Source organism: Xenopus tropicalis, chromosome 9, assembly GCF_000004195.4.
Source record: "Xenopus tropicalis strain Nigerian chromosome 9, UCB_Xtro_10.0, whole genome shotgun sequence".
NCBI classification, from domain to species: Eukaryota; Metazoa; Chordata; class Amphibia; order Anura; family Pipidae; genus Xenopus; species Xenopus tropicalis.
In genome coordinates this window covers 88,024,819-88,094,145 of record NC_030685.2, presented here as the reverse complement: position 1 = coordinate 88,094,145, position 69,327 = coordinate 88,024,819, and the positions used below count along the sequence as shown (strand labels likewise).

The following is a 69,327-nucleotide window of genomic DNA, read 5'->3' as shown; positions in this document are numbered from 1 at the left end:
GGCTGTTTGTGCCTCTGGGTACTGGGAATGCCAGGGGGGCTGTAAGGTGCCACAGACAGTCACTATTTATTGGGCTGGGGGGGGCTGTTTGTGCCTCTGGGTACTGGGAATGCCAGGGGGGGGGGGCTGTAAGGTGCCACAGGACAGTCACTATTTATTGGGCTGGGGGGGGCTGTTTGTGCCTCTGGGTACTGGGAATGCCAGGGGGGGGGGCTGTAAGGTGCCACAGACAGTCACTATTTATTGGGCTGGGGGGGGGCTGTTTGTGCCTCTGGGTACTGGGAATGCCAGGGGGGCTGTAAGGTGCCACAGACAGTCACTATTTATTGGGCTGGGGGGGGGCTGTTTGTGCCTCTGGGTACTGGGAATGCCAGGGGGGCTGTAAGGTGCCACAGACAGTCACTATTTATTGGGCTGGGGGGGGCTGTTTGTGCCTCTGGGTACTGGGAATGCCAGGGGGGCTGTAAGGTGCCACAGACAGTCACTATTTATTGGGCTGGGGGGGGCTGTTTGTGCCTCTGGGTACTGGGAATGCCGGGGGGGCTGTAAGGTGCCACAGACAGTCACTATTTATTGGCTGGGGGGGCTGTTTGTGCCTCTGGGTACTGGGAATGCCAGGGGGGCTGTAAGGTGCCACAGACAGTCACTATTTATTGGGCTGGGGGGGGCTGTTTGTGCCTCTGGGTACTGGGAATGCCGGGGGGGCTGTAAGGTGCCACAGACAGTCACTATTTATTGGGGCTGGGGGGGGCTGTTTGTGCCTCTGGGTACTGGGAATGCCAGGGGGGCTGTAAGGTGCCACAGACAGTCACTATTTATTGGGCTGGGGGGGGGCTGTTTGTGCCTCTGGGTACTGGGAATGCCGGGGGGGCTGTAAGGTGCCACAGACAGTCACTATTTATTGGGCTGGGGGGGGGCTGTTTTGTGCCTCTGGGTACTGGGAATGCCAGGGGGGCTGTAAGGTGCCACAGACAGTCACTATTTATTGGGCTGGGGGGGCTGTTTGTGCTCTGGGTACTGGGAATGCCAGGGGGGCTGTAAGGTGCCACAGACAGTCACTATTTATTGGGCTGGGGGGCTGTTGTGCCTCTGGGTACTGGGAATGCCAGGGGGGCTGTAAGGTGCCACAGACAGTCACTATTTATTGGGCTGGGGGGGCTGTTTGTGCCTCTGGGTACTGGGAATGCCAGGGGGGCTGTAAGGTGCCACAGACAGTCACTATTTATTGGCTGGGGGGGGCTGTTTGTGCCTCTGGGTACTGGGAATGCCAGGGGGGGGGGCTGTAAGGTGCCACAGACAGTCACTATTTATTGGGCTGGGGGGGGCTGTTTGTGCCTCTGGGTACTGGAATGCCAGGGGGGGGCTGTAAGGTGCCACAGACAGTCACTATTTATTGGCTGGGGGGGGGCTGTTTGTGCCTCTGGGTACTGGGAATGCCAGGGGGGCTGTAAGGTGCCACAGACAGTCACTATTTATTGGGCTGGGGGGGGGCTGTTTGTGCCTCTGGGTACTGGGAATGCCGGGGGGGGGGCTGTAAGGTGCCACAGACAGTCACTATTTATTGGGCTGGGGGGGGCTGTTTGTGCCTCTGGGTACTGGGAATGCCAGGGGGGCTGTAAGGTGCCACAGACAGTCACTATTTATTGGGCTGGGGGGGGCTGTTTGTGCCTCTGGGTACTGGGAATGCCAGGGGGGCTGTAAGGTGCCACAGACAGTCACTATTTATTGGGCTGGGGGGGGCTGTTTGTGCCTCTGGGTACTGGGAATGCCAGGGGGGCTGTAAGGTGCCACAGACAGTCACTATTTATTGGCTGGGGGGGCTGTTTGTGCCTCTGGGTACTGGGAATGCCAGGGGGCTGTAAGGTGCCACAGACAGTCACTATTTATTGGGCTGGGGGGGCTGTTTGTGCCTCTGGGTACTGGGAATGCCAGGGGGCTGTAAGGTGCCACAGACAGTCACTATTTATTGGGCTGGGGGGCTGTTTGTGCCTCTGGGTACTGGGAATGCCAGGGGGGCTGTAAGGTGCCACAGACAGTCACTATTTATTGGGCTGGGGGCTTTTTGTGCCTCTGGGTACTTGTGCCACAGACAGAGGTACTGGAATGCGGGGGGGCTGTAAGGTGCCACAGACAGTCACTATTTATTGGGCTGGGGGGGCTGTTTGTGCCTCTGGGTACTGGGAATGCCAGGGGGGCTGTAGGTCCACGACAGTCCTATTTATTGGCTGGGGGGGGGCTGTTTGTGCCTCTGGGTACTGGGAAGCCAGGGGGCTGTAAGGTGCCACAGACAGTCACTATTTATTGGGCTGGGGGGGGGCTGTTTGTGCCTCTGGGTACTGGGAATGCCAGGGGGGCTGTAAGGTGCCACAGACAGTCACTATTTATTGGGCTGGGGGGGCTGTTTGTTGCCTCTGGGTATGGGAATGCCAGGGGGGGCTGTAAGGTGCCACAGACAGTCACTATTTATTGGGCTGGGGGGGGCTGTTTGTGCCTCTGGGTACTGGGAATGCCAGGGGGCTGTAAGGTGCCACAGACAGTCACTATTTATTGGCTGGGGGGGGCTGTTTGTGCCTCTGGGTTACTGGGAATGCCAGGGGGGCTGTAAGGTGCCACAGACAGTCACTATTTATTGGGCTGGGGGGGGCTGTTTGTGCCTCTGGGTACTGGGAATGCCAGGGGGGGGGGGGGCTGTAAGGTGCCACAGACAGTCCACTATTTATTGGGCTGGGGGGGCTGTTTGTGCCTCTGGGTACTGGGAATGCCAGGGGGGCTGTAAGGTGCCACAGACAGTCACTATTTATTGGGCTGGGGGGGCTGTTTGTGCCTCTGGGTACTGGGAATGCCAGGGGGGCTGTAAGGTGCCACAGACAGTCACTATTTATTGGGCTGGGGGGGCTGTTTGTGCCTCTGGGGTACTGGGAATGCCAGGGGGGCTGTAAGGTGCCACAGACAGTCACTATTTATTGGGCTGGGGGGGGGCTGTTTGTGCCTCTGGGTACTGGGAATGCCAGGGGGGCTGTAAGGTGCCACAGACAGTCACTATTTATTGGGCTGGGGGGGGCTGTTTTGTGCCTCTGGGTACTGGGAATGCCAGGGGGGCTGTAAGGTGCCACAGACAGTCACTATTTATTGGGCTGGGGGGGCTGTTTGTGCCTCTGGGTACTGGGAATGCCAGGGGGGCTGTAAGGTGCCACAGACAGTCACTATTTATTGGGCTGGGGGGGCTGTTTGTGCCTCTGGGTACTGGGAATGCCAGGGGGGCTGTAAGGTGCCACAGACAGTCACTATTTATTGGGCTGGGGGGGCTGTTTGTGCCTCTGGGTACTGGGAATGCCGGGGGGCTGTAAGGTGCCACAGACAGTCACTATTTATTGGGCTGGGGGGGCTGTTTGTGCCTCTGGGTACTGGGAATGCCAGGGGGGCTGTAAGGTGCCACAGACAGTCACTATTTATTGGGCTGGGGGGGCTGTTTGTGCCTCTGGGTACTGGGAATGCCAGGGGGGCTGTAAGGTGCCACAGACAGTCACTATTTATTGGGCTGGGGGGGCTGTTTGTGCCTCTGGGTACTGGGAATGCCAGGGGGGCTGTAAGGTGCCACAGACAGTCACTATTTATTGGGCTGGGGGGGCTGTTTGTGCCTCTGGGTACTGGAATGCCGGGGGGGCTGTAAGGTGCCACAGACAGTCACTATTTATTGGGCTGGGGGGGGGGCTGTTTGTGCCTCTGGGTACTGGGAATGCCAGGGGGGCTGTAAGGTGCCACAGACAGTCACTATTTATTGGGCTGGGGGGGGGCTGTTTGTGCCTCTGGGTACTGGGAATGCCAGGGGGGCTGTAAGGTGCCACAGACAGTCACTATTTATTGGGCTGGGGGGGCTGTTTGTGCCTCTGGGTACTGGGAATGCCGGGGGGCTGTAAGGTGCCACAGACAGTCACTATTTATTGGGCTGGGGGGGCTGTTTGTGCCTCTGGGTACTGGGAATGCCAGGGGGGGGGGGGGGGCTGTAAGGTGCCACAGACAGTCACTATTTATTGGGCTGGGGGGGGCTGTTTGTGCCTCTGGGTACTGGGAATGCCAGGGGGGGGGGGGGGCTGTAAGGTGCCACAGACAGTCACTATTTATTGGGCTGGGGGGCTGTTTGTGCCTCTGGGTACTGGGAATGCCAGGGGGGCTGTAAGGTGCCACAGTCACTATTTATTGGGCTGGGGGGGGGCTGTTTGTGCCTCTGGGTACTGGGAATGCCAGGGGGGCTGTAAGGTGCCACAGACAGTCACTATTTATTGGGCTGGGGGGGCTGTTTGTGCCTCTGGGTACTGGGAATGCCAGGGGGGCTGTAAGGTGCCACAGACAGTCACTATTTATTGGGCTGGGGGGGCTGTTTGTGCCTCTGGGTACTGGGAATGCCGGGGGGGCTGTAAGGTGCCACAGACAGTCACTATTTATTGGGCTGGGGGGGCTGTTTGTGCCTCTGGGTACTGGGAATGCCAGGGGGGCTGTAAGGTGCCACAGACAGTCACTATTTATTGGGCTGGGGGGGCTGTTTGTGCCTCTGGGTACTGGGAATGCCGGGGGGGCTGTAAGGTGCCACAGACAGTCACTATTTATTGGGCTGGGGGGGCTGTTTGTGCCTCTGGGTACTGGGAATGCCAGGGGGGCTGTAAGGTGCCACAGACAGTCACTATTTATTGGGCTGGGGGGGGGCTGTTTGTGCCTCTGGGTACTGGAATGCCGGGGGGGCTGTAAGGTGCCACAGACAGTCACTATTTATTGGGCTGGGGGGGGCTGTTTGTGCCTCTGGGTACTGGGAATGCCAGGGGGGCTGTAAGGTGCCACAGACAGTCACTATTTATTGGGCTGGGGGGGGGCTGTTTGTGCCTCTGGGTACTGGGAATGCCAGGGGGGGCTGTAAGGTGCCACAGACAGTCACTATTTATTGGGCTGGGGGGGCTGTTTGTGCCTCTGGGTACTGGGAATGCCAGGGGGGCTGTAAGGTGCCACAGACAGTCACTATTTATTGGGCTGGGGGGGGCTGTTTGTGCCTCTGGGTACTGGGAATGCCAGGGGGGGGGGGGGGCTGTAAGGTGCCACAGACAGTCACTATTTATTGGGCTGGGGGGGCTGTTTGTGCCTCTGGGTACTGGGAATGCCAGGGGGGCTGTAAGGTGCCACAGACAGTCACTATTTATTGGGCTGGGGGGGGCTGTTTGTGCCTCTGGGTACTGGGAATGCCAGGGGGGGGGGGGCTGTAAGGTGCCACAGACAGTCACTATTTATTGGGCTGGGGGGGGTGTTTGTGCCACTGGGTACTGGGAATGCCAGGGGGGCTGTAAGGTGCCACAGACAGTCACTATTTATTGGGCTGGGGGGGGCTGTTTGTGCTCTGGGTACTGGGAATGCCGGGGGGGCTGTAAGGTGCCACAGACAGTCACTATTTATTGGGCTGGGGGGGGGGCTGTTTGTGCCTCTGGGTACTGGGAATGCCGGGGGGGCTGTAAGGTGCCACAGACAGTCACTATTTATTGGGCTGGGGGGGCTGTTTGTGCCTCTGGGTACTGGGAATGCCAGGGGGGCTGTAAGGTGCCACAGACAGTCACTATTTATTGGGCTGGGGGGGGGCTGTTTGTGCCTCTGGTACTGGGAATGCCAGGGGGGCTGTAAGGTGCCACAGACAGTCACTATTTATTGGGCTGGGGGGGCTGTTTGTGCCTCTGGGTACTGGGAATGCCAGGGGGGCTGTAAGGTGCCACAGACAGTCACTATTTATTGGGCTGGGGGGGCTGTTTGTGCCTCTGGGTACTGGGAATGCCAGGGGGGCTGTAAGGTGCCACAGACAGTCACTATTTATTGGGCTGGGGGGCTGTTTTGTGCCTCTGGGTACTGGGAATGCCGGGGGGGCTGTAAGGTGCCACAGACAGTCACTATTTATTGGGCTGGGGGGGCTTTTGTTCCTCTGGGTACTGGGAATGCCGGGGGGGCTGTAAGGTGCCACAGACAGTCACTATTTATTGGGCTGGGGGGGCTGTTTGTGCCTCTGGGTACTGGGAATGCCAGGGGGGCTGTAAGGTGCCACAGACAGTCACTATTTATTGGGCTGGGGGGGGCTGTTTGTGCCTCTGGGTACTGGGAATGCCAGGGGGGCTGTAAGGTGCCACAGACAGTCACTATTTATTGGGCTGGGGGGGGGCTGTTTGTGCCTCTGGGTACTGGGAATGCCAGGGGGGCTGTAAGGTGCCACAGACAGTCACTATTTATTGGGCTGGGGGGGGCTGTTTGTGCCTCTGGGTACTGGGAATGCCAGGGGGGCTGTAAGGTGCCACAGACAGTCACTATTTATTGGGCTGGGGGGGGCTGTTTGTGCCTCTGGGTACTGGGAATGCCAGGGGGGCTGTAAGGTGCCACAGACAGTCACTATTTATTGGGCTGGGGGGGCTGTTTGTGCCTCTGGGTACTGGGAATGCCAGGGGGGCTGTAAGGTGCCACAGACAGTCACTATTTATTGGGCTGGGGGGGGCTGTTTGTGCCTCTGGGTACTGGGAATGCCAGGGGGGGGGGGGCTGTAAGGTGCCACAGACAGTCACTATTTATTGGGCTGGGGGGGCTGTTTGTGCCTCTGGGTACTGGGAATGCCAGGGGGGGCTGTAAGTGCCACAGACAGTCACTATTTATTGGGCTGGGGGGGCTGTTTGTGCCTCTGGGTACTGGGAATGCCAGGGGGGCTGTAAGGTGCCACAGACAGTCACTATTTATTGGGCTGGGGGGCTGTTTGTGCCTCTGGGTACTGGGAATGCCAGGGGGGCTGTAAGGTGCCACAGACAGTCACTATTTATTGGGCTGGGGGGGCTGTTTGTGCCTCTGGGTACTGGGAATGCCAGGGGGGCTGTAAGGTGCCACAGACAGTCACTATTTATTGGGCTGGGGGGGGCTGTTTGTGCCTCTGGGTACTGGGAATGCCAGGGGGGCTGTAAGGTGCCACAGACAGTCACTATTTATTGGGCTGGGGGGGGCTGTTTGTGCCTCTGGGTACTGGGAATGCCAGGGGGGGGGGCTGTAAGGTGCCACAGACAGTCACTATTTATTGGGCTGGGGGGGCTGTTTGTGCCTCTGGGTACTGGGAATGCCAGGGGGGCTGTAAGGTGCCACAGACAGTCACTATTTATTGGGCTGGGGGGGGGCTGTTTGTGCCTCTGGGTACTGGGAATGCCGGGGGGCTGTAAGGTGCCACAGACAGTCACTATTTATTGGGCTGGGGGGTGTTTGTGCCTCTGGGTACTGGGAATGCCAGGGGGGCTGTAAGGTGCCACAGACAGTCACTATTTATTGGGCTGGGGGGGCTGTTTGTGCCTCTGGGTACTGGGAATGCCAGGGGGGCTGTAAGGTGTCACAGACAGACACTATTTATTGGGCTGGGGGGGCTGTTTGTGCCTCTGGGTACTGGGAATGCCAGGGGGGCTGTAAGGTGCCACAGACAGTCACTATTTATTGGGCTGGGGGGGGCTGTTAGTACTAGTACTAGAGGTGCCACCTGTGCCCGGGGCAGTTGCAGTTCCTCCAGCCCCTCAGGAGGGGGAGCTGTGCCTTTAAGAACGTGCCAGCTTGTTCGTGACTCCCCCCTCCTGGCTCTCCCTAAGCCAATCAGATGCACTGATGAGCCCCAAGAAGGGCGAAACCGATCTGTAGTTGGGAATCTGATATTATCCCGGCTTCTGCTTTATAACCCAGTGGGGGAGCTTTAGCCAATAGGATAAACCCATGGAAATGGGACTTTTCTAGGAGCCTTAAGGAATTTCTTCCCAGAATCCTGTTATGACTTACTTGATATAAAGGGGCAATGCCACCTCCATTCCCATCTGGGGAAGATATATAAGGACCCTGAGTCCTGCCCACTCTTTGTGCAGAGTCACCCCCCCCCCCGGCGGACTTGCTGGTAGGACAATACAATTAGATTGCAAGCTCAGTAGATACAGTGACATTACTGATGAGTAATTAGTGCATTTGGGGGAAACTATTTACCCTGCAGCCCCCCCCCCCCCCGGGGCCAATGCAAAGTACCAGACAATAGCCCATTGTTTCCCCCAGTATTTACCAAGCTGGTCCCTTTGTCTGCCCCCCCCCCCCGTGTTACTTTATTTGCCCCAATTGCCATAAACTTCACACGAGGAAACAAAGTCACGTTTGCGGCTCATTCACAAGTGCGAGATTTACACAGGACGCAGAGCTCACGCACACACTCACACACTCACACACTCACTCACTCACTCACACACACACACACACACACACACACACACACTCACACTCACACACTCACTCACTCACTATGGAGGCCTCTGTGCAATGTTGGCTTTTTGGGTTCAAACCCTCCCCACCCCCCCACATGTATCACCCCCTTCTGTGTCCCCTATATATATATATATATATATATATATATATATATACCCCCCAGCTGAGGTTACCGGTAGATTAGGGGGCGGGACCTACACTGTAACGTGTAAGTTCTGGGGTCACTATGGAGCAGTACCAGTACTGATGGGAGTGGGTGGGTCTCCCACCATAGGTCTGCATTGGGGGGTGGGGGGGCCCTACTAAAGGGGCAGTTCACCTTTAATATTTTATAGAATGGCCAATTTTGAGAAACTTTTCAATTGGTCTTCATTACTTATGTCTCATAGTTTCTGAATTATTTCCCTTTAACAACCAGAATGTGGACTGAACAAGGGGCAGAAAATAGAAAGACTCCTCCCTCTCCAACTCGGCCAGATTAAGCTCCACCCCCATACTGTACTGTCTAAGGGAAACACTATGGCATCCCCTACCCATATGTATAAATACAAATATACAGAGAGAGAATGTTCTGGGCACACAATAAGCTGTACCCCCATACTGTACTGTCTAAGGGAAACACTATGGCACCTCCCTACCCATATGTATAAATACAAATATACAGAGAGGGAATGTTCTGGGCACACAATAAGCTGTACCCCCATACTGTACTGTCTAAGGGAAACACTATGGCACCTCCTACCCATATGTATAAATACAAATATACAGAGAGGGAATGTTCTGGGCACACAATAAGCTGTACCCCCATACTGTACTGTCTAAGGGAAACACTATGGCACCCCCTACCCATATGTATAAATACAAATATACAGAGAAGGAATGTTCTGGGCACACAATAAGCTGTACCCCCATACTGTACTGTCTAAGGGAAACACTATGGCACCCCCTACCCATATGTATAAATACAAATATACAGAGAAGGAATGTTCTGGGCACACAATAAGCTGTACCCCCATACTGTACTGTCTAAGGGAAACACTATGGCACCCCCTACCCATATGTATAAATACAAATATACAGAGAAGGAATGTTCTGGGCACACAATAAGCTGTACCCCCATACTGTACTGTCTAAGGGAAACACTATGGCACCCCCTACCCATATGTATAAATACAAATATACAGAGAAGGAATGTTCTGGGCACACAATAAGCTGTACCCCCATACTGTACTGTCTAAGGGAAACACTATGGCACCCCCTACCCATATGTATAAATACAAATATACAGAGAAGGAATGTTCTGGGCACACAATAAGCTGTACCCCCATACTGTACTGTCTAAGGGAAACACTATGGCACCCCCTACCCATATGTATAAATACAAATATACAGAGAAGGAATGCTCTGGGCACACAATAAGCTGTACCCCCATACTATACTGTCTAAGGAAACACTATGGCACCCCCTACCCATATGTATAAATACAAATATACAGAGAAGGAATGTTCTGGGCACACAATAAGCTGTACCCCATACTGTACTGTCTAAGGGAAACACTATGGCACCCCCTACCCATATGTATAAATACAAATATACAGAGAAGGAATGCTCTGGGCACACAATAAGCTGTACCCCCATACTGTACTGTCTAAGGGAAACACTATGGCACCCCCTACCCATATGTATAAATACAAATATACAGAGAAGGAATGCTCTGGGCAGACAGGAGGCACAAAGACTCAGTCACACACTTTCTCTTTTTAATCAGAAATATACCCACATCTCATCTCGTTAGTAGCTGTGCATATAAAACATTCTTTTTTTTCATGATAAAATTCACATTTTCAAGCCGTGAGTCCCTGCTGGGCCGTGGGAGAGGCAGTGTTAGTATGGGTCGTGGCCCAGAGCAGAACTGGATGTAACGGGGCGGAACACTGGGCCGGTACCGCTGTATTTAACCAGTTGGAAACACTGGAACTTTAGAGATTTGGTTGCAGATTTGCCGGAAATGAATTTGGTGCCCGTCAGTGAATGGACCGGTTCCGGACAATGAAACGTCCGGTTCTGCTGAGGGTTCCGGGATGGGTTTAGTCCGTCCCAAGACGCAGGCAGTTGGAGACTGGTGGGTTCTGTACCAAGTGGAAATTCTGTTCACGACGCAACTGCAAGAATAACACATACAGCACAAGAACGGGGGGGGGGGGGGGGGTCTGGGTCGGGTCGGGCAGCAGAACTCACCATACACGGACATGCTTAACGAGAAGATTGACGCACGCGAAACATAGTCACTCGGATCAGCAGTTTAGAACCATCTTGCAATGATATATAAACGGACCCTGGAACCGACCCGGGCGGAAAGTTCCGCTGCTGTTCCGTCCGCGTTTGGGTCGGAGCTCCAGGGCCTGAGGGAAGCGATTCTAAGCCTGGGCACAAGGCAATGGAACAAAGAGGCAACCCCTGTGGGATGGACTAGACGGACGGAACCAGTACCTTCTCAGACATAGACAAAGCACACAGCCAACCTTTCTGCTATCGGTACCGAAGCCTCTGCTCGGGCCACTACTGACCCCATTAACTACTGGGGGGTGGGTTCTAGGTGCTCCTACCAATGAAATACCCCGTCACTGTGCTAGACTAGATGGGGGGTCCATAAGGATCCTACTATGTTACTCAGCCCGATGGGGGGTCCGTAAGGATCCTACTATGTTACTCAGCTCGATGGGGGGTCCGTAAGGATCCTACTATGTTACTCAGCCCGATGGGGGGTCCGTAAGGATCCTACTATGTTACTCAGCCCGATGGGGGGTCCGTAAGGATCCTACTATGTTACTCAGCTCGATGGGGGGTCCGTAAGGATCCTACTTACTCAGCGATGGGGGTAAGGTCCTACTATTACTCAGCCCGATGGGGGGTCCGTAAGGATCCTACTATGTTACTCAGCCCGATGGGGGGTCCGTAAGGATCCTACTATGTTACTCAGCCCGATGGGGGGTCCGTAAGGATCCTACTATGTTACTCAGCCCGATGGGGGGATCACTAATGTAATTAATGCTCGCACCCTATTGGTCAGGTCTCAGATCCGGTTCCAGCTAGAAGCGAACGTTAGAAAGCAGACGGGTCCGAGACCCCAAACCCAACAAATGTACCCCAAAAAAATCACTTGCAGGTAAACAGGCCGCGGCGCTGGTTCCCCAGATAAATATGGCGGCAAAGAGACATGAAGGTTCCACTGCGGCCCCAGGAGAAGGCGGCGTGGGGGGCGGAGTCACTGAATACATAGAAGAGCCGGGAGTCCCATGGGGCTGGTGAAATGTAAATCTGCCCTTGTGGGGGGCCGGGGGGGGTGTCGGTGGCGTCGGAGTCACATAAATAAATTCATTCTCTTTCTCCGAAGCGAAAGCGCGAGAGCAAAAAGTTACAAAAACAAAAATGTTTCCAAGGCGTGAAAAATGTCAAGTTTGTCGATTCTCTTCGTTTGAACGTAAAGTGCAACAGTGCTGAGTCTTCCAAGTCCTCCCAGAACTCTCGGGCCGGTTCTGCCCAGCGGGTCGGCGCTCCGGGGCCCTGAGAGATGCCGTTCCGATCCCTCGGGGGGGGGGGGCGCGAGGCTGCGCTGCTTGTATCCGGATGGCGGCCAGGCCCCCCCTATTCATGAAATGGCGCCTTCCCGGCCGGTACCAGCCCCTCTCTGTACACGCGCAGAATGGCCTCACACACGAATCTGTACTGACTCTGGGGGGGGGGGGAGAGACATTAGTCACGGGGTAACACAACAGGGTGCCACTGCCCCACAACCAATAGGAGATGGCAGTGCCAGGGCCACTTACCGGTGTCTGTATCATCATCGCCCTCTGATCTCTCATCGTTCTCACAATGTCCAAGGGGTACACGGCCTGAGCGCACTCCATCAGGCACATAGCTGTCTCCATGGTGATCAACACGCCAGTCCGGCCAATGCCAGCACTGCAAGTCAACAAGGAGTTAAATCTGTTAATTAAAACTAATGTCTTCACCAATAAGCACTCTGGCCCAGTAACCCAGCAACACTGGGAGGGAGTGACCGTGTAACCCCACCCCTCTACCACCTGCACAGGAAGTACCTCCTCCAGATACCCAGGGAACCCCCCGTACCTCCCCCAGATACCCAGGGAACCCCCCGTACCTCCCCCAGATACCCAGGGAACCCCCCGTAACTCCCCCAGATACCCAGGGAACCCCCTGTACCTCCCCCAGATACCCAGGGAACCCCCTGTACCTCCCCCAGATACCCAGGGAACCCCCTGTAACTCCTCCAGATACCCAGGGAACCCCCTGTAACTCCCCAGATACCCAGGGAACCCCCTGTAACTCCCCCAGATACCCAGGGAACCCCCTGTAACTCCCCAGATACCCAGGGAACCCCCTGTAACTCCCCAGATACCCAGGGAACCCCCTGTAACTCCCCAGATACCCAGGGAACCCCCTGTAACTCCCCAGATACCCAGGGAACCCGCTGTACCCCCCCCCCCAGATACCCAGGGAACCCCCTGTACCCCCCAGATACCCAGGGAACCTCCTGTACCTCCCCCAGATACCCAGGGAACCCCCTGTACCTCCCCCAGATACCCAGGGAACCCGCTGTACCTCCCCCAGATACCCAGGGAACCCCCTGTACCTCCCCCAGATACCCAGGGAACCCCCTGTACCTCCTCCAGATACCCAGAGAACCCCCTGTACCTCCCACAAATACCCAGGGAACCCCCTGTACCTCCCCCAGATAACCAGGGAACCCCCTGTACCTCCCCCAGATACCCAGGGAACCCCCTGTACCTCCCCCAGATACCCAGGGAACCCCCTGTACCTCCCCAGATACCCAGGGAACCCCCTGTACCTCCCCCAGATACCCAGGGAACCCCCTGTAACTCCCCAGATACCCAGGGAACCCCCTGTAACTCCCCAGATACGCAGGGAACCCGCTGTACCCCCCCCAGATATCCAGGGAACCCCCTGTACCTCCCCCAGATACCCAAGGAACCCCCTGTAACTCCCCAGATACCCAGGGAACCCCCTGTAACTCCCCAGATACCCAGGGAACCCGCTGTACCCCCCCCAGATACCCAGGGAACCCCCTGTACCTCCCACAAATACCCAGGGAACCCCCTGTACCTCCCCCAGATAACCAGGGAACCCCCTGTACCTCCCCCAGATACCCAGGGAACCCCCTGTACCTCCCCCAGATACCCAGGGAACCCCCTGTACCTCCCCCAGATACCCAGGGAACCCCCTGTACCTCCCCCAGATACCCAGGGAACCCCTGTACCTCCCCCAGATACCCAGGGAACCCCCTGTACCTCCCCCAGATACCCAGGGAACCCCCTGTACCTCCCCAGATACCCAGGGAACCCCCTGTACCTCCCCAGATACCCAGGGAACCCACTGTACCTCCCCCAGATACCCAGGGAACCCCCTGTACCTCCCCCAGATACCCAGGGAACCCCCTGTAACTCCCCAGATACCCAGGGAACCCCCTGTAACTCCCCAGATACGCAAGGAACCCGCTGTACCCCCCCCCCAGATACCCAGGGAACCCCCTGTACCCCCCAGATACCCAGGGAACCTCCTGTACCTCCCCCAGATACCCAGGGAACCCCCTGTACCTCCCCCAGATACCCAGGGAACCCGCTGTACCTCCCCCAGATACCCAGGGAACCCGCTGTACCTCCCCCAGATACCCAGGGAACCTCCTGTACCTACTGCACTGGGAGATAATGACCACGTAACCCCGCCCCTTTCCCATTCTACCTACAGTAATAAAGGAGGGGCCTATACAGCAGCCCCTCATCTCACAGCCCATACAACACGTACAGCACAGGGGGCTAAATATTCACATACAATTGCACCGGCACCGTGGAACAGTTTCATGTTTAGCCACCAGGGGGCACTCACTTCCCACCACATCTATAAGGTTTCCTTATGCTCATGGTCGGTGAGTGGCAGCAAGGGGCAGTAGGTGCTGGGAAATGTAGTCCCATACCGGTTGGGCTATAAACCAGCGGCCAATACCTGCAGTGCACCACCACCGGCTCATCATGGTGACTCCTCCTCTGGCGCACAAGGGACACGAAGTCCAAAAAGTCACTAGAATCATCAGGAACCCCGTGGTCGGGCCACGCCGTGTATTGGATCTGGGTCAGGGGGCGGCTTTCATTACTCTGCAGAGAGAGGAGAAAGAACAATTGTTTTACACTATTAAACTACAACTCAGAGGGCAGATATTGGGCCTCCTTTATTCATACAGAACCTGCCCAGGGGAGCTAGAACTGAATTGGGATTATTTGGCCTGGGCTGCTCTCTTTCCCATGGCCAGGGGGGTGAGGGGATTGGATTCACTTACCCAGGGGGAGGTTCCTGCCTGACCATGGGAAAGAGAGCAGCCCAGGAGCAGGAAGTACAGAGAATCAGAGCTCTGTACCTGGGTAAGTACTGGGGGGAGATTGGATTCACTTACCCAGGGGGAGGTTCCTGCCTGACCATGGGAAAGAGAGCAGCCCAGGAGCAGGAAGTACAGAGAATCAGAGCTCTGTACCTGGGTAAGTACTGGCGGGAGATTGGATTCACTTACCCAGGGGGAGGTTCCTGCCTGACCATGGGAAAGAGAGCAGCCCAGGAGCAGGAAGTACAGAGAATCAGAGCTCTGTACCTGGGTAAGTACTGGGGGAGATTGGATTCACTTAGCCAGGGGGGGGTCCTGCCTGACCATGGGAAAGAGAGCAGCCCAGGAGCAGGAAGTACAGAGAATCAGAGCTCTGTACCTGGGTAAGTACTGGGGGGAGATTGGATTCACTTAGCCAGGGGGGGGGTCCTGCCTGACCATGAGAAAGAGAGCAGCCCAGGAGCAGGAAGTACAGAGAATCAGAGCTCTGTACCTGGGTAAGTACTGGGGGGAGATTGGATTCACTTAGCCAGGGGGGGGGGGGTCCTGCCTGACCATGGGAAAGAGAGCAGCCCAGGGGCAGGAAGTACAGAGAATCAGAGCTCTGTACCTGGGTAAGTACTGGGGGGGAGATTGGATTCACTTACCCAGGGGGAGGTTCCTGCCTGACCATGGGAAAGAGAGCAGCCCAGGGGCAGGAAGTACAAGAGAATCAGAGCTCTGTACCTGGGTAAGTACTGGGGGGATTGGATTCACTTACCCAGGGGAGGTTCCTGCCTGACCATGGGAAAGAGAGCAGCCCAGGAGCAGGAAGTACAGAGAATCAGAGCTCTGTACCTGGGTAAGTACTGGGGGGGAGATTGGATTCACTTACCCAGGGGGAGGTTCCTGCCTGACCATGGGAAAGAGAGCAGCCCAGGGGCAGGAAGTACAGAGAATCAGAGCTCTGTACCTGGGTAAGTACTGGGGGGATTGGATTCACTTACCCAGGGGGAGGTTCCTGCCTGACCATGGGAAAGAGAGCAGCCCAGGAGCAGGAAGTACAGAGAATCAGAGCTCTGTACCTGGGTAAGTACTGGGGGGAGATTGGATTCACTTACCCAGGGGGAGGTTCCTGCCTGACCATGGGAAAGAGAGCAGCCCAGGAGCAGGAAGTACAGAGAATCAGAGCTCTGTACCTGGGTAAGTACTGGGGGAAGATTGGATTCACTTACCCAGGGGGGGGTTCCTGTCTGACCATGGGAAAGAGAGCAGGCCACGAGTGTTTTGTAATAGGGAAATGCAAATCAATTCAGGTTTAATCAAATTTTAAAAACTGTGCTTTACCTCCAAGTTGGTGAGCGTCATCTCCCGGAAAACATAAGCCGGATTTCCTTTCTCAGAATGGCAGGATATCTGGAACTTCCCAAACTCAGAGCTTCCAGTGGTCTCTGGCCAGTACTGGTGGCACTTTACCTACAGGAACAAGATTTATAATTAAAATTTCTCTTCCATTTTTTCTCTTACTGTGACTGCCCAGAACATTCCTTCTCTGTATATTTGTATTTATACATATGGGTAGGAGGTGCCATAGTGTTTCCCTTAGACAGTACAGTATGGGGGTACAGCTTATTGTGTGCCCAGAACATTCCTTCTCTGTATATTTGTATTTATACATATGGGTAGGGGGTGCCATAGTGTTTCCCTTAGACAGTACCAGTATGGGGGTACAGCTTATTGTGTGCCCAGAACATTCCTTCTCTGTATATTTGTATTTATACATATGGGTAGGGGGTGCCATAGTGTTTCCCTTTAGACAGTACAGTATGGGGGTACAGCTTATTGTGTGCCCAGAACATTCCCTCTCTGTATATTTGTATTTATACATATGGGTAGGAGGTGCCATAGTGTTTCCCTTAGACAGTACAGTATGGGGGTACAGCTTATTGTGTGCCCAGAACATTCCCTCTCTGTATATTTGTATTTATACATATGGGTAGGGGGTGCCATAGTGTTTCCCTTAGACAGTACAGTATGGGGGTACAGCTTATTGTGTGCCCAGAACATTCCTTCTCTGTATATTTGTATTTATACATATGGGTAGGGGGTGCCATAGTGTTCCCTTAGACAGTACAGTATGGGGGTACAGCTTATTGTGTGCCCAGAACACTCCTTCTCTGTATATTTGTATTTATACATATGGGTAGGGGTGCCATAGTGTTTCCCTTAGACAGTACAGTATGGGGGTACAGCTTATTGTGTGCCCAGAACATTCCCTCTCTGTATATTTGTATTTATACATATGGGTAGGAGGTGCCATAGTGTTTCCCTTAGACAGTACAGTATGGGGGTACAGCTTATTGTGTGCCCAGAACATTCCTTCTCTGTATATTTGTATTTATACATATGGGTAGGAGGTGCCATAGTGTTTCCCTTAGACAGTACAGTATGGGGGTAAAGGGGGGGGTGCCTATATACAGTGAGTAATGAAGCTTACCCTTCCCCGTTCCACCTGGGTAGTGAGCATTACCACCATGGCTGAGCCTTGTTCCCAGGTCATTTGCCAGAAGTCGGGGCAGGTGTTGGGCAGGGGCCCTTGGCACGCAATGTACCGGTTGATGACGCAGGAAGCAGGGATCTCCATCTGTCGGCAGGACATGGGAAGAGAAAGCGAATGAGGGCAAAGTCGCCAATAATCTGAGCGGCAGAAGGAAGGGGGCGCTACACCCCTAATGAGCAGAACAGCCAATAGGAGTAATGGGAATGGCGCAATGTATTCTGCACAAGGAATAGAATCACTGCTTGTTCCGACTCCCTCCGTAACTTACTCTGACTCCCACCCTGACTGCACTGGGAGAGACTGTGACTAAGGCTACGGGTCCCCTCCCCCGGGGGCAGTTTATTTAGCAGAAGTCACGCTTTGCTGCACTGTAGTTTCCCTTTAAGAGACAGAGAGCTGATTGGCCCACGACGTGAGTGCAGAGATATTTATGAGAATTAGGGAGGCGGCTGGAAAATCCTCGCTGTGAGGCGCTAACATGGGGGGAATTAGCCCAACACTGAGCGCTAAGGGGGGATCGTCTGCAAGAACCGACCCAAACCAGCACTGCCCAACCCACTACTGCCCAGTACAGCGGCTAAATGCCAGCACCTAACGGGCGCAGCCTGGAACCGCCATGGACAAATGAGACAGACCCGGGCAGTGCCCACAGCGCCACACTCACATTGATGTAGTTGGCATTAATGTAATCGTCACCGCCGGCTAAAATCACCCGCGTGGCATCGTCTGAAAGTCAAAAGGAAAATGGGGCTTATTAGCATTAATGGCGCCAACCGACAACGCAAACATCACAATGACACAAAGAAAGGTGAGTGCCAACTAAGTGCCTAGTGAGTGCCAAGTGAATGCCAGCTAAGTGCCTAGTGAGTGCCAAGTGAATGCCAGCTAAGTGCCTAGTGAGTGCCAAGTGAATGCCAGCTAAGTGCCTAGTGAGTGCCAGTGAATGCCAGCTAAGTGCCTAGTGAGTGCCAACTAAGTGCCTAGTGAGTGCCAACTAAGTGCCTAGTGAGTGCCAACTAAGTGCCTAGTGAGTGCCAACTAAGTGCCTAGTGAGTGCCAACTAAGTGCCTAGTGAGTGCCAACTAAGTGCCTAGCGAGTGCCAACTAAGTGCCTAGCGAGTGCCAACTAAGTGCCTAGTGAGTGCCAAGTGAGTGCCAGCTCAGTGCCAAGTGAGTGCCAGCTCAGTGCCAAGTGAGTGCCAGCTCAGTGCCAAGTGAGTGCCAGCTCAGTGCCAAGTGAGTGCCAGCTCAGTGCCAAGTGAGTGCCAGCTCAGTGCCAAGTGAGTGCCAGCTCAGTGCCAAGTGAGTGCCAGCTCAGTGCCGAGTGCCAGCTCAGTGCCAAGTGAATGCCAGCTAAGTGCCAAGTGAATGCCAACTAAGTGCCTAGTGAGTGCCAACTAAGTGCCTAGTGAGTGCCAACTAAGTGCCTAGTGAGTGCCAAGTGAATGCCAGCTAAGTGCCTAGTGAGTGCCAACTAAGTGCCTAGTGAGTGCCAACTAAGTGCCTAGTGAGTGCCAAGTGAATGCCAGCTAAGTGCCTAGTGAGTGCCAACTAAGTGCCTAGTGAGTGCCAAGTGAATGCCAGCTAAGTGCCTAGTGAGTGCCACCTCAGTGCCAAGTGAGTGCCACCTCAGTGCCAAGTGAGTGCCAGCTCAGTGCCAATTGAGTGCCAGCTCAGTGCCAATTGAGTGCCAGCTCAGTGCCAAGTGAGGGGGGGGGCAGGACAGGGGAGTTTCCCTTGAGCCCAAGGAGCAGATAAAAGAACAGAACTTACAAGGCGAAATGTCTCGGTATCGGTTTTTGGAAATATTTTGAGGTAATTTGGCACAAGACATGGTCATTCCCGGCTTCTTGCGGTACAATTGCTGCATGGGAGAGAGACAGGGGAATTAGTACCATGTGTCACCCACCTACCTACCTACCCATCCGTATATTCACCTACCCACCTACTCACCCACCTACATACATACTCACCTACCTACTCATCCGCATATTCACCTACCTACCTACTACTCACCCACCTACATACCCCCCTATCTACCCATCTGCATATTCACCTACCTACAGACACAAAGCCTCTTACTCTTAATGGCCAGAATATATCATACATAAATTTTGCATGAATGTTTATTTGCTACCCCTGGGTAAGTGAATGCCCCCCCCCCCCCCCCCCGGTAAGGGAATCCAATCTCCCCCCAGTACTTACCCAGGTACAGAGCTCTGATTCTCTGTACTTCCTGCTCCTGGGCTGCTCTCTTTCCCATGGTCAGACAGGAACCTCCCCCTGGGTAAGTGAATCCAATCTCCCCCCAGTACTTACCCAGGTACAGAGCTCTGATTCTCTGTACTTCCTGCTCCTGGGCTGCTCTCTTTCCCATGGTCAGGCAGGAACCTCCCCCTGGGTAAGTGAATCCAATCTCCCCCCAGTACTTACCCAGGTACAGAGCTCTGATTCTCTGTACTTCCTGCTCCTGGGCTGCTCTCTTTCCCATGGTCAGACAGGAACCTCCCCCTGGGTAAGTGAATCCATTCTCCCCCCAGTACTTACCCACAGAGCTCTGATTCTCTGTACTTCCTGCTCCTGGGCTGCTCTCTTTCCCATGGTCAGACAGGAACCTCCCCCTGGGTAAGTGAATCCAATCTCCCCCCAGTACTTACCCAGGTACAGAACTCTGATTCTCTGTACTTCCTGCTCCTGGGCTGCTCTCTTTCCCATGGTCAGGCAGGAACCTCCCCCTGTGTAAGTGAATCCAATCTCCCCCCAGTACTTACCCAGGTACAGAGCTCTGATTCTCTGTACTTCCTGCTCCTGGGCTGCTCTCTTTCCCATGGTCAGGCAGGAACCTCCCCCTGGGTAAGTGAATCCAATCTCCCCCCAGTACTTACCCAGGTACAGAGCTCTGATTCTCTGTACTTCCTGCTCCTGGGCTGCTCTCTTTCCCATGGTCAGACAGGAACCCCCCCCTGGGTAAGTGAATCCAATCTCCCCCCAGTACTTACCCAGGTACAGAGCTCTGATTCTCTGTACTTCCTGCTCCTGGGCTGCTCTCTTTCCCATGGTCAGGCAGGAACCTCCCCCTGGGTAAGTGAATCCAATCTCCCCCCCCAGTACTTACCCAGGTACAGAGCTCTGATTAAGTACTGGGGTAGATGAACTTGTAACTAATAAACCCAATAGAGGCCGGTACCAATGGTTCTGATCCCAATCACATTAGTGCCAATAAAGGAAAATCTATTGCATTCCCTGATGCAGACGGAATCGCTTCTTGTTGCTACAGACAAGGACGCCGGGTCCCAGCAGGGCCCGTATGGTACCAACATACATATGATACAGAACCGGCAGCAGAACTTACATCAAACTGAGCCAGCACCGTCCCATTGTGAAGTCCTTCCGCCAGTTGGATCATGGATTCCCTCAGAGCATCGTCATCTGAATTAACCCCGTCCATGGGCGTCTTCTCCGGGATGTACTGAAAGTCCGGCTCACTCTCCAGCCTCTCCTCCACTATATCATACACAGCTGGGGGGCAGCACAGTGTTACTGATCCGCTACAACTGTACCCCCCGCTCTGTTCTACATACTTCCCAGGCTGCTCCATTAGCCCCCCTCTATTGTTTAACATAGGACTCCCCCTGTACTAAGCACAATTCAGCAGGAACAGCCCCCTAAGTTTGCCCATAGCCTGTACAGAGAGATACCATAAAACTATGGCACATAGGGATTCCCCTGTACTAAGCACAATTCAGCAGGAACAGCCCCCTAAGTTTGCTCATAGCCTGTACAGAGAGATACCATAAAACTATGGCACATAGGGATTCTCCTGTACTAAGCACAATTCAGCAGGAACAGCCCCCTAAGTTTGCCCATAGCCTGTACAGAGAGATACCATAAAACTATGGCACATAGGGATTCCCCTGTACTAAGCACAATTCAGCAGGAACAGCCCCCTAAGTTTGCCCATAGCCTGTACAGAGAGATACCATAAAACTATGGCACATAGGGATTCCCCTGTACTAAGCACAATTCAGCAGGAACAGCCCCCTAAGTTTGCCCATAGCCTGTACAGAGAGATACCATAAAACTATGGCACATAGGGATTCCCCTGTTCTAAGCACAATTCAGCAGGAACAGCCCCCTAAGTTTGCCCATAGCCTGTACAGAGAGATGCCATAAAACTATGGCACATAGGGATTCCCCTGTTCTAAGCACAATTCAGCAGGAACAGCCCCCTAAGTTTGCTCATAGCCTGTACAGAGAGATACCATAAAACTATGGCACATAGGGATTCCCCTGTACTAAGCACAATTCAGCAGGAACAGCCCCCTAAGTTTGCCCATAGCCTGTACAGAGATACCATAAAACTATGGCACATAGGGATTCCCCTGTACTAAGCACAATTCAGCAGGAACAGCCCCCTAAGTTTGCTCATAGCCTGTACAGAGAGATACCATAAAACTATGGCCCATAGGGATTCCCCTGTACTAAGGCCAATCCCTGGGGGGTCACAGTAAGAGAGTAAGTGGGGGTGTCTCACCGTTGGGGCGCACCAGCAGTACAAGCTCCCGGGAGTGCCTCTCACAACTCGCCTTGATGAACATGACCACCTGATCGTGCGTATGCTCAGAGATGTCTCTCCCGTTGATCAGCACGACTTGATCCCCCTCATTGAGACGCGGGACACAGAGGTCGGCCTGTGAGAAAGAGACAGCACATAGGGAAGTGAGTGTAACAGAAGCAGTGAGACTACGAGCCCTGGGTAAGGCTGATGGCGCACGTGGCCTATGGAGTGCAGCCACGCTTTGTACATCCCAGTAATCAGACTGACGCACAGCATCGCTCACACGTGGGCACCCCTCGTTATGGCCTGAGAGTCAGTATAACGAGCGTATGGATAGAGTGCATGTACTGGGGCACCCCACTTGTGTGATTGGCTGACTCACCGGGGTTCCTGGCGCCACCCTGGAAACAATGACCGGCATCTTCTGGTCTAAACCACCCTTTGGGGGGGAAAGAGAAATAGGAGACAAACCATGAGGAACAGTGGAAGGCAGAATGTACCACAGAGTAGTAGATACAGGGAACAGTGTTCAAGCAGGGGAGGTGGGACTGATACAGTAAAGGGATTGGCTGGATGGGAATATGAGGATGTGCTACTTTACAGAAAGAGGGATAGAGGGAGGAGCCTCCCAGCAAGGTGGGTGGGGCTACTGCCAATAAGGAACTGGGGGGGCAGGACATGGAGCATTTGCCCCTCACCTTCACATTGAAGCCAAATCGGCCATTTTCGTCCGGTCGCATCTTGATCAGCACCAGGTTATCGTGGGGCACGAGCCCATTTGGCTGCAAGAGACGGGAGAGAAGAGTCAGTGGCCCTACGGCCAATGCCAACGGCTGGGTCTGCGGCCAACAAACATGGCGGCCTATCGATGTCCCGCTGGGGGCAAACTGCTCACGATGAACCCGGTGCCTTAAGGCAGGTTGTTTAGGGTGTCAGTATCCAATCACTGCACCCCTAACAAGCCAATAGCAGACACGCGTTCTGATTGGATAAACCCGGCTCACCGTGGTTTTCTCTGGAGACCAATGGGCGTTGAAGGGCTCGTCGATGTGGTTGTCCAGGTCCTGCTGGGAAGGAGACAGGTGAATCTGGTTCTGACTGTTCTTCTTGGACTGCTTGGGCGGCAGTGCCGGGGGGGGCGTGTCCATGGCATTGTCCTGGGTCCTGCGGGCACGACAGTCACTGGTTAGTCCAGTACGGGCTGCGGTCAACTTACTGTTATCTAATTACGTGCAACGCGTGACTCCACCCACTGCACTTCATCTACATGTGTGGGAGCTGCCATATTGCTCCTCCCCCCCAGAAACCTTCATGTACAGAAAGTGCATTGATAAGGAGCCAATTAGACGCGCAGTGCTGCCCGGCTGCTGTAATTAATGCTAACGACCTTGTTTACCAAACATAAAAGTAAACAAATGCAAAGGATTCTGGGGCTGGTTCTGGTGTGAGGTCCGTAACGCCGGTACAAAGGCTCGGCGCCGCCCCCGGAATACTGTATTGTGGGAACTGACGGGGGAAGTGGCCTCGGAACATCGGCGCTTTATGTTTGCTCGGCAAGCTGGCAATCCCCCCCCCCGGGGGCGCCGCGGGCAATTAACATGATAATAAATCCCTGCGCGCAGACAGTCGCCCTTTGTGCCCGGAGACTTGGCCTGGGCGCCCAACATTAATTCCTTTCTATAACGAGGAGGCTGAAGCCCGGGACCTACTAACGACCTCACTAATTAAAGGAAAAACCCAATATGCAAACACAATATAAAGCTCCACCCACAGGACGGGACAATTTCCCCTTTAATCATTGTCCAGAGTTTTAATAAATTGTACTCTGGCTGTCCTACAGTCCCCAGGGCCCCCCTGCCATCCCAGTGAGGTCCCGGTGAGGTGGGTTATGGGTAATGGCACTATGAGGCCCCAGGGTCCCCCTGCCATCCCAGTGAGGTCCCGGTGAGGTGGGTTATGGGTAATGGCACTATGAGGCCCCAGGGTCCCCCTGCCATCCAGTGAGGTCCGTGAGGTGAGTTATGGGTAATGGCACTATGAGGCCCCAGGGTCCCCCTGCCATCCCAGTGAGGTCCCGGTGAGGTGGGTTATGGGTAATGGCACTATGAGGCCCCAGGGCCCCCCTGCCATCCCAGTGAGGTCCCGGTGAGGTGGGTTATGGGTAATGGCACTATGAGGCCCCAGGGCCCCCCTGCCATCCCAGTGAGGTCCCGGTGAGGTGGGTTATGGGTAATGGCACTATGAGGCCCCAGGGCCCCCCTGCCATCCCAGTGAGGTCCCGGTGAGGTGGGTTATGGGTAATGGCACTATGAGGCCCCAGGGCCCCCCTGCCATTCCAGTAAGGTCCCGGTGAGGTGGGTTATGGGTAATGGCACTATGAGGCCCCAGGGCCCCCCTGCCATCCCAGTGAGGTCCCAGTGAGGTGGGTTATGGGTAATGGCACTATGAGGCCCCAGGGCCCCCCTGCCATTCCAGTAAGGTCCCGGTGAGGTGGGTTATGGGTAATGGCACTATGAGGCCCCAGGGCCCCCCTGCCATGCCAGTAAGGTCCTGGTGAGGTGGGTTATGGGTAATGGCACTATGAGGACCCAGGGTCCCCTGCCATTCCAGTAAGGTCCCGGTGAGGTGGGTTATGGGTAATGGCCCTATGAGGCCCCAGGGCCCCCCTGCCATGCCAGTAAGGTCCTGGTGAGGTGGGTTATGGGTAATGGCACTATGAGGCCCCAGGACCCCCCTGCCATGCCAGTAAGGTCCTGGTGAGGTGGGTTATGGGTAATGGAACTATGACACCAACCTATTGACCAACACTGCATAGAGTGGGTCAACTATAGGGAGGGGTCTCGTGAGAGCGCTCCCTCCAACCAATGAAATTGCGGCCGCACAGTGCAGGGGAGAGGTGGGAGGAGCTTACGGCGGAGAGTCCAGGATGATGCTGTTGGCTTGGGTGGAAGATGGGGAGCGATGGTTGGTGAAAACCTCCCCGGGGGCGGCGTGAATCATACGGTCGACCAGGTGTCCCACCGAGGAGGGGCGAATGCGGCTGCGCTCCTGCGCCAACGAGGAATTCCGACTGAATACGAAAATGACAAAAATAGAAATTGGTAAAACATCTGACTTGTTTCCACCTCACCCCCCCATCTCTGGCCTTTAGACTGATCCCCCCGACCATTACTTTGGGCATCCCCAGTGGCGCTATGCAGTTACAGCAGGAAACTGTACCCCTGGAACTATAGCTGTTACCCCAATGTTTCTATATATCTGTAACCTTGTTATGGGCTAAGGGGGCCCAGCCTGAAGGCCAGTTAGGGGGGGATTTGGGGTGAGTGCTTATTTGTGCCCTGGGTACCCCTGGAACTATAGCGGGGTGACTGTTACCCCAATGTTTCTATATATCTGTAACCTTGTTATGGGCTAAGGGGGCCCAGCCTGAAGGCCAGTTAGGGGGGGATTTGGGGTGCTTATTTGTGCCCTGGGTACCCCTGGAACTATAGCGGGGTGACTGTTACCCCAATGTTTCTATATATCTGTAACCTTGTTATGGGCTAAGGGGCCCAGCCTGAAGGCCAGTTAGGGGGGATTTGGGGTGAGTGCTTATTTGTGCCCTGGGTACCCCTGGAACTATAGCGGGGTGACTGTTACCCCAATGTTTCTATATATCTGTAACCTTGTTATGGGCTAAGGGAGCCCAGCCTGAAGGCCAGTTAGGGGGGGATTTGGGGTGAGTGCTTATTTGTGCCCTGGGTACCCCTGGAACTATAGCGGGGTGACAGTTACCCCAATGTTTCTATATATCTGTAACCTTGTTATGGGCTAAGGGAGCCCAGCCTGAAGGCCAGTTAGGGGGGGATTTGGGGTGAGTGCTTATTTGTGCCCTGGGTACCCCTGGAACTATAGCGGGGTGACTGTTACCCCAATGTTTCTATATATCTGTAACCTTGTTATGGGCTAAGGGGGCCCAGCCTGAAGGCCAGTTAGGGGGGGATTTGGGGTGAGTGCTTATTTGTGCCCTGGGTACCCCTGGAACTATAGCGGGGTGACTGTTACCCCAATGTTTCTATATATCTGTAACCTTGTTATGGGCTAAGGGGGCCCAGCCTGAAGGCCAGTTAGGGGGGGATTTGGGGTGAGTGCTTATTTGTGCCCTGGATACCCCTGGAACTATAGTGGGGGGGCTGTAGATAAAGCAGTATATTACCCAGCCTGCACATATCTGGGAAATGATTAGGAGGTATTACTTCCCCTTACTCAGGCGGGGCACAGTCTCGGCACAGGATATATATATATATATATATATATACACACACACGGAGTGCTGCCTCTTTTAGACCAAATTAAGGGAAGTGTCTCAGTCTCGGCCAACACAGCAGTCTATGCGGCATTGATACAAAGCTGTAAACAGTTACTTACTGATTTGGGGTCCCTGGGGGGGAGCGGGAGGGCAGGCTCTGGGTCTCCAGTCTGTCATTAGACAGAGAACTTCTACTCACAACCTCCCAGTCCATCTCGCTGACCAACTTCCTGGCTAATGGTTTGCTTGGGGACCTAGAGAATAAAAGTACAGACTGATGAGACTGATGTGTCCCAGATTCTTGCCCCTAGATCTGCAGCAGAACTACATTTCCCAGCATTCCCGGCGCAGTAACAAGCAGCAGAGCCCTGATCCCGACAATTCTCTTGGCTTTTGTACTATGCTCTGTTGTGAGGGCCCAGGATCCGAGGGCCACAGAATAAAACAATTCAAGCCCAAATCTACCCCAAGGAAGTGGCGCTGTTCTCCTGGGCTAACACTCTATAGAAATGAGGAATAATTTAGAACAGCCACATTGAAACCTAAAGAAACTTTGCTTTTATTTCGAGGTTTCACACAATCCCCCCACTGCTACTATAGGCACCATCTCTCCCTACTATACCTGCTATCCCACAGCCCCAGTCCCTTCCCAGAGGCTATTATCCCCCCACTGTTACTATAGGCACCATCTCTCCCTACTATACCTGCTATCCCACAGCCCCAGTCCCTTCCCAGAGGCTATTATCCCCCCACTGCTACTATAGGCACCATCTCTCCCTACTATACCTGCTATCCCACAGCCCAGTCCCTTCCCAGAGGCTATTATCCCCCCACTGCTACTATAGGCACCATCTCTCCCTACTATACCTGCTATCCCACAGCCCCAGTCCCTTCCCAGAGGCTATTATCCCCCCACTGCTACTATAGGCACCATCTCTCCCTACTATACCTGCTATCCCACAGCCCCAGTCCCTTCCAGAGGCTATTATCCCCCACTGCTTACTATAGGCACCATCTCTCCCTACTATACCTGCTATCCCACAGCCCCAGTCCTTCCCAGAGGCTATTATCCCCCACTGCTACTATAGGCACCATCTCTCCCTACTATACCTGCTATCCCACAGCCCCAGTCCCTTCCCAGAGGCTATTATCCCCCCACTGCTACTATAGGCCACCATCTCTCCCTACTATACCTGCTATCCCACAGCCCCAGTCCCTTCCCAGAGGCTATTATCCCCCCACTGCTACTATAGGCACCATCTCTCCCTACTATACCTGCTATCCCACAGCCCCAGTCCCTTCCCAGAGGCTATTATCCCCCCACTGCTACTATAGGCACCATCTCTCCCTACTATACCTGCTATCCCACAGCCCCAGTCCCTTCCCAGAGGCTATTATCCCCCACTGCTACTATAGGCACCATCTCTCCCTACTATACCTGCTATCCCACAGCCCCAGTCCCTTCCCAGAGGCTATTATCCCCCCACTGCTACTATAGGCACCATCTCTCCCTACTATACCTGCTATCCCACAGCCCCAGTCCCTTCCCAGAGGCTATTATCCCCCCACTGCTACTATAGGCACCATCTCTCCCTACTATACCTGCTATCCCACAGCCCCAGTCCCTTCCCAGAGGCTATTATCCCCCCACTGCTACTATAGGCACCATCTCTCCCTACTATACCTGCTATCCCACAGCCCAGTTCCCTTCCCAGAGGCTATTATCCCCCACTGCTACTATAGGCACCATCTCTCCCATACCTGCTATCCCACAGCCCCTCCCCTTCCCAGAGGCTATTATCCCCCCACTGCTACTATAGGCACCATTCTCTCCCTTACTATACCTGCTATCCCACAGCCCCAGTCCCTTCCCAGAGGCTATTATCCCCCCACTGCTACTATAGGCACCATCTCTCCCTACTATACCTGCTATCCCACAGCCCCAGTCCCTTCCCAGAGGCTATTATCCCCCCACTGCTACTATAGGCACCATCTCTCCCTACTATACCTGCTATCCCACAGCCCCCAGAGGCTATTATACCCCCACTGCTACTATAGGCCCTGTCTCTCCCTACTATAGGGCAGGTTTATTATCCCCAATGATAGAGGTTCTGCTTGCACATTTACAGTGGTGCATTTCGGATAGTTTCAGTACCGTTACTGGGCCAAACTGATGTACAATATGGATCACATGATGGCTCCTGTTGGCCCGCCCCCACCCCAAAGCATTATGTTCTCCAGTGAGGGGCAAATGGTTCATCTTTGCCTCTTGGCTGGAAAAACTCACCTTCCAGACTCAGTGTGAAGGGAAAATGCAATTGGTCCCCATGACAGGCACGACTTTCAGCACCGCTGCGCAACAGCAGGCCTGTGTGAGTCCAATACACAGAGTGACGCCCGGGGGTGCCACCCACCCTCTCACTTCCTGTCAACTTAGCTCGGCGCTCACCACAGAGCTCAATGCGACTTCCCAGGAACCTTAACCACTTGGCTGCTGCCGCGGTGAGAGAAGAGTTAATAGGCTCGGGCAGCTCTGCGTTCCATTATGGCCCCCCCAGTGGCACAGGGATCCCTACAGAAAGGGCAGTAAATTGCACAAGTACCAGGGGCACCCGAAGGGCACCCATTGTGGTAAATCAAACGACGATATGGTGACAAGGGGACACTCCCCAAACTGGCACAACCTGATCCATATCAGCGTGGCTTCCAGTCCAGAGATCTGGGCACCTTGGCCACTGTAGAAGGAACTGATGAAAAAGAATTGATGGCATATGTGCCCTTTAATCAAAGCACAAGCCAAGCACGGTTTATAACACAGAGACCTCAGAATCCAGGAAGGCGCTAGAGCCAAACCCAAAAGTACCAGTGGTTCTGATGTGGCCGTAGCCCAAACTCCCTGCCAAGCAAACATGGTGTTCTGGGCTCCCTGGTAGGGGCTATAGCTCACACACAGGCAGGGGTAATCCTGCTATAACAACAATAGTATTATATTTCATTCTGCAGGGCTTTGCACACAGCACTGAAACATTCCCATCAGCCCCTGCACCAGAGAAGCTTACAATCTGATTCGATGCAGATGACACATACATTAAGTGCATTCTGTTACCTCGGTGTTACTGGCCCTTTAAGTCCTGTCCGTGGCAGAGCAGTTAAAGTCTGTCCCTATGGGTCAGCACTCATTATTAACCCCCTACTAGCAATAACCCTGTGTCTCAGGGGCCCCGGGGGGGGGGGGGCAGCACTCATTATTACCCCCCCTACTTGCAATAGCGCTGTGTCTCAGGGGCCCCGGGGGGGCAGCACTCATTATTACCCCCCCTACTTGCAATAGCCCTGTGTCTCAGGGGCCAGCACTCATTATTACCCCCCCTACTTGCAATAGCCCTGTGTCTCAGGGGCCCCGGGGGGGGGCAGCACTCATTATTACCCCCCCTACTTGCAATAGCGCTGTGTCTCAGGGGCCCCGGGGGGGCAGCACTCATTATTACCCCCCCTACTTGCAATAGCCCTGTGTCTCAGGGGCCAGCACTCATTATTACCCCCCCTACTTGCAATAGCCCTGTGTCTCAGGGGCCCCCGGGGGGCAGTATTCATTATTACCCCCCTACTAGCAATAGCCCTGTGTCTCAGGGGCCCCAGGGGGCAGTATTCATTATTACCCCCCTACTAGCAATAACCCTGTGTCTCAGGGGCCCCCAGGGGGCAGTATTCATTATTACCCCCCTACTAGCAATAACCCTGTGTCTCAGGGGCCCCAGGGGGCAGTATTCATTATTACCCCCCTACTAGCAATAACCCTGTGTCTCAGGGGCCCCAGGGGCAGTATTCATTTACCCCCTTAGCATAGCCCTGTCTCAGGGCCCGGGGGCAGTTCATTATTACCCTCCTACTAGCAATAGCCCTGTGTCTCAGGGGCCCCCAGGGGGCAGTATTCATTATTACCCCCCTACTAGCAATAGCCCTGTGTCTCAGGGGCCCCCGGGGGGCAGTATTCATTATTACCCTCCTACTAGCAATAACCCTGTGTCTCAGGGGCCCCGGGGGGGCAGCACTCATTAATACCAGAGCAGTACTGTGCCTTAGGGGCCTCACGTGTTTGCCCTCATTAAGTTGCCCCCCCCAGTTGTACTACAGAATGTGTGCGTGGTAACAACCAACCATTCACATGTAGGACTGGTACAGAAGAGCTTATAATGGGCCGGGTTCGGCAGTGCGTGAAACTGTACATAAAATTGCTTTTATTTAAAGCTGTGAGTGTGGGGCACAAACACAGAGGATAAGAGCAATAAGAGCACTGAATGTTCAGCCAGTGAGACCAGTCTGTAGCCAATCAGAGCACTGGAATCTTTAAATGAACTTGAGGCCAATCAAAGCATCAGAGCTGTCACATGAACCTTACCTACTCCTGTAGCCAATCAGAGCATAAGAAACTTCAGAGGGCTAGCTATATCCGATCAGGGGGTTAGAACCTGTAGCCAATCACAGAAAGTAAGAACCTTCAAAGGGCTATACCAAGCTGTAGCCAGTCACAAGGCTGGAACCAAGCTGTAGCCTATCAGAGGGCTAGAACTAAGCTGCAGCCAATCATAGGACAGGAACCAAGCTATATCGATTTGCTACAGAACCAAGCTGTAGCAAATTAGAGGGCTAGAACCAAGCTGTAGCCAATCAGAGGGCTAGAACCAAGCTGTAGCCAATCAGAGGGCTAAAACCAAGCTGTAGCCAATCAGAGGGCTAGAACCAAGCTGTAGCCAATCAGAGGGCTAGAACCAAGCTGTAGCCAATCAGAGGGCTAGAACCAAGCTGTAGCCAGCCTTCCCAATAACTTTTTCTGTAGCCAACCAGAACCAACCTGTATCCAGAGCCCATAAGAGTGCTAGCCACTGACACAGTGACACAATGCACCCTAATTCTGAGTACCCCCCCAAATATCTTGCCTGTGGGACCGATACACAGACGGATGTGTTTGTTAAACATGAGAGGCGGCTGTGGGTTTTCGTTACAGAACTGCCATGTGACACCGCCTGACAGCAACACCACAAATATCCATGCATGGTGCCCCCAGCTTTATATAACAAGGAGATTGTGAGTCGTGCACCAACAGTGCAGCCTCGGCACCCACGTGCCTCCATCTTCTCTTTAACATTGTAATATTCCCAATAGCCCCCCCCCCCCCCCCAGACAGGCTCTGCTCGCTGCTATCAGCCATATGATCCCTTTAATGTTACATGCCCCGTGCCAGGGAGGGGCTGTGTGCCAAGCAGCAATTACCCAGCCTGCCCACGTGTCTCTGGGCGCGAGTATTGCATTACACAGAGCTCTGTGCCACGGGCGGCTAAAGACCACGTACACACTGCCATTTGTGCAACCATAAGTGCCAGGTTGCAGCGCCGGCTCCTTTTTATAGCACTTTAATAGGGAAGAGGCAAGGGGAAGTAAAACCAGCCGTCTGTCAGCGAGACGCTAGAGCCCACCGCTTGCCTTTCCTTCCCCAATGGCGCTCGGCTCTGTACGTACCTGGCAAACACCCGGTCTTTATTGGCCTTCTCCTTCCCATACTGCACAGACTGCACTTCTGTCCGGCCGCTGGAACACAAACGGAAAGCCTTGTTAATGAGCTCACTAACGAGCTTGCGTTTAACGGGATAGAGAGAACTTTTAGTAATATTCTGCAATTGGTCTTCTTTTATTTGTAGTTTCTTTAATTATTTCCATAATTGTTCAGCAGCTCTCCCATTGGAAGCTAAAACAGCCATCTGGTTGCTAGGGGCCAAATTACCTTAGCAACCAGGCAGTGGTTTGAACAAGAGACGGGTATATGAATAGGGGAGGGGCTGAATAGAAAAAAAACAGTAATACAAAAGTAACAATAACAATAAAACTGGAGCCTCACAGAGCAATAGGGTTTGGCTGCCGGGGTCAGTGACCCCCATTTGAAAGCTGCAAAGAGTCAGAAGAAGAAGGGAAATAATTAACAAACTATAAGAAATAAATAATGAAGACCAATTGAAAAGTTGCCTAGGATTGGGCATTCTTTAACAAAAGTTAAATCAATGGTGAACCACCCCTTTATTTTTAATTTTTATTTTCTAATAAATATGAGTGACCCAAAGCCCCGCTGGAAACACTTAATGGTTACTTTTTGGTGTTACTTGTCCTTTAATGGGGGGCTCCTGCTGCTGCTTTTGGGGGGGGGGGGTAAGGACAGACTGAGAAAGTAGTCTGCTTTCTAAGTACCCAGCGTGCAGATGATCCAGCTGAATCCCACAACCAGCCCGGGAGCCAAGATCCGCCCCAGACAATTTTTAGAAACGGGGCGACTGCCAGAACACTTGGGCCTGTCAGCTAAGGCTGAAATATTAGCCGGAGTTATGAATGGACGGGGGGCGGCGGCCATGGAAAGGGAGCAGGACCATCACAGAGAGGCGCAGCCCCCACCTGTAACTCCCCCCTCCAGCGCAACAAGCTACAAAGGCTTCCGACTGTCACGGGGCCCAGGAGCCACAGCCTCAAGCTAAATATAAACCTACTGGCCAATCGCTGGCCTCGTATTATTCACTACTCAAAAAGTTAAAAACCTGGCCTGGGGGCTCATCTACTAACACTGAGCAAAGCCGATTGGCTGCTAGGGGTCACGGCACTGAGGCTACATTTCCCAGTATTCGCAAAAGACCTACAGTGTCCCTAGCAACCAGGTACTTGTTGGAGTGCCAGAATGATATAGGTATATTGCTAGGGTCTTGGGAACCCCTTTAGTGCAGATTAGGAATGCACCAAATCCACCATTTTGCGATTCGGCCGAGTACCAAACCACAAAAGGGTTAAACCGAACTGCACACATAGCGAAAACGTTTCAACCTCCATGCAATGAAAAGTCACATTCGGATTTGGTTCATCCCAGCACTTGGATTCAGCCAAATCCAAATACTGCCGAAAAAGCCCGAATCGTGAACAGACTACTGTACAGACATATGGTTGCTAGGGTGACCAAACTTCTTGGAAACCCCTTTGAGTGTAGAGTAGGGATGCACCAAACCCTGAATAATTCATGAAATATTCGGTCAATTCCCGAAGCAAATTCCGGATTCGGTGCATCCCTAGTGCAGAGCTCCCTGGATAGACTGTAGCGCCGATTCTTCCCATGAAATAATGATTAATGATTGGGCAGGTTCCCATGAGGGGGTGTGGCTCCCGTGCTGGGGTATCAGTGCACATGTGACCGGTGTGTGTAACAAGCCAATGGGATGACTGGGATCCAAGCACGTACCAATATCGGAACTTGGAACCCAATGTAAAATAGTGCGCAAAGAAGTTCTTCTGGGGCGGAAGAGGCGAGTCGAGACGGAAGAAGGTGTGATGTTCCACGCACGCTTTCCATAGGTTCTTACAGGCGCGATAATTCACCATATTGAACCCCAATACCGTCTCCCGGTATTCAAGCTGGAAAACAAACAGGGACATGGAATCAGCATGATAACCAGGCAGGGGTGACTTGCCCTTTAATCACAAGCTCCAAACATATTCCTGGGGTCCCCTTAGGCTGTCGGCACATAATGGGGGAGGCACAACTCCCCATCGGCCATACTGGCTATTCCACGTGATTCATGTTCATTCTAGAATTCTAGAAACAATGCAGAATGGGGGTTTGTAAATGGCTAAATACTTGGGCGCAACACGGATACCAAGCGTCGCAGAATGGAAATACTGATCCCCCCAAGCAAAAGGAGATGTCATTGCAGCATCTGGCGCATCTTTGCAGCACTCTGAGATCAGAGCCCCGGGGGGTGCATAAAGCAGACGGAGATGTAGCACAGCAGGGGGGCCACGAGCCAATCCCTGGAAATAAAGGCCTCGCTGTACGGAAATATGTATTTCACTTGCTCCTCCTCCTGATGCACCAGAATGGAGCCTGAGCTACACAGCGCAGTGCGCGGGGGGGGGGGGCACTATTTTATTTCTGTACCAAATACACTGTGCAGGCTGCCCCCCCAGAGGGCAAAGGCAGGGCAGTGTATGGCACAGTCCTGGTTGATTTGCCCTCGGGATCCCCTGGTTCAGTGTTTGCCCCCCCTGCAGCTCTACAGATCTTGTTATGCAGTCAATGGTGCTGGGAGTTGCAGTTCAATGGGGTCTGTAACTGTATCTGCCCCCTGTACCCCCTCTGACACTCACCAACTCTTTCCGCAGCTGAATGAAGAACTGTTTGCACTTAAATGAAATCTTTACAATCTTCAACCTGAAATAGAGAAAATGAAAATCTTAACAAAGAGATAGGAACCCCCCCACCAAATTCTCAGTGTGGGTTATACCAATCGGGGGTCTCCTATCAGGACCCCCCAGAGTCATGCAGGGAAAAACACCAAAGTGGAGATTGGTTGAAAGTGGGTGGGGTTATGGGCAGACCAGGGGTGTGTCTGGGAGTAACTGGGCGGGGCCAAGGCATACAGAGGGCAGGGTCTAAATTGTGCAGATTGCCCCGAGGGGGGCACATGAGATCAGTTGAGTGGCAGTGCCGGGGTATCATGGTTTCCATAAATGAGCCAAATGTAAAAAGTGTCCAAAAACGCCCCAAGCCGCCATGTATAGAAATGAATGGCAACATTGTGACTGCAGGGTGAGTTTGGGGGGGCTGGGGGGAATAAACAATGTACAATATAAATCAATGACAATGACAAAACATTGCTCCAGGCAATTCAATCTTCTTGCACTAACAAAGCATGCTGGGACTTGTAGTTAAAGATCAAACAAACAATGCATCCCAGCTGCCAATCGTTTCCGCCTTCCCCTGCTCAGTGTAAATCCAATACACACTGCCCCCCCCCATAATGATATACACAGGACTTGCCCCACACTCCATTCCTTCCAAATCCCCTTTCACAACACAGATGAGGCCCTTGACCTAATTGTTCAGAGCAGAGACCCCTCTAGGACATGCCCGGCCCCCCCCACCCAATGCCCATTTATTCCAAGCAAAGGATTTTGTGCATTTGTTCCTTCCCTGCTGTAGGTTTTGCTCACTTACCCCTGAGTGTAAGGGGCCGACATTGGGATTGAGGGGAAAGAGGCTGCTAAAGGCACAGCACCCCTTCCTCTGGCACCCCTTCCTCACTGCCTTAAACTGGCACCCCATCCGCACTGCCTTAAACTGGCACCCTTTCCTCTGGCACCCCTTCCTCACTGCCTTAAACTGGCACCCCTTCCTCGCTGCCTTAAACTGGCACCCCTTCCTCACTGCCTTAAACTGGCACCCCTTCCTCGTTGCCTCCATCCTGCACCCCATCCGCACTGCCTTAAACTGGCACCCTTTCCTCTGGCACCCCTTCCTCGCTGCCTTAAACTGGCACCCCTTCCTCACTGCCTTAAACTGGCAACCCTTCCTCACTGCCTTAAACTGGCACCCCTTCCTCACTGCCTTAAACTGGCAACCCTTCCTCACTGCCTTAAACTGGCACCCCTTCCTCTGGCACCCCTTCCTCGCTGCCTTCATCCTGCACCCCTTCCTCACTGCCTTAAACTAGCACCCCTTCGTCACTGCCTTAAACTGGCACCCCTTCCTCTGGCACCCCTTCCTCTGGCACCCTTTCCTCTGGCACCCCTTCCTCGCTGCCTTCATCCTGCACCCCTTCCTCTCTGCCTTAAACTGGCACCCCTTCCTCTGACACCCCTTCATCATTGCCTTCATCCGGCACCCCTTCCTCTCTGCCTTAAACTGGCACCCCTTCCTCTGACACCCCTTCATCATTGCCTTCATCCGGCACCCCTTCCTCTCTGCCTTAAACTGGCACCCCTTCCTCTGACACCCCTTCATCATTGCCTTCATCCGGCACCTCTTCCTGTGGCACCCCTTCCTGTGGCACCCCTTCCTCGCTGCCTTCATCCGGCACCCCTTCCTCTCTGCCTTAAACTGGCACCCCTTCCTCTGACACCCCTTCATCATTGCCTTCATCCGGCACCTCTTCCTGTGGCACCCCTTCCTGTGGCACCCCTTCCTGTGGCACCCCTTCCTCGCTGCCTTCATCCGGCACCCCTTCCTCTCTGCCTTAAACTGGCACCCCTTCCTCTGACACCCCTTCATCATTGCCTTCATCCGGCACCTCTTCCTGTGGCACCCCTTCCTGTGGCACCCCTTCCTCGCTGCCTTCATCCGGCACCCCTTCTTCACTGCCTTAAACTGGAAACCCTTCCTGTGGCACCCCTTCCTCGCTGCCTTTATCTGGCACCCCTTCCTCGCTGCCTTCATCCTGCACCCCTTCCTCTCTGCCTTCACCCGGCACCCCTTCCTCACTGCCTTAAACTGACACCCCTTCCTTGCTGCCATAATGTGGCACAGCCAGGCTTCGCATGAAATCAGCCCAACAGAAGGCCGAATACATAATATATAAATATCTACTGAATAAACCATGATTTTCCCCATGCTCAGTGTTACCAGGGGATTCAGGAGGAGGATTTGGACAGAAGCAGCAGCTGGGGCCCCATATCCCGGGGCTCAGTATACACTACGGTGTACCCCTGGCTCTCTGGCTGCAGTTTAATGGATACCCCACTACTGATGAATCCCCCCCCCACCTGTAAACACCAGTTTCAAAGCTGAACAGTAATTTTATATTTGTTTCAAGTCAACAATTTCTTAGACAAAAAGAAAACCCCAGCACAGCTATGGGCTCCATTATCCAGAAAGCTGCTGTCCTAAAACCCAAAAATTATTCAGTTATTAGTGACTGGCTTCGGCAGGGCCGGCTACTGTATCCGATGGCAACTAAGCTAAATAAACCCGCGCCGACAGCAGAACAATCCTATAGGGATTCAATGTTTATTAGAAGCCTTAAAGCACGGAACTCCATATTGAACTAGAAAACCCCAGATCCCAAAGTCTGGATAATGGATCCCAATAATAGCCCCTCCCACAGCGCCCCACCCCCACAGAATGTGACCAATTAACCCCGACTGAGAAGTGCCTGAATCGGCCTGTACTGCCCATCGCTGACACGGAAAGCTCGGGGCCTGACAAGCAGCACGGGTGGGTGGGGGCGCTTCCCTCTGTGCCCCCCCAAACATAATGAACAACATAATCATTTGCCCCTTGGGATAAAGTAGAAAGTGAGGGTGCGAGTGCTTACCATGGAAAGGTGTTAATGCGTACCCTGTTTTTATATATCAGGATTCCCCCCGACATCACTCCGATCAGGATTTCATTGTTACTTTGATCCTGAAACGAGGAGAGAAAGTCGTTAAGTTGAGAAATTATTCACCAGAACCAGCGCTGCGTATAGAAATAAAAGCATCTTGTGATGTTAAAGGGCAACTAAAGCCTCTCTTACGGCACAGGGCTATACTTTCTATAATGCATCCTGTCGTCTAAAGCCTATTCCGTTACTATTGTCGGTGACCTTAGAAACCAGAGACTGTGGCTGTGTGTCCCGACTTTGTTTCCCCTTTGTATTAATAGCAGAATAAGACTGTCAGTTTCCTTGCACAGAAGCAACGTGAGATAAAGGGTAACTAAACCGGCTCTTGAGCCCCACAACATGAGGAAATGGGGGGAGTCACCCCCACCACAGACTCTCAACCACACATGCAGCGACGGGAACACACGTCAGTCAATATCAAATACACTGGCCAATCATATCGCTCCATACATCCCCATGGAAAAAGCCACCCAGAATTCGTAACCAAAAGAATAATATTTAGAATTCAGAACCGACCCTGGAGTGGGACCCACATTATCCAGAATAGTGACCACAGTGTGAGACACCGACCAATGGAATCCGTGTGTGTGTGTGTGTGTGTGTGGTATTGAATAAACCCAATAGGGCTGTTCTGCCCCAATAAGGGGTAATTATATCTTAGTTGGGATCAAGTACAGGTACTGTTTTATTATTACAGAGAAAAGGGAATCATTTAACCATGAAATAAACCCAATAGGGCTGTTCTGCCCCAATAAGGGGTAATTATATCTTAGTTGGGATCAAGTACAGGTACTGTTTTATTATTACAGAGGAAAAGGAAACCATTTTTATTATTTGCTTATAATGGAGTCTATGGGAGATGGCCTTTCCGTAATTTGGAACTTTCTGGATAACGGGTTTCCAGATAGTCAGGATGAGGCTGGGCCGCATAAGGGATTTCACAAAAAAAAGTCAGGAGCTGCTGATTGCGGAAATGACGTTATGCCATCATAACAGTTATTATGGGAAGACGTTCTGTGTGCACAATTAGCTCCTTACGTCTTCCCATAATAACTGTTATGATGGCATAACGTCATTTCCGCAATCAGCAGCTCCCACCCGCCGTGCCTTGCATTATCCCTTGAATCGCAATAAAAATCGCGATCCATTCATTCGGCGTTGGTGCGGGCCACAAAATATTGTACCGAGGGCCGCAAATGGCCCGCGGGCCGCGAGTTTGAGACCCCTGAAGTACAGGTACTGTTTTATTATTACAGAGAAAAGGGAATCATTTAACCATTAAATAAACCCAATAGGGCTGTTCTGCCCCCAATAAGGGGTAATTATATCTTAGTTGGGATCAAGTACAGGTAATGTTTTATTATTACAGAGAAAAGGGAATCATTTAACCATTAAATAAACCCAATAGGGCTGTTCTGCCCCAATAAGGGGTAATTATATCTTAGTTGGGATCAAGTACAGGTACTGTTTTATTATTACAGAGGAAAAGGAAACCATTTTTATTATTTGCTTATAATGGAGTCTATGGGAGATGGCCTTTCGGTAATTTGGAACTTTCTGGATAACGGGTTTCCAGATAAGGGATCCCATACATATATATATATATATATATATATATATATAACGTGAGACCTACTGTATAGGCTTGGCTGTATGCTAATAAGGCAAGGGAGATACAGGGTTAACCCCAGCGGCACAATAAAGCCCAATATGTAGCGGGACCAGGGCCGGCCCAGCCTATGGGCAGTGAGCAGCTCGGAGCTGTCAGGAAGGACTTGGCTAAATGTGTTCCCTGGGGGTCTGAGGGGGGGGGACAGGAATTCCAAATACTTCCTATTGCCGCTCCTCGCAGCCACCGAGCCGGATAAGCCCAAGACCTTGACTTGCCGGGGCAGAAATAAGATACAGAGGAAGGAAATGCTCAGATAAAGGGGAAACAATAGACGGAGAGATTGCGCTCTGAAGTGGGAGACACTGGGAGGGAGGGGGCAGGGCCCACGTGGGAATTGGCCACCAAATCTACTGCCATCGGCTACGGTAACAATAAGCACATAATAACCCAATGTTACCGTCCCACCCAATAACCCTCTCCCAGACCCACCCCTTCTGAGCTCACTATGCACCAACTTAAAGGGGAAATAAACCTCAACACAGAATCAGGCAATGCTTCTTGTTACCCCTGTATGGGGCAGCACCACACGGCGCAATACATTGGGTGCAACGCAATCTAACCACAAGGTGCCGACAGAAACAGAATTATAATATTTACAGGTATTGGACTTGGGTAACATGTTCACACTTACCCGTGCGTAGTGCAACTCAACGCCGTACAGTTCTAACGTGCGAGCAGCGTTCAGATAACTGAATTCTGCTTCTGCCGGCGACAGCCCCCTGTAACACAAACACAGCGTTGGGCAAACACTCATCTGGGCCAGAACCGGACTTCAGTATGGTATCTCTCTGTACAGCCTATGGGCAAACTTAGGGGGCTGTTCCTGCTGAATTGTGCTTAGTACAGGGGAATCCCTATGTGCCATAGTTTTATGGTATCTCTCTGTACAGCCTATGGGCAAACTTAGGGGGCTGTTCCTGCTGAATTGTGCTTAGTACAGGGGAATCCCTATGTGCCATAGTTTTATGGTATCTCTCTGTACAGGCTATGAGCAAACTTAGGGGGCTGTTCCTGCTGAATTGTGCTTAGTACAGGGGAATCCCTATGTGCCATAGTTTTATGGTATCTCTCTGTACAGGCTATGGGCAAACTTAGGGGGCTGTTCCTGCTGAATTGTGCTTAGTACAGAGGAATCCCTATGTGCCATAATTTTATGGTATCTCTCTGTACAGGCTATGAGCAAACTTAGGGGGCTGTTCCTGCTGAAGTGTGCTTAGTACAGAGGAATCCCTATGTGCCATAGTTTTATGGTATCTCTCTGTACAGGCTATGAGCAAACTTAGGGGGCTGTTCCTGCTGAATTGTGCTTAGTACAGAGGAATCCCTATGTGCTATAGTTTTATGGTATCTCTCTGTACAGGCTATGGGCAAACTTAGGGGGCTGTTCCTGCTGAATTGTGCTTAGTACAGGGGAATCCCTATGTGCCATAGTTTTATGGTATCTCTCTGTACAGGCTATGAGCAAACTTAGGGGGCTGTTCCTGCTGAATTGTGCTTAGTACAGAGGAATCCCTATGTGCCATAGTTTTATGGTATCTCTCTGTACAGACTATGGGCAAACTTAGGGGGCTGTTCCTGCTGAATTGTGCTTAGTACAGGGGAATCCCTATGTGCCATAGTTTTATGGTATCTCTCTGTACAGGCTATGGGCAAACTTAGGGGGCTGTTCCTGCTGAATTGTGCTTAGTACAGGGGAATCCCTATGTGCCATAGTTTTATGGTATCTCTCTGTACAGGCTATGGGCAAACCTAGGGGGCTGTTCCTGCTGAATTGTGCTTAGTACAGGGGAATCCTTATGTGCCATAGTTTTATGGTATCTCTCTGTACAGGCTATGGGCAAACATAGGGGGCTGTTCCTGCTGAATTGTGCTTAGTACAGGAGAATCCCTATGTGCCATAGTGTTATGGTATCTCTCTGTACAGGCTATGGGCAAACTTAGGGGGCTGTTCCTGCTGAATTGTGCTTAGTACAGGGGAATCCCTATGTGCCATAGTTTTATGGAATCTCTCTGTACAGGCTATGAGCAAACTTAGGGGGCTGTTCCTACTAAATTGTGCTTAGTACAGGGGAATCCCTATGTGCCATAGTTTTATGGTATCTCTCTGTACAGGCTATGAGCAAACTTAGGGGGCTGTTCCTGCTGAATTGTGCTTAGTACAGGGGAATCCCTATGCTGCCATAGTTTTATGGTATCTCTCTGTACAGGCTATGAGCAAACTTAGGGGGCTGTTCCTGCTGAATTGTGCTTAGTACAGGGGAATCCCTATGCTGCCATAGTTTTATGGTATCTCTCTGTACAGACTATGAGCAAACTTAGGGGGCTGTTCCTGCTGAATTGTGCTTAGTACAGGGGAATCCCTATGTGCCATAGTTTTATGGTATCTCTCTGTACAGGCTATGGGCAAACTTAGGGGGCTGTTCCTGCTGAATTGTGCTTAGTACAGGGGAATCCCTATGTGCCATAGTTTTATGGTATCTCTCTGTACAGGCTATGAGCAAACTTAGGGGGCTGTTCCTGCTGAATTGTGCTTAGTACAGGGGAATCCCTATGTGCCATAGTTTTATGGTATCTCTCTGTACAGGCTATGAGCAAACTTAGGGGGCTGTTCCTGCTGAATTGTGCTTAGTACAGGGGAGTCCCTATGTGCCATAGTTTTATGCTATACTTTATCCCAGACAGGTAGGTGCCATTTTCTGACAGTGGGATTTCCCGTTTATAAGGAGACACAACCCCCAATCTTGGTCGCTTGACCCAAAATACAGAGCCGCCTGAGCTTTGCACTGGGAGTTGGCACCGAGAGGCTGAGCCCGGGGTCACGTTTATAACAAAACAAGGAGCGCAGGTTAATGATTTACAGTAAATATGCAGCTATGAGAGAGCGCTGCGCCCGCAGGTTTTATTGCAGGCTGTTCCCATCTGACTGCACAGGAAATGTATTAAAGGGGCAGCGGCAGCATTTGCAGTTATATCCAATAGAATTGTGTTTGGCGCCATACAGTCACCAGACTGTATGTAACATACAAGCCCCTCCCACTGTGCCGATTCCTTACCGGTGCTGCTGGTGCAACTTGGCTATTTCTTTCTCAAAGTCCAGGGGCTGCTCAGGGACGTAGGAATATTCGGCCAGGTACCCGGGCAAGTGCTCCGAATGGTTGTAATCACCCAATTCCGCTACAGACACAGGGAGGAAAAGCTCATCATTGTACTGAAGTATTTTCCCAAATACCCCCTACTGTAAATGATAAGGATATTAGCAGTCACTGAGGGGTTCTGTGCCCCCCATATAAAGGCACAAGGCTGCAGGCTGAGTTATACAGGGAACTCTGAGTATCACTCATGTATTATAAGGGATAATGTACCCCCTACTGTAAATGATAAGGATATTAGCAGTCACTGAGGGGTTCTGTGCCCATATAAAGGCACAAGGCTGCAGGCTGAGTTATACAGGGAACTCTGAGTATCACTCATGTATTATAAGGGATAATGTACCCCCTACTGTAAATGATAAGGATATTAGCAGTCACTGAGGGGTTCTGTGCCCCCCATATAAAGGCACAAGGCTGCAGGCTGAGTTATACAGGGAACTCTGAGTATCACTCATGTATTATAAGGGATAATGTACCCCCTACTGTAAATGATAAGGATATTAGCAGTCACTGAGGGGTTCTGTGCCCCCCATATAAAGGCACAAGGCTGCAGGCTGAGTTATACAGGGAACTCTGAGTATCACTCATGTATTATAAGGGATAATGTACCCCCTACTGTAAATGATAAGGATATTAGCAGTCACTGAGGGGTTCTGTGCCCCCCATATAAAGGCACAAGGCTGCAGGCTGAGTTATACAGGGAACTCTGAGTATCACTCATGTATTATAAGGGATAATGTACCCCCTACTGTAAATGCTAAGGATATTAGCAGTCACTGAGGGGTTCTGTGCCCCCCATATAAAGGCACAAGGCTGCAGGCTGAGTTATACAGGGAACTCTGAGTATCACTCATGTATTATAAGGGATAATGTACCCCCTACTGTAAATGATAAGGATATTAGCAGTCACTGAGGGGTTCTGTGCCCCCCATATAAAGGCACAAGGCTGCAGGCTGAGTTATACAGGGAACTCTGAGTATCACTCATGTATTATAAGGGATAATGTACCCCCTACTGTAAATGATAAGGATATTAGCAGTCACTGAGGGGTTCTGGGACCATATAAAGGTACAAGGTTGCAGCCCATTCCATATTATGTAGGTCATGGAACACCAAGGTATATATTCTATATAGAAGTACTTTACCCCCATCACTAAGTACCATTTATAAGGAGAGTGATACTTACACTGCGCGGCGTAGGAAGCGAGTAGCGCCGCTGTATTATAGGGACAGGGTAACCTGGTAAAGGAAAGGGAAACAGTAAGAGACTTTGCCCCCGAGGGACCCACTCACTCACACTCACACATCCACGCACTCACACATCCACGCACTCGCACTCACACTCACACATCCACGCACTCGCACTCACACTCACACATCCACGCACTCGCACTCACACTCACACATCCACGCACTCGCACTCACACATCCACGCACTCGCACTCACACATCCACGCACTCGCACTCACACATCCACGCACTCGCACTCACACATCCACGCACTCGCACTCACACATCCACGCACTCGCACTCACACTTCCACGCACTCGCACTCACACTCACACATCCACGCACTCGCACTCACACATCCACGCACTCACACATCCACGCACTCGCACTCACACATCCACGCACTCACACATCCACGCACTCGCACTCACACATCCACGCACTCACACATCCACGCACTCGCACTCGCACTCACACATCCACGCACTCGCACTCACTCGCACTCACTCGCACTCACACATACACACACACACACTCACTCACTCACACTCACTCACTCACATACTCACACTCACTCACACACACTCACTCACACTCACTCACACTCACTCACACTCACTCACTCACACTCACTCACACTCACTCACTCACACTCACTCACTCACTCACACTCACTCACACTCACTCACACTCACTCACACTCACTCACTCACACCAATCTGTATACAGTGGCAGTGTCGCCGCGCTCTTCCAGCGAATACCGATTTGAATAAAGCCCATAAATATTTGTATATAAAAGTAAATGTCACGGGAGCCAATCGCTGCGCAGTAAGGGCCCCGGTGACTGAGCGTGTAAAATGCGTTTTCTAAAATGCCAGCAGTCTGCCTAAATGTCACAATGTGTCACGTTCCATGGGGCGGTCACGCCGGAGCGTTACTATTGTGTTACAGGTATAAGACCCGTTATTCAGAATGCTCGGGAACAAGGGTATTCCGGATAAGGGGTCTTTCCGTAATTTGGATCTCCATACTTTAAGTCTACTAAAAATAATTTAAACAGTAATTAAACCCAATAGGGCTGTTCTGCCCCAATAAGGGGTAATTATATCTTAGTTGGGATCAAGTACAGGTACTGTTTTATTACTACAGAGAAAAGGGAATCATTTAACCATTAAATAAACCCAATAGGGCTGTTCTGCCCCAATAAGGGGTAATTATATCTTAGTTGGGATCAAGTACAGGTACTGTTTTATTATTACAGAGAAAAGGTTCTATGGATCCACTTACCTCCCAGTCAGAACGTCTTGTTTTATCTGTAGGAAATACTGGTACCTAAAGGGGCAGAGAGAGAGACGGCAGTCAGAAACCATCGGGGGGTTATTGGCCGGGCAATGCCCACGTGAGCTGCTATGGGGTCTATCGATCTCAGCAATGCATTGGGGCACATAGTTCCCCTTTATTTTTTAAATTAAAGGGTAACTAGAGATGCTGCGCATTATGTTCTCGGTTTCTGTACCAGACCAAGCCCTTTGCACCCCCTTTCCTTTAGCAGGGAAAATCTGAGCCCAAGAAGATGCCCCCAGTTATTGCCCCCCATCTTCTTTTCTGCTGATTCCCCGCACATGGGCTGCTGTCACAATACACTCTACATGGCAGCATACAAACCAGTGCAGTCTGCATCAGGACTAATAATCAGCCCTGTCGCATCAGCTTCTATGACAGATGTGACCTCACTTCCTGCTTGATTGGCCATGCCCCCAAAAATTCTCAGCAGCAGCCCAGAGTCCACTGAGCATGTGCGGTGCCACTGACTGGGGGCAACTGTGAAGGCCGGGGAAAGACCAAATTATGAGCCCAAACGTGCTGTACCAGGTGGGAATAATCCCAGCATGCCTTGCGCAGGGGTCTCTACCCCATTAAGCGACCCCCCCCCAGGATCTCCACTCATTCTCTGGGGTACAGCGTTCTCACCTTGTGTACTCCTCCTGCAATTTGCTGGGGTCCGACACAAAGAATTTGACCCGGAAGTTGAGGTTGTGGGGGGACCCCCCTGCAGGCAGAGAAGACGACAGCATTAAGCGCATTCTGGCGCACACATGGTCTTAAAAGGGGCAGCTCACCTTTAGTATGTTATAGAATGGCCAATTCTAAGCAACTTTTCAATTGGTCTTCATTATTTATTTTTTATTGTTTTTGAATTATTTACCTTCTTCTTTTGACTATTTCAAATGGAGCTTTCAAATGGGGGTCACTGACCCCGGCAGCCAAACCCTATTGCTCTGTGAGGCTCCAGTTTTATTGTTATTGTTACTTTTTATTCCTTATCTTTCTATTCAGCCCCTCCCCTATTCATATACCAGTCTTTTATTCAAACCACTCCCTGGTTGCTAAGGTAATTTGGACTCTAGAAACCAGATAGCTGCTGAAACTCCTAATTGGAGAGCTGCTGAACAAAAACTGAAATAACTGAAAAAAACTACAAATAAAAAAAGACTAACTGCAAACTGTCTCGGAATATTACTCTCTGCATCATACTAAAAGTTAACTCAAAGAACATCCCCTTTAATAGGGGAAACAGGAGATCAGAAGGGAAAGGGTTACTGACTTTTCAGCTGCTTCCTGATGGGTTTGTTCGGATCCAGCCACCTCTGCAAAATAACAAAAAGACAAATATAATGAGGGCGTAGCCATTGCTGTGTGTGTGGCCCCACCCACAACCATCACAAGCAACATGGCAGCTCCATGCTTACACTACATACTGCGGCACCTATAGGGCACCAGTTTAACCCTATTCTTCCCAAGTTGCTACTTGGCCCCCAAAATGCCAAACAAGGACACTGGGAGTTGCAGTTTAACAGCTGAAGTGAATAGTAAATAGTATTTCTCATAGTAAATAAATTACTTGGACGCTGCCTTTTAACCCATTCCCCCCCAACTGCCACTCAGTGGGAAACCCAGGGGCCCCAGAAAGACCCCGCAGTGGAACCGCCCTTACGGGGTTGTCGCAGGAATCATCCGCCAGTTGCAGCCCGAAATAATCTCGCTCCGTCAAATCGAGGAACTTGAAGACCGAATCTAGAAGGACTTGCCCGTGGCTGTGTTTCTGCAGGAGAGAAGACAGCAAAGGGTTAATTTTCCACTTCCGCGTTCACGTGGCAACATGTTTTATATGGGGGTGCCCCTTATATCGGGGTGCAATTGGCCCTCACTGACTCAGTTATACCATGTGACACACACACAGACAGAAGGCTGGTTAAGGGGGCGGGGCTTGTTACAAGTAGTTTATATGGGGGGCCCCTTATATCTGGGTGTCCTTGGCCTTCACTGATTCAGTTATACCATGTGACACACACAGACAGAAGAAGGGTTAAGGGGGCGGGGCTTGTTACAAGTAGTTTATATGGGGGTGCCCCCTATATCTGGGTGTCCTTGGCCCTCACTGATTCAGTTATACCATGTGACCCACACAGACAGAAGAAGGGTTAAGGGGGCGGGGCTTGTTACAAGTAGTTTATATGGGGGTGCCCCTTATATCTGGGTGTCCTTGGCCCTCACTGATTCAGTTATACCATGTGACACACACAGACAGAAGAAGGGTTAAGGGGGCGGGGCTTGTTACAAGTAGTTTATATGGGGGGCCCCTTATATCTGGGTGTCCTTGGCCTTCACTGATTCAGTTATACCATGTGACACACACAGACAGAAGAAGGGTTAAGGGGGCGGGGCTTGTTACAAGTAGTTTATATGGGGGGTGCCCCCTATATCTGGGTGTCCTTGGCCCTCACTGATTCAGTTATACCATGTGACCCACACAGACAGAAGAAGGGTTAAGGGGGCGGGGCTTGTTACAAGTAGTTTATATGGGGGTGCCCCTTATATCTGGGTGTCCTTGGCCCTCACTGATTCAGTTATACCATGTGACACACACAGACAGAAGAAGGGTTAAGGGGGCGGGGCTTGTTACAAGTAGTTTATATGGGGGGCCCCTTATATCTGGGTGTCCTTGGCCTTCACTGATTCAGTTATACCATGTGACACACACAGACAGAAGAAGGGTTAAGGGGGCGGGGCTTGTTACAAGTAGTTTATATGGGGGTGCCCCTTATATCTGGGTGTCCTTGGCCCTCACTGATTCAGTTATACCATGTGACACACACAGACAGAAGAAGGGTTAAGGGGGCGGGGCTTGTTACAAGTAGTTTATATGGGGGTGCCCCTTATATCTGGGTGTCCTTGGCCCTCACTGATTCAGTTATACCATGTGACCCACAGACAGAAGAAGGGTTAAGGGGGGGGGGGCTTGTTACGAGTAGTTTATATGGGGGTGCCCCTTATATTGTTGGCCTTCACTGATTCAGTTATACCATGTGACACATGCACATAGAACTATACACTCAGTGTGACTGAGCAATGAATGGATATTGGGAAATGATTTTTGCCTTATTAAGCTATATTTTGGGTTAATATCCCCTTTAATAACGGCTAAACTCCAGCCTTGGGATTAACCTGCTCTCTGGTTCCTCAGCGGAATAAACCAGTAAATAAATCCAAACAGACTGCCCGGCGCTCAGCAAGACAGACGTCCGTCCCTTAACGAGGAAACGATCGTTACTCACATTTACATGAAAAGCTTGAATAGTGTTATCCAGGAGAAGAACGTTGCACACCACCTCTGCGCTCTGTCTGTCCCGTGCCTGCTCCGACGCGCGTACATTGTAGGTTCTGCCAGCAGGCAATCGGAAGCGCGCGGTCATTACTGTCCACACAAAGTCTGGGGAGCAAAGAAACCTCAGGTTAATCCTGAACCCCCAATATAGTAACAAGTACTGATCCCACCCCCCCATTGCAAGCAGCAGTCCTGCCCTGCTTTATGGCTGAGATTCTAGCTATCTGTATAACAGAGCATTCTGTCACAGTGGCACAGATCCTATCTGATCCCCCCATTGCAAGCAGCAGTCCTGCCCTGCTTTATGGCTGAGATTCTAGCTATCTGTATAACAGAGCATTCTGTCACAGTGGCACAGATCCTATCTGATCCCCCCATTGTAAGCAGCAGTCCTGCCCTGCTTTATGGCTGAGATTCTAGCTATCTGTATAACAGAGCATTCTGTCACAGTGGCACAGATCCTATCTGATCCCCCCATTGTAAGCAGCAGTCCTGCCCTGCTTTATGGCTGAGATTCTAGCTATCTGTATAACAGAGCATTCTGTCACAGTGGCACAGATCCTATCTGATCCCCCCATTGTAAGCAGCAGTCCTGCCCTGCTTTATGGCTGAGATTCTAGCTATCTGTATAACAGAGCATTCTGTCACAGTGGCACAGATCCTATCTGATCCCCCCCATTGTAAGCAGCAGTCCTGCCCTGCTTTATGGCTGAGATTCTAGCTATCTGTATAACAGAGCATTCTGTCACAGTGGCACAGATCCTATCTGATCCCCCCATTGTAAGCAGCAGTCCTGCCCTGCTTTATGGCTGAGATTCTAGCTATCTGTATAACAGAGCATTCTGTCACAGTGGCACAGATCCTATCTGATCCCCCCCATTGTAAGCAGCAGTCCTGCCCTGCTTTATGGCTGAGATTCTAGCTATCTGTATAACAGAGCATTCTGTCACAGTGGCACAGATCCTATCTGATCCCCCCATTGTAAGCAGCAGTCCTGCCCTGCTTTATGGCTGAGATTCTAGCTATCTGTATAACAGAGCATTCTGTCACAGTGGCACAGATCCTATCTGATCCCCCCATTGTAAGCAGCAGTCCTGCCCTGCTTTATGGCTGAGATTCTAGCTATCTGTATAACAGAGCATTCTGTCACAGTGGCACAGATCCTATCTGATCCCCCCCATTGTAAGCAGCAGTCCTGCCCTGCTTTATGGCTGAGATTCTATTGCTCACACACAGTAGATAAATATAAATATACATACATATTGTTAGATGCTGCTTGTTATCGCCACGCAAGACGCCATGAGTGCGGGGCCCCGGGGTACCGGGAGTAATGAGCTGCAGTTCAGTGACACGGGAGGAGCGGCGCATCACTATCACAGGGGGCAATAACGTAACACTCCCCATAAGGTGACCCGGAGAGAGCGAGTGTGCGACGCAGCCCTGGATTGTGTAACTCTCCTTATCACACAGAGTCATTTCCCCCCTCGGCTCAGCGGGGAGAGAAGTGTCGCAAAACTACTTCCGCACAGAGGGGGCGCTCCCACGGTATTCTTATCAGTGTGAGGCGTGTGCTTGTCTGGCCTCCGTCCCTTCCCGACACATGGAAAGTGTGTGACACACGCACCCCCACGCGCCTACAGTCACCCCCAGAGAGAACTGTGCTGAGTTACAGTTACACATAACTATAAACCCAGTGAGAATGAGGGATGAATGGGTATTGGGGAGTTGTATCAGGAGTCAGAACCAGCAGTGCAGGGAAGGGAAAGGGACAGACATAGTGACAGTTACACATAACTATAAACCCAGTGAGAATGAGGAATGAATGGGTATTGGGGAGTTGTATCAGGAGTCAGAACCAGCAGTGCAGGGAAGGGAAAGGGACAGACACAGTGACAGTTACACATAACTATAAACCCAGTGAGAATGAGGAATGAATGGGTATTGGGGAGTTGTATCAGGAGTCAGAACCAGCAGTGCAGGGAAGGGAAAGGGACAGACACAGTGACAGTTACACATAACTATAAACCCAGTGAGAATGAGGGATGAATGGATATTGGGGAGTTGTATCAGGAGTCAGAACCAGCAGTGCAGGGAAGGGAAAGGGACAGACACAGTGACAGTTACACATAACTATAAACCCAGTGAGAATGAGGAATGAATGGGTATTGGGGAGTTGTATCAGGAGTCAGAACCAGCAGTGCAGGGAAGGGAAAGGGACAGACACAGTGACAGTTACACATAACTATAAACCCAGTGAGAATGAGGAATGAATGGATATTGGGGAGTTGTATCAGGAGTCAGAACCAGCAGTGCAGGGAAGGGAAAGGGACAGACACAGTGACAGTTACACATAACTATAAACCCAGTGAGAATGAGGAATGAATGGGTATTGGGGAGTTGTATCAGGAGTCAGAACCAGCAGTGCAGGGAAAGGGACAGACACAGTGACAGTTACACATAACTATAAACCCAGTGAGAATGAGGGATGAATGGATATTGGGGAGTTGTATCAGGAGTCAGAACCAGCAGTGCAGGGAAAGGGACAGACACAGTGACAGTTACACATAACTATAAACCCAGTGAGAATGAGGAATGAATGGATATTGGGGAGTTGTATCAGGAGTCAGAACCAGCAGTGCAGGGAAGGGAAAGGGACAGACACAGTGACAGTTACACATAACTATAAACCCAGTGAGAATGAGGAATGAATGGGTATTGGGGAGTTGTATCAGGAGTCAGAACCAGCAGTGCAGGGAAAGGGACAGACACAGTGACAGTTACACATAACTATAAACCCAGTGAGAATGAGGGATGAATGGATATTGGGGAGTTGTATCAGGAGTCAGAACCAGCAGTGCAGGGAAGGGAAAGGGACAGACACAGTGACAGTTACACATAACTATAAACCCAGTGAGAATGAGGAATGAATGGATATTGGGGAGTTGTATCAGGAGTCAGAACCAGCAGTGCAGGGAAGGGAAAGGGACAGACACAGTGACAGTTACACATAACTATAAACCCAGTGAGAATGAGGAATGAATGGATATTGGGGAGTTGTATCAGGAGTCAGAACCAGCAGTGCAGGGAAGGGAATAAGGGATGAATGGGAATAGGGAGGGGCTGGGGGGCCACAAGGGAGGGGCTGGGGGGCCACAACGGAGGGGCTGGGGGGCCACAACGGAGGGGCTGGGGGGCCACAACGGAGGGGCTGGGGGGCCACAACGGAGGGGCTGGGGGGGGCACATCCCATGGCGCTAACACAGAGTCGCTAGTGAGATTCCATCACCTTTACAGCTCGTCTGCCCCAGAGAGCGCATGGAGCCTGAGCAGGTTACTGTTATCGGCAGATAATGAGAAGCTTTAATTATCCCTCAGTAACAGCACATAATAACGGCTCAGTTAATTACATGAACTAACGAACTGGCCTTTTGTTTCAGCTCGACAAACACTGTCCTGGTCTGGGCAGCACTGTCTGGGGGGGGGGAGGGGGGTACCCCGATCCAATTCCCCAACTGTCACTGTGTCTGTCCCTTTCCCTTCCCTGCACTGCTGGTTCTGACTCCTGATACAACTCCCCAATATCCATTCATTCCTCATTCTCACTGGGTTTATAGTTATGTGTAACTGTCACTGTGTCTGTCCCTTTCCCTTCCCTGCACTGCTGGTTCTGACTCCTGATACAACTCCCCAATATCCATTCATCCCTCATTCTCACTGGGTTTATAGTTATGTGTAACTGTCACTGTGTCTGTCCCTTTCCCTTCTCTGCACTGCTGGTTCTCACTCCTGATACAACTTCCCAGGAAGGCCCCCCACGTCCCAATGGCAGCAGAATGCCCGGCTCAGAGGGTGAATGGCCGGATTCTTCCTGCGAGCGGCAGCCGGAGCGATCTCATTGACAGAGTGCCCGGTGCGGCAGACAATGGCATTGTGCCCTAATCCAGTAGAACAGATGTCGCTGGGCCGGGGCCCCGCGCACAAAGGGGCACACACAGTCCATTCATATCCCACTAACCCACTTGTGGGCAGTCGGGGAAGCCAAACACAAGCACAATTGTTGCGCTGAGTGTGCAAATAGTGTAACTCGCTGACAATAAGCCCAGGGAGATACAAGTCTCTATGCTACGGCCGGGGCGGCCTATAGAGCGCAGCTACCTGCGGCAGCCATAGAAACACCGTAACAGAAGCAAATAGAATATAAACACATGGAGGTAAATGTGAGAGAAAGTTTTTACAAATGGTAAATATTACAAAGGGAAAAAACTCCACAACAGCATGTGATACAAAGTGTACACAGTCGCATCGACATGGAAATCCTCCAGGTCTCCCACACAGAGCCTGGAATGTTTAGCAAACAGCGCAGCGATTCTGTTCCTCCGGATGTTTACTCACCGCCGAGCGGAGGCTTTCCCAATCCGGCACCGCGCTCGCTGGGAACCCGCACTCACTAGCATCCCTGCACCGGGGTAAAGGGGAACTAAACCCTGCAACCCACATTTATAGTTACATGTAATTGGAAAAGCCATTAAAAGCAGTGTATCATGTAAAAACAATGTAGCAGAACCCAGTCTGTACCATTGGAGCAGAACCCAGTCTGTACCATTGGAGCAGAACCCAGTCTGTACCATTGGAGCAGAACCCAGTCTGTACCATTGGAGCAGAACCCAGTCTGTACCATTGGAGCAGAACCCAGTCTGTACCATTGGAGCAGAACCCAGTCTGTACCATTGGAGCAGAACCCAGTCTGTACCATTGGAGCAGAACCCAGTCTGTACCATTGGAGCAGAACCCAGTCTGTACCATTGGAGCAGAACCCAGTCTGTACCATTGGAGCAGAACCCAGTCTGTACCATTGGAGCAGAACCCAGTCTGTACCATTGGAGCAGAACCCAGTCTGTACCATTGGAGCAGAACCCAGTCTGTACCATTGGAGCAGAACCCAGTCTGTACCATTGGAGCAGAACCCAGTCTGTACCATTGGAGCAGAACCCAGTCTGTACCATTGGAGCAGAACCCAGTCTGTACCATTGGAGCAGAACCCAATCTGTACCATTGGAGCAGAACCCAATCTGTACCACTGGAGCAGAACCCAATCTGTACCACTGGAGCAGAACCCAATCTGTACCACTGGAGCAGAACCCAATCTGTACCACTGGAGCAGAACCCAATCTGTACCACTGGAGCACAACCCAATCTGTACCACTGGAGCACAACCCAGTCTGTACCATTGGAGCAGAACCCAGTCTGTACCATTGGAGCACAACCCAGTCTGTACCATTGGAGCAGAACCCAATCTGTACCATTGGAGCAGAACCCAATCTGTACCATTGGAGCAGAACCCAATCTGTACCATTGGAGCACAACCCAATCTGTACCATTGGAGCAGAACCCAATCTGTACCATTGGAGCAGAACCCAATCTGTACCATTGGAGCACAACCCAGTCTGTACCATTGGAGCACAACCCAGTCTGTACCATTGGAGCACAACCCAGTCTGTACCATTGGAGCAGAACCCAATCTGTACCATTGGAGCACAACCCAGTCTGTACCATTGGAGCACAACCCAGTCTGTACCATTGGAGCACAACCCAGTCTGTACCATTGGAGCACAACCCAGTCTGTACCATTGGAGCACAACCCAGTCTGTACCATTGGAGCAGAACCCAATCTGTACCATTGGAGCACAACCCAATCTGTACCATTGGAGCAGAACCCAATCTGTACCATTGGAGCAGAACCCAATCTGTACCATTGGAGCACAACCCAGTCTGTACCATTGGAGCAGAACCCAGTCTGTACCATTGGAGCACAACCCAGTCTGTACCATTGGAGCACAACAGACACTGCTCCCAGTAGTAATAATAGTTACACATAAGCTCAGTCACACAAACCCAACCGGTACTGAAGCTCAGTCACACAAACCCAACCGGTACTGAAGGTCAGTCACACAAACCCAACCGGTACTGAAGCTCAGTCACACAAACCCAACCGGTACTGAAGGTCAGTCACACAAACCCAACCGGTACTGAAGCTCAGTCACACAAACCCAACCGGTACTGAAGCTCAGTCACACAAACCCAACCGGTACTGAAGGTCAGTCACACAAACCCAACCGGTACTGAAGGTCAGTCATACAAACCCAACCGGTACTGAAGCTCAGTCACACAAACCCAACCGGTACTGAAGGTCAGGCATACAACGTAATCCAAAGCCAATCAATACCAACAGAACCAGTACCAAAGAGAAGTCATTCCGACACAAGTGGTACAGAACCTTAGCCAGCCGGTTATTCCAGCACAATCAATACTGAACCTTATCTGTCCAACATCAGCCCAACCCAGTTGGTTCTAAAGCCTGGCCTTCCAGCACCACTAAGCACAAGCCAATCAGAAGGCCAGTGCCAGTCACATGACTTATGTGCAGCGCTGCCCCCCTATCAGCACTATTGAGCCCCCTGCCCTGTAGAACCTGGAATCCAAGTTTGGGGGCTACAAACAGGAACCAAACCCGGGTTTTCTGGGTCAGAGCGGAATGACTGATAATCACGGCTCCTCCTTAACGAACCTCTAGCTCTGCCCATATCCCAGGGGCAGCTGCCTCCAACGCTACAATGTTTCAGATGTCGGAACCAGCAATGCAGCAACAGATAGAAACTGCATTTAAATGTCATTTTTGTTGCGGTTCCCCTTTAACGTTACACTGGGTGCTCCCAGAGCGGCGACTGTTTGTGGGGTGTCGGTGCCGGGGCAGCAGCCGTATCGGGTGACCCCGGGGGGGGGTGCGGGGGGCACAAGATGTTGACGTGCTATAAATGAGCAGGGGATATTCATAGCTCACAGGCTCCTGGCTCAGCACTTGCTGGGAAGCCTTCCCTCTCCCGGGGGTCTCTGCAGCGGGACCCCCACCTGCTCTGCACAGGGTTAAGTCAGTAAAGGGCAACTTGACCCAAAAAGTGTTTCATGCAGAATACACAAAAAAAAATTGCTGAGAAAGATGTTGTTTTTAATTATATAAAAAAAAATTTGGGTGGAGTTCCCCTTTAACCAGATGGGAAAAATTAGCCCCTTCCAACCCCCAACAGGGGGCCCTCCAGCTGGATAGTATGTTAAAGGGGTAGTTCACTTTCAAATTAATGTTTCAGTTCTTAGCAACTTTTCAATTGGTCTTCATTTTTTATTTGTTACAGTTTCTAAATGATTTGTCTTTTTCTTCAGCTTTCAAATGGGGGTCACTGACCCCGGCAGCCAACAAACCATCATTCTGTGAGGCTCCAGTTTTATTGTTATTTATTGTGATACTTTATTACTTTTCTTTCTATTCAGCCCCTCCCCTATTCATATAACCATGTCTCACTCAGGTTACTGCATGGTTGCCAGGGTAATCTGGACCCTAGCAACCAGATAGCTGCTAATATTCCAAACTGGAAAGCTGCTGAGTGAAATGATTAAAAAAAAAACACATAATAAAAAACAAAGACCAATTGCAAATTGTTTCAGAATATCCGTCTCTACATGGTACTAAGAGTTAATTCAAAGGTGAACTTCCCCTTTAAAGGGACCAAAGAGATAAAAAGGGAACAATTAGTGCTTTTATCTTCGTTAGGTAACAGGTGCCCTAATATATCAGGAACTTCAATCCTCGCTGGAAGGGAATTCTGGGAATTGTAGTTCTGTGACAAAGGGAAAGGGGCAGCCAATCAGGGAGTAGCGTCTCTTTAATGCAACATTGTACCCAATCCAGCTGTGAGTGGTGCATGCTGGGAAATATTTCAGCTGAATAAGAGATCCATTTCCCCGGGGCAAAGGCTTCTGCTGGAGGAAACTATTTAGTGATCGGGATCTCCTCATGTGACCAATCACCGGTGGTCAAACAGGAAGGGGGGGCTATTCCCTTGGGGCAGCCAGGGACCCCCGGGGGGGGGGGCTTTTGGGGTTGGTAATAACCAAGCAGCTGGCAGTGGATTCTTCCTTTTATCTCTGCTGCCCCTATGATGCCATACATGCCCCTGGTATTTTAGCCTATTAACTGCCCCCCCTTACCCCTAAACTACCCCACAACATGACAATTGTCTGCATCAGTGGGACCCTAAATACTTAACTCCCCTGTGTTGCCCCCCTATTCCCAGCATCCCCCACCAGCCTTGAATGCACAGGGAGGGTGGGGCTTGTATCTAGGCAACCATCGCACCCTAGGGGTTGACCTATCTAAGGGGGGCAAACTGCTTGTACCCTGCACAATAGGGGGGGCTCAGCAGTAGGGAAGTAATTATATTAAATATATTATACAATATATATACCAGCCGGGGGGCACGTCATTCCATATGGGGGCAATCGTTTCATACGGTATAACGAGGCCAACTATTTAACCCTTTAGGCAAGCGTATATAATAATGAATAATGCACAGCCAATAGCAGCACAGAGCTGTGGGAATACATGGACTATATCTCTCAGCCCGTCCCATTGGCTGCGGCACGATTTCCATGCAATGCCATAAAGATGAATGGGGGGAGCAATCTGACCCAAATGAGCCTCCGCTCGTGGGAATTGGGCCCGGGGCCCCATAGCTGCTCTATTTGTAGGCTGCACACACACTGCGGTGCTCCATCTGTTGTTCAACGACACCCCCAGGGAGCTGCAGGGAGTTGCAGTTCCGTAACAGCTGGGCCTTCGCTCCAGGACTCGGCGCCGCGCAGAGCCGCAATAAATCAAGGGTTGGATTTTCCAGATAACGAGGAAATGTGTGAGAAAGATAACGGCATCATTAGCGCTAAATCAATTAACTGGGCAGAACCAGAGACCCTCGGGGGCAGAACTTGTACGGACTGTAACCAAAGGGTCCAATACACAAACATCAAACGGCTGCAAACACAAGTATGGGACCTGTTATCCAGAATGCTCAGGACCTGGTGTTTTCCAGATAAGGGGTCTTTCCATAATTTGGATCTCCATACCTTAACCATGAAATAAACCCAATAGGGCTGTTCTGCCCCAATAAGGGGTAATTATATCTTAGTTGGGATCAAGTACAGGTACTGTTTTATTATTACAGAGAAAAGGGAATCATTTAACCATTAAATAAACCTAATAGGGCTGTTCTGCCCCAATAAGGGGTAATTATATCTTAGTTGGGATCAAGTACAGGTACTGTTTTATTATTACAGAGAAAAGGGAATCATTTAACCATTAAATAAACTCAATAGGGCTGTTCTGCCCCAATAAGGGGTAATTATATCTTAGTTGGGATCAAGTACAGGTACTGTTTTATTATTACAGAGAAAAGGGAATCATTTAACCATTAAATAAACCCAATAGGGCTGTTCTGCCCCCAATAAGGGGTAATTATATCTTAGTTGGGATCAAGTACAGGTACTGTTTTATTATTACAGAGAAAAGGGAATCATTTAACCATTAAATAAACCCAATAGGGCTGTTCTGCCCCCAATAAGGGGTAATTATATCTTAGTTGGGATCAAGTACAGGTACTGTTTTATTATTACAGAGAAAAAGGAAATTGTTAAAAATTAGAATTATTTGCTTATAATGGAGTCTATGGGAGATGGCCTTCTTGTAATTCAGACCTTTCTGGATAACAGATCCCATACCTGTACATGAAAGCAACAGAAAAACCCTGATTTCCACCAAAATATGGGCTACCCCCTAAATGAACTATAAATCACAGCTAGCAGGGGCTTCTGGGAAATGTAGTTCCGGACCCAGTGAAGGGAAGCCAGCTGCTCATCCCGGGAAGCCCTCGGGGAGGGATCCGTCGCCGCTGCTTGGAACTGCCTAGAAACAGGTTTTTTGTAGAAATGACCTATTTTGCCCATAGAAACCAACTGCAATCTATTTCCAGCCAACTGCTGGGGAGGTGCAAACCGGGTCAACTACCCGGGGCCCGCAGAGTGGGGGCCACTGTATAGTAGGCTGAGGGCACAACTTGGGGCCCTCCAGTAGCACAATCACCCCCCAACAGCAGGAGGGCCCCAGGCCATTCAGAAGGGCCACAGGTTGGATCATTCTTCCTCTAACTACTAGAACTGGGACAGAACTGCACCCCAAATGATACTTAATGCACAACATTTTCTATAAAATAACTGCCCCCCTGAAAAACACAATTTGGGGGTGCAGCAAGCATTTGAGGGGTGAAGGGGAATAAAGCGAGGAAACTACACACCTTTTACCTTCATATAAGGGCCGAGTTCTGCAGTGAGCTGGGAGGAACTGGGTTCTTGATCAGCCGGCACAAGGGGGGGTTCTGCTTCCCAAATGATCCGTTAGTTCCCATGGATTGTCCAACGAAGCCGCCCCAACGGTAACAATGGGACCCTCATACTGGAGCCCGCGCGGGGGGGGGACCGGGGTAGAACTGGGGGCACTAAATAAGAGGGTGCAGGTAAGAGAGGGTGCAAAGCGAAGAATGGGGGGGGGGCAAAGAACAAATTATGAATTATAGGGAATAAATGCAGAGAATAAAGCTGGGGGGGGGGATTATATAAATGTCTCTGGGATCTGACACCGAGGAGGAAGAATTTGGCGCGGGGGGGAGTAAGAACGAACCCAAAGGTTCTGAATCGTGCAAAGGGCAGGGGCCCAAGGGGAAGGTGGCGGTGGGGCCCAAGGGGAAGGTGGCGGGGGGCCCAAGGGGAAGGTGGCGGGGGGCCCAAGGGGAAGGTGGCGGGGGCCCCAAGGGGAAGGTGGCGGGGGCCCCAAGGGGAAGGTGGCGGGGGCCCCAAGGGGAAGGTGGCGGGGGCCCCAAGGGGAAGGTGGCGGGGGCCCCAACGGGAAGGTGGCGGGGGCCCCAACGGGAAGGTGGCGGGGGCCCCAACGGGAAGGTGGCGGGGGCCCCAACGGGAAGGTGGCGGGGGCCCCAACGGGAAGGTGGCGGGGGCCCCAACGGGAAGGTGGCGGGGGCCCCAAGGGGAAGGTGGCGGGGGCCCCAAGATGCAGTGAAAGACAATAGGGCACCAAACCAGTGAGTGGGGGGCTAGGAGTTATGGGGTGCAGATCCTGGGGGGCACCTGACAAGTGGAGATGACAGACTGGGGTACGAGGGGGAGAAATAGAAGAACAGTAACCAGTTATTTAGGGGCGCGCGGGGTGCACATCACACAAGGGGGGACCTGGCATCACATGAGAGAAGGAGGGGTGCACAGATCTCCCTTACAAAGAAGGGGTGCAGGCAGATAGGAGACAGGACTGGGGGTACAGTGATAGGCACAAGGGACCCCAGCAGGGGACAGTAACGGGTAACTAAGGGGCAAATCATACAGTCAGGGGGCAGAAGACATTGCAATACTAACCATACAAAGAACCCCTCAGCTATTTGGGGGTGCAGGCTATTATGTGATACAGAGAGGAAAGGGGGTACAGCTGGCACAGGGGGGGCACAGAGACACTGCAGCTCCAACAAGGGAATCCTTTATGGCTATATGGGGGGCCGGGGGGTTCCCCACAGGATGCAGGGGGTTCCTATAGGGAGCAGGAGGGCTCCCCAGGGGCCGGGGGGTTCCCCACAGGATGCAGGGGGTTCCTATAGGGAGCAGGAGGGCTCCCCAGGGGCCAGGGGGTTCCCCACAGGATGCAGGGGGTTCCTATAGGGAGCAGGAGGGCTCCCCAGGGGCCGGGGGGTTCCCCACAGGATGCAGGGGGTTCCTATAGGGAGCAGGAGGGCTCCCCAGGGGCCGGGGGGTTCCCCACAGGATGCAGGGGGTTCCTATAGGGAGCAGGAGGGCTCCCCAGGGGCCGGGGGGTTCCCCACAGGATGCAGGGGGTTCCTATAGGGAGCAGGAGGGCTCCCCAGGGGCCGGGGGGTTCCCCACAGGATGCAGGGGGTTCCTATAGGGAGCAGGAGGGCTCCCCAGGGGCCGGGGGGTTCCCCACAGGATGCAGGGGGTTCCTATAGGGAGCAGGAGGGCTCCCCAGGGGCCGGAGGGCTCCCCACAGGATGCAGGGCCCCTATAGGCTGCGGGGGGTTGAGCGGAGGCAGCGGGGAAGGCAGGAGAGGCTGCAGGGACACAGAGAGCCCCGCTGGGGTACCGTACGCTGCGGCTGTTCCTGCAGGAGGTTCGGTCCGTACGGAGGGAGCTGTGGGAGAGCCTACAGGGGGCAGAGAGCGCCGCGGAGGTGACGCTGTCGCGGTTCCAGCCCGGGAGTCTGACAGCAGCCGATCCAATAATCCGTACGAAGGGTCCGGGACCCCGGCCCGGGGGGATGAGTCGCCTCCGGCCTCGGATTGTGGAGGAGTGTGGGGAGGCGAGGGGCAAGGCTTGCTACATCCCCGCCCCTCTGTGTCACCGAGCTCCGCCCTCCGCCCCGCAGCCTAGCAACCCAGCCTGGCGCAGCCCAGCCAACTCTCGCGAGACTACCACAATCCTATCCCCCGAGACTTCCGCATTCCCCTCGGCTGCCTAGCAACCCGCTCTAGCCTTGCGGGATTTCCCTCCCAACATCCCGCGATAATTGCCCTTAAACCAGTGACGTAATGTTTAGTACTGAGGTAGCGGCTGGGGCTGCGCTAGTTCTGCCTGGGGGGCCCCGGGAGGCAGTCCCTCCCCTTTTAAACAATAATTTAATATTTTACAATATTTTTTTAATTTGTATTCAATATATGTAGTGAATAAAGTACCCCCTGTTGTAAAATGAAGGGATTTTATAAGTCACAGAGGAGTTCCATATAAAGGGATGAGACTGAAGGCAGAGGGTTGTTATACAGGTCATGGAACTCTGAGGTGATTCCTAATATCCTTATATTAGTCAACAGGGGGTACTTTATTATGTTGGTTTTCTAAACGCTACTCCTCCTACAGTTTTAGGGGTACAACACCCAAACTCCCCACACATCTTCGCCCTATAGCGGAGCAGGCTGCTTGTGCTTTTCTAAGTGATCCCGCCCCCCGTCTTTTTGTGGCGCCGCTCCAAACCCCCCAATTTTTCCATTGACTTTGACAGGGAAGATTTTCAAACTGCTGCCGCACTTACAGCTTTGAAGCTACACCCCCCAAACGTGAATAACATAATCACGGGGTCACCCCGAATGAAACAGCTACATTAGTTGGATGACCCCAATGTGGGAGGAGCCAACAACACCCAATCAAATTTCACCCATTGACTTTTATGGGGAAATTGAAACTGCTGCCAATCTTACAGATTTGGGGCCACACACCCCAAACTTGAATCACATAGTCATGGGCTCAGCCTGAATGAAAATTGATATTTGTTGGATCCCCAAAAGTAGGCGGAGCTACGAACAGCTTTTTTTACGATCAGATTTTACCTATTGACTTTCAATGGGGAAATCTAACCTGCTGCCAGTCTCACAGTATTAACTCTGGGGGTCCCCAAACTTGGGGTTTACTTAGGGACTAAGGTTAAAGATTAGGAAAAGTGGGTGGAGCCACCAACTTTCAATGGTGAAATCCCCAAAGCAGAGTTGGTCACTGGGGGACTGCAGTTCAAAAATAGGAAAAAAGGGTTGGGCCACTAACAGCCAATCAGATTTCATCCATTGAATTTCATTGGCTTTAATATAAAATGCTGCCATCCTCACGCTATTTATGCCAGGGTGCCCACTGTTTCTCATTGGGTGACTTCGACTCAAGGTTAGAAAAAGTGGGCGGGGGCCACAAACCACCAATCACAATTCACCTATTGACTTTTATTGGTTTAAATTTAAAATGCTGCCGTTCTTTAGCTATTAATCCCAGGGTCCCTAAACTTTGCAGATTTAGTCACTGGGTAACTGCAGTTCCAGGTTAGAAAAAGTGGGCGGAGCCACCAACCGCCAATCAGATGTCACTCGTTGACTTTCAGTGGGGAAATTTAAATTGCTGCCATTGAGACACTATTAAAACCAGGGCCCCAAACGTTGCACTTTTTTACTCCTGTGGTCCAAGGTTACAAAAACTAGGTGGAGCCAACAACAGCCAATTAGATTTCATTCAGTGGGGAAACGACAAAAGGGAAATGACCAAACTGTATATTATAGTCTATATCTATATAATGTACAGGTTGGTCATTTCCCTATGGGACCAAACTGTAAATGATATCCTTATAAACGGTGCTTAGTGATGTCATCAGTTATTCACATCACTATTTATATACAGGTGTATATCTGAGAATATCAAAAGCAAATTTTTAGCTGCTGTTCCCCTTATCACAGAATCTGATTGGTGCAATTGCATCCCCTTAATCTAATCTATTAGGGTAACACTAGAGCACGCAATTCTCTGGTATCCACGTAGCTCTGTGGTGCCACCTAGTGAGAGGAACAAGAATAGCAAGTCATTCTCTCTGCTCTGTAGGGAACATGGGGTGTGGAGTTACTAGGCTGCTACGGTTTTGCCTGTTTTCCATGTTTTTGCATCAGTTTGGTTGCCAGTTATTTCCAACAGATCAGACCTTACTGATTTCTCTCTGTCTCTTCAGTTTAGCTTTATAAAGGCGAGGATTATGTGCTGCCTTCGTTTGTGTGGCCTCGCATTCCCCTTGTTGGTACAGAAAATGCACAGAAAATGTATTAAAGGGTAAAATTCTGTGTGATGAAATCTGCAACTATTTTAATTTTTCCCACTTGTAACCTCCCCCCAGTACTTACCCAGGTACAGAGCTCTGATTCTCTGTACTTCCTGCTCCTGGGCTGCTCTCTTTCCCATGGTCAGACAGGACCCTCCCCCTGGGTAAGTGAATCCAATCTCCCCCCAGTACTTACCCAGGTACAGAGCTCTGATTCTCTGTACTTCCTGCTCCTGGGCTGCTCTCTTTCCCATGGTCAGGCAGGAACCCCCCCTGGGTAAGTGAATCCAATCTCCCCCCAGTACTTACCCAGGTACAGAGCTCTGATTCTCTGTACTTCCTGCTCCTGGGCTGCTCTCTTTCCCATGGTCAGGCAGGAACCTCCCCCTGGGTAAGTGAATTCAATCTCCCCCCAGTACTTACCCAGGTTCAGAGCTGATTCTCTGTACTTCCTGCTCCTGGGCTGCTCTCTTTCCCATGGTCAGGCAGGAACCTCCCCCTGGGTAAGTGAATCCAATCTCCCCCCAGTACTTACCCAGGTACAGAGCTCTGATTCTCTGTACTTCCTGCTCCTGGGCTGCTCTCTTTCCCATGGCCAGACAGGAACCTGGGGATGAGAACAGCCCAAAGGCAGGGAAGAGGAAGGGTGAAAGCTTTGGGTGAGTGCTGAGTAGGAGAGGCTGAGATGATGGTGCCCAAGAGGAGACAAAAGGCCCAGTACTGTACAGTAAATACCGCAAAATCCTTCTTACAGTAGAACATAGTCACATGATTCCTGCTGCACCAATAGCATTAACTTAAGGGCAAGTAAAGGCACCCTCTGGACCAGACGTGGGATCTGCCTCATGAAAGGAAAATGCTATGAAATAGTGTTAACGTCACTTGAAGGTGTTTATGGCCAGTAGGTGTATTTACTTACTTGCCAGTATAAGCCGGGGGCTCCGGGGATATCTTTATTGGCTTATAATGGATTTTATTGCCTGGGCGGCCAAATATTCACTTTGTTGGTTTCCCGTGTACAATCTGTCGGATTTGGCACCGTGACACTTTCCGCCTCTGGGGATGGAGAGACCCGAATCTGCTCCTAAAGTCCTGCTCCCCCCCCCCACCGGATCAGGATGGGCCCTTCCTCCCAGGTATAAAGCACCGGGTTACGGCTCAGAGGCTGCAGTTGAGGGAAGAGTATTGGATCAGCTGCTCTCTGGGTCCCAATGTGCAGGTAAGTACCCACTTGTATTAGATCCGAATTCTCTTCTTGGCCCAGTGGAACTCAGCAGAACAATGGGAAGGGAGCAAGATAGCAGCTCCCAGTAGGTATCAGAATAGCACTCAATAGTAAGAAATCCAAGTCCGGCTTGGGACTCCTCCAGTTACTTGGGAGTAGGAGAAACAATAGGTTAGCTGAAAGCAGTTCTAATGTGTAGCGCTGGCTGAAAGCTCAGACTCAGGCACACTTTACTGCTGCGCTGCAAGTTGGAATGATATCCCCCCCCCTCACCCCCAGCAGCCGATCAGCAGAACAATGGGAAGGGAGCAAGATAGCAGCTCCCAGTAGGTATCAGAATAGCACTCAATAGTAAGAAATCCAAGTCCGGCTTGGGACTCCTCCCGTTACTTGGGAGTAGGAGAAACAATAAGTTAGCTGAAAGCAGTTCTAATGTGTAGCGCTGGCTGAAAGCTCAGACTCAGGCACACTTTACTGCTGCGCTGCAAGTTGGAGTGATATCCCCCCCCCTCACCCCCAGCAGCCGATCAGCAGAACAATGGGAAGGGAGCAAGATAGCAGCTCCCAGTAGGTATCAGAATAGCACTCAATAGTAAGAAATCCAAGTCCGGCTTGGGACTCCTCCAGTTACTTGGGAGTAGGAGAAACAATAGGTTAGCCGTGGGCACACATCTCTGCCTGGCACAGTAACAGTCTATTGTCTCTGGCGCAGGATGGCGAATCCTCTAGGAATGAGCTTGGTGCTCGCCGTGACTCTCATGGCATCGGTCAGTAGTGGGACTCTTACCCATATATCCCGGGAGGAGCTGTACCATCGCCTGGCCAATAAGCACATGGTGCAAGGGAAGGAGCTGCAGGAGTTCGTTAATGTCCCCAGAGATGGAGTTTACTTGGGTGAGTATATACTTAGCTGAGTGGGCCTGACATGACATTCAGTTAACGTTTAGTATGTTATAGAATGGCCAATTCTAAGCATCTTTTCAATTGGACTTCATTATTTACAATTTATAGTTTTTTTAAATGTTTGCCTTCTTCTCCCAGCTCTTTGCAGATTTCAAGTGCGGGTCACTGACCCCGGCAACCAGAAAACTATTTCTTTGTGAAGCTCCAGTTTTATTGTTATTGTTACTTTTTATAACTTATTTTTCCATTTAAGTCCTCCCCTATTCATATACCAGATTCTTGTTCATATCACTCCCTAGTTGCTAAGGTCATTTGGACCCTAGCAACCAGATAGCTGCTGAAACTCCAAACTAGAGAGCTGCTAAACAAATATTGAAATAATTAAAAAAAACAACAATAAAAAATGAAGACCAATTGCAATAGATTACTCTCTACATCCTGCTAAAAGTTAACTCAAAGGGGTTGTGACATTTAAACAATTTGCAATTGGTCTTCATTTTTTATTGTGTGGTTTTCTTAATTATCTTGCATTTTGTTCAACAGCTCTCCAGTTTGGTATTTTAGCAGCTGGTTGCTAGGGTCCAAATCACCCAGGCAACCAAGTAGTGACGTGAATGAGACATTGGAATATGAATAGGGGAGGGGCTGAATAGAAAGAAAAGTAATACAGTATAACAATAATAATACAATTGTAGCCTCACAGAGCAATGTTTGTTGGCTTTTGGGGTCACTGACCCCCATTTGAAAACTGAAAGTTGGAAGAAAAAGGCAAATAATTTAGAAACTATAAAAAATGAAGACTAACTGAAAACTTGATTTGAAAGTGAACTATCCCAAGCTGAATGGTTCCGATACCAACGTCAACCTTCTAATTCCCACTATTAACTGTTCCCCAGAACTTTTGGCCAAGGACTGCCGAGGGGCCTTCTTGAACCTGAGGCGGCAGAACGGGCTGTACGTGATCCACCCCAAAAACTCCCCCCCGATGGCGGTATATTGCGATGTCAGCGAGCAAGGTCAAGGCTGGACAGTCCTGCAGAGGAACACATTGCAGAAGACCCTCTTTGAAGACCCTACCTGGGGCACGTACAAGGAGGGCTTTGGCAATCTAATGGCCGATCACTGGTTGGGCAACGAGATGATTTACCTCCTCACCAGGCAGAACACGTTCACAGTCAGGTTCAGCGTTGTGGATGCTCAGCATAAGGAGCACCACGCAGACTACTCCAGTTTTAGGGTGGACAGTGAGGCCAATAACTACCCACTGAGGCTGGGGGATTACTCCGGGGGTGCGGGGGATGCACTGACGGCCATGAACGAGACAGGCATGCACGATAACATGATGTTTTCTACCAAAGACAGAGATAATGATCGATGGAGAAATAACTGTGCTGAGGAGAAAAGGGGAGGCTGGTGGTTCGATAGTTGTGGTTCCGCTCTGCTCAACAGTGACCACATTATTTACTGGAGAGGTTTGTGTGATGAATCCAACCCCTGCTCTTCCTCCAGTATAATGATTAAACCCAGTAAAAAGAACTGCTCTCCTATCCCATTCCCAGGTCCTGGCGACCACATTCCCATTCATCAAAAGCGTTAGGGACCTTCGCAGTCTGTGTAGGGACCCAGATACTCATGGCTTCTTCAGTTAGTGACCTTCTCACTCTATGTAGGGACCCTGATACTCATTGCTTCATCAATTAGGGACCTTTCTTTCAATGTAGGGACTCTGATACTCATGGCTTCTTCAGTTAGTGACCTTCTTGGTCAATGTAGGGACCCCAGATACTTATGGCTTCTTCAGTTAGTGACCTTTCTCTCAATGTAGGGACCCAGAAACTCATAGCTTCTTCTGTTAGTGACCTTCTTGGTCAATGTAGGGACCCCAGATACTCATGGCTTCTTCAGTTAGTGACCTTCTTGGTCAATGTAGGGACCCCAGATACTCACGGCTTCTTCAGTTAGTGACCTTCTTGGTCAATGTAGGGACGCCAAATAGTCAGGGCTTCTTCAGTTAGTGACCTTTCTCTCAGTCTAGGGACCCAGATACTCATGGCTTCTTCAGTTAGTGACCTTCTTGGTCAATGTAGGGACCCTGATACTCATGGCTTCTTCAGTTAGTGACCTTTATCTCAATGTAGGGACCCCAGATATTCATGGCTTCTTCAGTTAGGGACCTTTCTTTCAATGTAGGGACCCTGATTCCATGGCTTCTTCAGTTAGGGACCTTTCTTTCAATGTAGGTACCCTGATACTCATGCCTTCTTCAGTTAGTGACCTTCTTGGTCAATGTAGGGACCCTGATACTCATGGCTTCTTCAGTTAGTGACCTTTATCTCAATGTAGGGACCCCAGATACTCATGGCTTCTTCAGTTAGGGACCTTTCTTTCAATGTAGGGACCCTGATTCCATGGCTTCTTCAGTTAGGGACCTTTCTTTCAATGTAGGTACCCTGATACTCATGCCTTCTTCAGTTAGTGACCTTCTTGGTCAATGTAGGGACCCCAGATCCTTATGGCTTCTTCAGTTAGTGACCTTTCTCTCATTGAAGGGACCCAAATACTCATGCCTTCTTTAGTTAGTGACCTTCTTGGTCAATGTAGGGACCCCAGATCCTTATGGTTCTTCAGTTAGTGACCCTCTTTGTCAATGTAGGGACCCTGATACTCATGGCTTCTTCAGTTAGTGACCTTTCTCTCAATGGAGGGACGCCAGATAGTCATGGCTTCTTCAATTAGTGACCTTCTCTGTCAATTTAGGGACCTACAGTTTCTTTGAGAGTTGGTGACCCTCTCACTCAATGTAGGTACCCCATGGTCTCTTCAGTTAGTGGCCTTCTCAGTCTATGTAAGTACCAGATACTTGTGGACATGCGGTTAGTGTCCTAATGTCAATGTAGAGATCCAAATGACTTGTGACTTTGTCAGTCAGGGACCTTCTCAGTCAACGTAAGGATCCAGCTTACTAGTTTGTTCTTCTCACAGTTTCTTGAGTGACACTATAATGTTGTTTAAGGACCTGCTAGTTTGTCCCATTAGGGAAGATTCCTGGGGGAAGCCGCGTCGTTGGCGTATTCATATTAAATCCAAAATACTGTACAAAATTGGAGCTAAAATGAATTAATTTGCAACTTATATGTAGAATTCTGACACCTTGCTTGTATTCTGGGTTTTTACAAAGAAACATCAGTCCTGTGTTTAGAGCGCAAGCCTTTAGGCACTAATAACACTGTATGTCGTACAATGATTGCTATCAGCCGACCCTTTATATCCAATAAATCTGCAATAATAACCTGTGTCGTGTGTTTTTCTCACAAACAAATCCATTTAGTCCTTTCCTCGGCCGCTCAGGGTTCTGCTGCTTATACATTTATATCCACACGGTGTCCCCAAAGGCTCAATATGGAACGGGCAGACCCCCCACCTTACTGCGCAGCAAGTTTGATCAAAGAAAGGTGCCCCCTGTACTCACACAGAAATCCCCCCAAACCCTGCACGAATCTGGCTTATGGTTGGGCAGAGATCTTGCATCCAATAAATGAAATGTGTGTGGGGTAAAGTTATTTATTCTTATTTAGTAACATGATGGTCTGTTACACTGCACCTGTGGGGCACATAGTGGGCGAAGCTGTTGCACATACAGGATTATGGGGTGAAGCAGGGTCAGTCAGACAAGGTGGAGCGATTAGGGCAAGATGAACTGGCTGGGCATCAGAGGCATAACTACAGAGAAAGCAGACCCTGCGGTTGCAGGGGGCCCAGGAAGGCCCTAAATAATAATCAGTTTCAATATATCATGGTAGAGTGGGTCATCTTACCAATGTTCTGGGGCCCTAAACTGAATTTGTTGTGTGGCCCAGTCACATCTAGTTACACCACTGCTGGGTAAAATACGGGCGAGATGGGGGACGGTGGGGGGGGACGTAGGGCGAGATGGCGAGACGAGATGGGACAGTAGGGCGAGATGGACAGTAGGGCGAGATGGGGACGGTAGGGCGAGATGAGACAGTAGGGCAAGATGGAGACGATGGACAGTTAGGGCGAGAGTGATTAGGGCGAGATGGAGACAGTAGGGCAAGATGGAGACAGTAGGGCAAGATGGGACAGTAGGGCAAGATGGGACAGTAGGGCAAGATGGAGACAGTAGGGCAAATGGGACAGATAGGGCAAGATGGAGACAGTAGGCAAGATGGAGACAGTAGGGCGAGACAGTAGGCAAGGAGACAGTAGGGCAAGATGGGGACAGTAGGGCGAGATGGAGACAGTAGGGCGAGACAGTAGGGCAAGATGGGACAGTAGGCAGACAGTAGGGCGATGGGACAGTAGGGCGAGATGGGGACAGTAGGGCGAGATGGAGACAGTAGGGCAAGATGGGGACAGTAGGGCAAGATGAAATTCTACAGCCAAACAGTGAAACATTTCTTCTTTTATGAAATACAAACCGGACAAAAATGGTGTCTCTTCCCCCCCCCCTTAGCCTTAGGCCTATGGCACATGGGATATATAGGTCACTGTGGCTTGCCAGGCTTACGGGGGTGGATCGTTGCCCCATGCAATGCGCATTTTGGAATATAAGTATCAATATGTATGTATGTATATCTTTATCTGGTTGCTAGGAACCAAATTACCTTAGCAACCAGGTAGTGAATTGAATGAGAGACTGATAAATGAACAGAATAAAAAAAAAATAAGGAATAAAAATTAACAATA

At 51.2% G+C, this 69,327-nt stretch overlaps 2 protein-coding genes across 5 annotated transcripts; one reads left to right on the top strand and one right to left on the bottom strand.

Moving 5' to 3' along the window:
• Positions 1–11,446: 11,446 nt before the first annotated feature.
• On the bottom strand, positions 11,447–60,319 carry ptpn4 (protein tyrosine phosphatase, non-receptor type 4 (megakaryocyte)). 4 transcript variants are annotated; one of them, XM_031892803.1, is made up of 28 exons: positions 60,023–60,319; positions 58,163–58,356; positions 47,931–48,085; positions 46,310–46,417; positions 45,920–45,962; positions 45,286–45,364; positions 44,602–44,646; positions 43,271–43,323; positions 41,989–42,109; positions 39,567–39,654; positions 37,195–37,283; positions 34,250–34,313; positions 33,345–33,517; positions 31,595–31,663; positions 26,197–26,331; positions 24,701–24,859; positions 22,794–22,953; positions 22,488–22,571; positions 22,172–22,228; positions 21,766–21,922; positions 20,584–20,750; positions 19,005–19,095; positions 17,896–17,957; positions 17,169–17,315; positions 16,019–16,147; positions 14,323–14,471; positions 12,108–12,243; positions 11,447–12,012 (listed from the first exon to the last, which is right to left on the bottom strand). In XM_031892803.1, exons 3-28 carry the CDS (start codon positions 48,066–48,068, stop codon positions 11,926–11,928), a joined length of 2,790 nt encoding a protein of 929 aa, XP_031748663.1. In that variant the 5' UTR covers positions 48,069–48,085; positions 58,163–58,356; positions 60,023–60,319; the 3' UTR covers positions 11,447–11,925. The 4 variants fall into 4 exon arrangements, with proteins under 4 accessions (XP_031748663.1, XP_031748661.1, XP_031748662.1 ...); XM_031892801.1 differs by having other exon boundaries at positions 58,156–58,356; positions 60,023–60,312; XM_031892802.1 differs by having other exon boundaries at positions 58,156–58,356; positions 60,018–60,310.
• Positions 60,320–63,638: 3,319 nt separating this feature from the next.
• LOC100491016 (fibrinogen-like protein 1-like protein) lies at positions 63,639–67,913 on the top strand. The gene is made up of 3 exons (XM_018090016.2): positions 63,639–63,711; positions 64,430–64,611; positions 65,517–67,913. Exons 1-3 carry the CDS (start codon positions 63,704–63,706, stop codon positions 66,215–66,217), a joined length of 891 nt encoding a protein of 296 aa, XP_017945505.2. The 5' UTR covers positions 63,639–63,703; the 3' UTR covers positions 66,218–67,913.
• Positions 67,914–69,327: the final 1,414 nt, after the last annotated feature.

Coding starts and splice junctions, on each gene's coding strand:
- ptpn4 (XM_031892801.1), bottom strand. Junction 46,418..47,930: donor TTCAAGCTTTTCATGTAAAT/GTGAGTAACGAT, acceptor TCTCTCCTGCAG/AAACACAGCCACGGGCAAGT. Junction 14,472..16,018: donor TGACGCTCACCAACTTGGAG/GTAAAGCACAGT, acceptor CTCTCTCTGCAG/AGTAATGAAAGCCGCCCCCT.
- LOC100491016 (XM_018090016.2), top strand. Junction 64,612..65,516: donor CAGAGATGGAGTTTACTTGG/GTGAGTATATAC, acceptor ACTGTTCCCCAG/AACTTTTGGCCAAGGACTGC.